Genomic DNA, 72,089 nt, shown 5'->3' with positions numbered 1-72,089 from the left:
TTCATCAGGACCTAGAGCTCATATTTATAGGGACTATTTGCAGGGGGTGGGGAAGGAAGGTGGTGATGAGTCTCCTGTGGATCCTCAACCCCCAGGATAGTACCTGATAAATAGTTTGTCTTTAATGCTTATAGGAGGCAACATGATACATGAGAAAAAGAAACTGAGGCCCAGGGTTCAAATCCTAGATTCAGGAAATCATAGGGCAGGAAATCAAAGGGCATATAACCTCATTTCCCCTTTTTTTATGGAAGGGAAATACTTAGCCAAGGTCTCACAGGTATTAAACAGAAGAGTTGGCATTTGAATCCAGAATTTAAAACTTAAAGTTCAGTCCTCTTTCCACTCACTGTACCACTCTGCCTTAGAACTTTTCCAATTCTAGATTTATGATTTTCTGAATTGAAGCTATACCTCAGCCATGCGGAATCCTGCCTTTTTTTCCCCCCCTTTCTCAGTGACTTTTTGGTTCCACAGAGGCTGTTTGAACCTCTGCAGTATTTGAATCAACCTTGGACAATCAGTCGAGTGTTTAGAGAGAGAGAGATTAATAAATCCAGGCCAGCCTCAGATCAAATGGTTTGCTAGTAGCCTCGTGAAAGAATGTCAGCAATGCCCCCGGCCCTAAAGTAGCCTGCCATACCAGGGGGGAAGAAAAAAGGGGCCGATTGTTTTCCCTCTGGATACCCCCAGTGGCTCCCCAAAAGGAAGCAAAGAGCTCATTTGGAAGGATTTTCTTTATTTTTATATTCAAATGTGGACAAAGCAGAAAAGCACTGGAGACCTATTCATGGCTCCGAAGTGATCTATCGGGCAATAATGGACTTGCTTTCCAGCTGTGCCTGCCTTGGGCCTGCTGCAGGTTTAATTGAAAATAGACCATGACCTTGGTTTTGTTCGCCAGGCCAGGAAGGGATGTAATGGGCGAGAAATTCTTCAAGGGTTTTCTTTAAAGGACATCATCTTGCTCCTTTGGGGTCCACCTATGGGGGCGGGGGGGGGAACAGGGAGACTACGGAATCCCGGAATATTTTTTTTTAAGGCATGCATTGTATTTGCAAGCAATTCCCATCATGCAAGCAATTTTCCCAAAAGAAAAATAACTTCTTCCTCTCTACCTATTTGTTGTATCCAAAATGCTATCAGTATGATAATTGTATTGTCCCTAACTGTCTCATGTTCCATCATAATTAAATAAACAGCTTGTAAATTGCAGGCCCACATAATGTCTGTGTTCACTCTTACCTTAAGAGGTTTCCATAGTAACCGTGGACAGGAAGTTTAACTGTCATTTACTGGACTTGAGGCTAGCTGCAGCACCAGCTCCCTCCCTCCCTCCCCATTCGGCCCCCTCCCTCCTCCCCTCTCATCCTTTCCCCTCCCCTCCCTCCTTCTCTTTTTAACAATGAGGAAGTAATTTGGACTCAGTTAGCTTCAACAAATGCAATAATACTCAAATGGGCTCGGATACTTAAGTGTAATTGTGTTATTAGCTGGAAATGGTTATTTTCAAAAACAAAAGAATTGGGAGTGAAGTTTAATAAACTAGTCCAAGTGAATGAGGAGGGAGCTGCAGTTACCACTTGGAATGATGCAATTGTGGTCATTATAGTCTGCATTAATAATTCCTCGCCAAGACGGTGACAACATGGGGAGCATATGTGGGCATGGTGGCTGGTCTAGAGTCCACCTCAGAGGACAATCAATTGGAAGGAGATTTGTCCTTGAGACTAGAAGGCTTAGGGAAGCTCTGACAGCAATTTGCCTTTAAGAATTTGAAGAATTATGAAATAGAAGAGTGATCTGGTCTGTTCTTGTCCCCAAGGGAGCTTGCAGACACATTCCTGTTTTGTGTGTGTTTTTTAAACGAGGCAATGGGGTTAAGTGACTTACCCAAGGTCACACAGCTAGGTAATTATTAGGTATTTGAGGTCATATTTGAACTCAGGTTCGCCTGACTCTTGAGCCAGCGCTCTCTCCCCTGCGCCACCTAACTGCCCCTTATTGCAGAGACATTCTTAACCTTGAGATGGGGGGGGGGGAACAACATAGAAACCCCAACATCTTTCTACCAATTGAAATTATCTGAAAGCGGAATTGGTTATCTGAAGAGGTGATGAGTTCTCTTTGGTTTGAGGTCTTCAACAACATTTTGGATGACCACTTAGAATTACATAAGAGAGATGCTTGTTCAGATACAACTGAGATTCTAGGACACTTTAGCCTAGATGTATCATAGTGACAGATTTGGAGCTAGAACTGACTTCACCTCATTTTAAATGATTTGACTGAGGTCTCATAATCAGTAAATGAGGCAGCATTTGCATTCAGGTCTTCCTAATGCAAATTCTATCACTCTATCCATTCATTATGCCATATTCTAATCAAGGGCAGCTAAGTAGGGCAGTGGATAGAGCACTGGCCCCTTGTTTGGTTTTCTATTCTTTTTTTTTAATTTATTGAAGGTAATGGGGTCAAGTGACTTGCCCAAGGTCATACAGCTAGGTAATTATTAAGTGTCTGAGGTCACATTTGAATTCAGGTCCTCCTGACTCCAAGACCGGCACTCTAGCCACTGGGCCACCTAGATGCCCAAGCACTGGCCTTGTAGTTCAGAGGAGGGGATTCAAATCTAGCCTCAGACACTTGACTCATATTTGCTGTGTGACCTTGGGCAAGTCACTTAAACCAGATAACCTTGAATCCAGGACCCTCTCCAATCATCCTAATTCATATCTGGCCACTAGCGCCAGATGACTGGAGGAGAAAGCGAGGCTGGTAACTTAGCACAGCACCCCCTCGCTCAAATCCAATTCATGTGCTTGTCTTGGCATCACCTCCCCGATGTGGTGGTCTTTGAAAATGAAGGACAAACATTATTCTAATCTAGACTCTAAAACTGCCACAAAATTAGGGAAATAGATATATTCTTTATTTTATTTAATTTTTTTTTCAAGGCAATGGGGTTAAGTGGTTTGCCCAAGGCCACACGGCTAGGTAATTATTAAGTGTCTGAGGTCAGATTTGAACCCAGGTTACTTCTGACTCCAAGGTCAGTGCTCTATTCACTGCACCACCTAGCCACCCCAAGATATATTCTTAATAGATAGGGTCCTAGGATTGAGGAGAGAGAGAGAGAGAGAGAGAGAGAGAGAGAGAGAGAGAGAGAGAGAGAGAGAGACAAAGATGGAGACAGAGACACTGTATGAATTAATTAGCCACCAAATTTGTCAACTCTATTTACCACTCACAATGGAAGCCTCCCTTCAACTCACAAGGAGGAGGACACTCAGAGGTTAAGTGTAGGTTCTTCCAGCCAGTATATATATTAGATCAAGGGGTTAAGCTTTTATTTTTTTGTCTGAAGCGTGCTGATTTCTTCTCTATTATGCTATGCTGGATCTTATATATATTTTTTTATTTTTGCAAGGTAATGGGGTTAAGCAACTTTCCCAAGGTGACACAGCTAGGTTAAATTATTATTGTCTGAAGTTGGATTTGAACTCAGGTCCTCCTGCTCCAGGGCCAGTATTCTATGCACTGTGCCACCCTGACTCTCAAACTGACTTTAAAACATATCCAAACCAACTAATAATCAACATGGTGAAGTATATAATGTAAATATTTTCTATTTTCATCATTAGTATTTGATATTTATTCCTCATTTCATGAGCCTAAAAAGAAAAGAAAAGAAAAAAAATCATATTTTCGAATGGTTATAGTGGGGAATTAATGGCTGGAATAGTCTATTTGAACCATAAATGACATTTAATATGATTTTGAGGTCTGCATTTAATGTGATACATATAACAACCCTGGGAGGAACATTAGAGGGATTATTGTACCCATTATACAGATGGGGAAAAATAGGACTAGAGATTAAAAAGGGTTTGGCCATTGGCATGCAGCTAGTTAGAAATAATATGGAACATCAAATAGGACAAATTTCCTGTTCCATAACCCAGTTCTATAACCTAGTTCTGTAAAGAATGTTTGTCTCTGTGTAAAATTCTGCAACTAAAAATGGAAGAGATTAGTCTGGATAGCCTCTAAACCCCCACTTCCAAATCTATGATCATATGTAAAAGGTGGGATTAGAACCCAAAGGTTATTTTTTAATTGCAATATGATGAATCTCCATGGGACTATGACTGTTTACTCTGTCTTCTCTGTGAATCAGGTTTTTTCTTTGTGAGATAAGGAGGATTTCTTGTATGTCTACCTCACCTGATAGCTTAGAATAGCTGAACAAATAGGAATTGGCTTCAAATGCAGTTCTCTTTCATTCATCCCTTTCAGTGTGCCCTAAAGCTCCCAATTCCAGAGGTGGGGAAAGGGGAAAAAACACTAATCAGACCTACTTAACCTTTATAGAGCAATGTTGTTTTGAAGTTCTTCCACTTTCATATCTGTTTTCTTACTCTGTATATTGTAATATAGACAAAACACTTATGATTTTTTGCATTTTTACTGATTGGAATTTTATAGCACAGAAAATGAACTTAACCAAAGTCAACAAATTAAGCTCAAAGCCTTTTATTTCAACTCATCTGTCACAGTTGTTGCTGCTGATCCTTCATTTCCGAAGACCAATGACATCATGAGGGTTAAGTCTTGACTAGTGCATAAAGTAGATTTCAGTGAGGAAGAGTTGCATAGAATTTTCTGGTAAGTGCAGCAATTAAGGGACCTTCAAGATGGGTAATGAGCCAACTAAGGAGACTGCAAAAAAATTCGAACTGAGAGATAGGAGGAAGAGAATCAAGAGAATAGTATTATGGAAGCTAAGAGAGGCTGGTGTTCAGGAAGGAGAGGAGGCTGAGAGTTTCAAAAGCTACAAAAGAAGGATGAAACCTGAGAGTAAGCTAGCTGATTTAACAGTAAAGAAATCTTGGGTAACCTTGGAGTGACTTATTTCAATTTAATGATAGGTTTGTTAAAATACAGTGGTTGAGGAGGTGAGGAAATGGAGGCAATGAATCATCTTGGCAAAATGTGTCTCTGGTTCAGGCCATAGCACAGATTTTCCTACAAATGTACCTATAGAGAAAATAATTATTATTTTATGTAATAATATTTAGCATTTATGCAAGATAGAGTAGACATACAATTTTATGCAGCAAGTGAATACAGTAACTTTGTATATGACAAGTGTAAGGACTTAAGTTTTAGGGATAAGAATTTATCATTTGTTAAAAAAATTGTTGAGAAAACTGGAAAGTAGAAGAGCAGAAATTGGGCATAGACCAGTATCTTACACCATTTGCCAAGATAAGGCCAAAATGATTATATGACCTAGATATAAAGAGAGATATTAGAAGAAAATGTAAACATGGAACTTATTACTTATAAACTTTGCAGAACATTACAAATATTATCTCATTTGATCTTTACCACAACTCTGTGAGGCAAGTGCAATATTTTACAGAAAAAGAAACTGAGGCAAACTTAGTGACTTTCCCAGGGTCCTACAGCTAAAAAATGCTTGTTTTATAGAAAGTCATTCAGGCTGTGTTTTGAAGGGGGTAGTGACAAGAGATGGCAAATTCCAATAATTTCTATTTATCTGGTAGGTCCTCAAGAAGGTTTCCTCATTAAGCAATTTTAACAGCATTGATATGTTATTTGAACCTCTCTTTCAATGCCAATTAGGAGGCTCTCCCTGTTATCTATGTTCTGATTATGTGAGAGTGACTAGAAATCACACTAATGGATTTCAATTTTTTCCCTTTCTCTTTTCTGAAGTCCTCATAAACACTGGCTCCATTAGAGGGTTTTCATATGAAATTCTCCCTTTACTTCTAGTGAACATTTTCAGATTCTAGCACAAATCATGTTATGCTAGATTGGAGGTAGTATTGTCTAAGAATGAATTGCTATTAGCTAGAGGGATCTGAAAGCAATCCAAGGTCAGAGGAAGAAGAAAAGAAGGTTAGACAAAATTTGAGGGCCTAGAAAATATGGAAGGTCGAAGTGGACAAGTATATTTTGACTAGGTCAGGGAATTGAAAGAAGGAAGTGGCAACACTTAGGAGAAAAGTCACTACCAGAGAAATAAACCCTCTAACACTTCAGATTTTTCATTTTCTGTGAAATGCATCATATTAGAGAGTTTCCTAGAGCAGCTAGGTGGCATAATGGCTTGGAGTCAGGATGAAGATCCTTCCTAGATGTATGACCTTGGGCAAGTCACTTAACCCTGCTTTCCTGAGTCAGAAGGAAATGGCAAACCACTCCAATATACTTGTTAAAAAAAAAAAAGTTCAAATGGGCTCATAAAAAGTTGGACAGAACTAGAAGAACCAAACAACAGCCACAACCAGAACACTGAAAAGCTGACTTGAACCCAGATCTTCTGATGTTCCATATTGCCTCTCATCCCAATCATATTAGCTGGAATACTCACATCTCCCACCATGTAGCATATAGTGAGGGCTCTCAATGTTCATCAATTTGGGGGAACCTGATTTGAGAGAATTAAGATGTTTATGAATTTTCCTTTGGTCTGAGAAGTCAGGCCTGTGTACTGACCATTAATGATGGGGGAGGCAAGTGCTTGATGCCCCTGGAGCAAAGAATTGACAAATTGGACTGACCGTCTGTGAGGCATTCATTCTCTCCAGCATCCTCGAACATATCAATTGAAATGTCATCACTCATTTAAGTGAAAATCCATAGGATTTTTTTGGGTTGTTGCTGGTGTGTTTGTTTTCAACCTATAACAGCAATGATGACCTTGGCACAAAGCATTTCCTGGGATTAATGAGCAGTTGGAGGTTAATGACCATCAACTCCTCCCAGCCAGTCATCAATCCAAAGGAAACACTGGGCCCCAAGGTCATTAACAGCACTGCCAACATTTTCAAACCGTTCATTTCTTTGCCTGCCTTGAGTTTCAGAGTCCTATTGGATCAGGAGCAGTGGGGAAACTGCATTTATTATTCGAAGACCTGGGTTCAAATCCTAACTTGTCCATCAGCTCCATATTTTTTCCTCCTTCTTTGTATCTTCAGGATTAAGACAGTGCTTGCCACATAGAACTTAATTGATATAATTGATTTTGATTTGTGAGACCTGAGGTGCCATGTGTTATCTTTTTTTTTTCTTTTTACTTCTTGTCTATTCTATTCCTTTTTCTGTCTGGATATTCCTGAATGATATCTTTGGAAGGAATTGCAGCAGGAAAAGTGGTGCCACAGTTGCACATGAAGGACCTGAGGTGACATTCTGGCTCAGCCACTTATTATTTCTGCTAACTTGAGCAAATGGCATCACCCCAGTGGGCCTCAGTTTCCTCTTCTGGCAAATGAAGGAGATGGACTAGATGACCTCTGAAGTTCTTCGGTCCCTAAATCTCTTATGCTATGATTGTCAATGGTTTCTTTAATTACTTATCCTTTCTTTAACCCTTAGGTGTAAGGGAAGGAGAGAGTTGTCAGGGCCTGAAGTAAAAAAAAAAAAATGAATAAGTATGATTTTCTTGGGATCACAAAATAATGGAGCAAGGAACATTATTTTGAAAATTCTGAATGCTTGATAATAACTCATTTGAGATATTCAGGTTTTTGTACCTGGGAACTCTTTTCTACCCTTTGTTAGACTAAAAGAATATCTCATTGTACATCCTGAATTGCCAGATTATATGACTAGTTTATATTCTTCCTGTGCCCAGGATATGAAGAAGCACATGCATGTATGTCTATATAGCTATCTATATGTACTGTGTATATACATGTTGGTAGATGCATTCATGTTTCCACATGTGTATATGTTTCCATATATATTTTTACTTCAGTGTATATTAACTTGTAATCTTGGATTCCATCTGATTTCAGTAGCTCTCTGGTATCATTCTCCAAATCAGCATTTTGTCTTTCAGTACTCAAGTCACTCAAGGTTCTTTAGGTATGATGCAAAATTTAGCAGTTCAGGATTGTGTTTTTCTATTAAGTAAGGCAGCCAAGTGGTGCAGAGGATAGAGCACTGGCCTTGGATTCAGGGGGACAGGAGTTCGAATCCAGCCTCAGACACTTGCCTCAGGCATGTCACTGAATCCTGATTACCTTACATTCAGGGCCATCTCCAGTTGGCCTGATTCCTATCTGGCCACTGGACCCAGGTGGCTCTGGAGGAGAAAGTGAGGCTGGGGACTTAGCACAGCCCCCCCCCCCCCGACTCAGATCCAATTCATGTGCTTGTCATGGCATCACCTCTCTGTTGTCATGGTCTTCTTTGAAAATGAAGGGAAAACATTATTATTAAGATCATGTTGCTTGAAAAATCAAAGTGGACAAAGACAGAGACAGAGAGAAGCACACACACAGAAACAGAGAAAGAGAGAGAGAGAGAGAGAGAGGGAGAGAGAGAGAGAGAGAGAGAATTTGACAAAGATGGCTTTGACAAAGAGGGATCTCCTTTATATTCTCTCTATGATGTTCCCTCCAGTGTTGTAGATTGCAACCATCCATGTCTGCCTTCTGCTTTAACACTGATACATGGCCTACTCAGTTATTAATAAGCATACTAGCACCACCACTACTACTACTACTACTACTACTACTACTACTACTACTACTACTACCACTATTACTACTACTACTTTTACTACTACTACTACTACTACTACTACTACTACTACTACTACTACTACTACTACTACTACTACTGTTAGTAACTATTTATAGGCCAAGCATGCTAAGTGACAGGAATACAGAGATGAAAGCAATAACAATCCCTACTTTCATTCTTATCTCGTGGGGGTCTACCTCATTTTCACAATATGAGAACCTGTTTTGCTTTCTTAGAAGTTCAGAAAGGAAACACTTGGTCTAAGTGTTATGCCACATTTTCACTATATGGGTTCAAAGTGCAAAGCATAAAGTGCTTAAATTAGGAAAAACTGTTCAGATTGTGCTGTAGACAATAACTTTGTGACCTTGAGCTTAACTTTTCTGTACTTCCATTTCCCATCCATCAAATGGAGATAATAATAGTACCTCCTTCCCAGAGTTCTGAAAATAAAATGAGATATTTGCAAGACGCATTGCAAACCTTAAAATGATATAAATTCTGCCTTTTCTTATCATTCCTAGTAGCAGTATATTTATCAATATTTTATTGATAAACTTCTTTACTTCATTTCTTTTTTATAGTCCCTCATTTACTGTGAGTTGCAACTTGCTCATGTCCTGTGCTTCTACATTGTATTCTGACAATCATTTCTAATTATTAGAATCTTTACTACTCCTTGACTCTGAGTTTTGCTTTATTAGTAGGCAACAATATTAAAATTATGTTCATTCATTTTTCGGTTCTGTCCAACACTTCATGACCCCATTTGGGATTTTCTTTGCAAAGATACTGGAGTATTTTGCCATTTTCTTCTGTAGCTCATTTGACAAATGAGAAAACAGGAAAACAGGGTTAAATGACTTTCCTAGTGTCACACAATGAGTAAATGTCCCAAGGCTAGGTTTGAATTCAGAAAATGATCTTGATTCCAGACCCAGTGCTCTATCTATATCGCCACCTAGTTATCTCATTTAAATGATAGGCTTGTGTTTGGGGAAATCTTTGGAATTATTAAAGAAACTTTGTTTTCAGGCTTTGAAGGCAGGCCAACTCTTTTCTCATCCTTGCATTTAGTGCTGCAAAACCTACATTTGAGAAGAGATGGGATGAAACTAACTGTCCAATTGCCTATGACGACTTTTGACTTGAGTCCAAACTCTTTACATTATTTTTCCAGGCTTATTTCTTCTTTCATTGTATTGCTTTTTTCAATATTAGTTGAGTGAGTCTTTCTATATTGCAGTGCTTCACACATAGTAAGCACTTAATAAAATGCTTTTGTATTGATTAACTGGTAGATATCAACATAGAGGTCAGTGCTAATCAGATGACACATGAGATATTTTATTCACTTCTGAGCACCACGCTCTAGAAAGAAGAACCTGGAGCACATCCAGAACATGGAAATAAAAATACATTGAGAAGAAGATTGGGATGACTAGGAAGCAGAAAATATGTCAGGAAGGAACCGTAGAAGCAACTGAAGTCTTGGATTATGTAGCAGTAACATTAAAATATTTGAAAGGTTGTCAGATGAAAGAAGTATGGCATTATTCTCCTTGAAATCTGAAGCATGACAAATTAAAAAACAAAACAAAACAGGAAGTGGAAATGGAAGCTACAGGAAAGGTTATTTCAGCTCCATACAAGGAATGATCTCTTAACAAAGATTATATGATTAATGCACCTTACCAAATAAGCCCTCTTTATACAAGCCAGGTAATATTGCTATCAGTATTATTTTAACAATGCATAAAATTTTCATAGTAATTTAAATATTGTTATCTCATTTGATCTATACAACAATTTGAGACAGGTTACTGTAATTGTCTTCATTTTACAGATTGATAAACTAAGGCAGACAGTGCATGAATGATTTACTTTGAATCACATAGCTAATAAGTATATGAATCAGGATGTGAACCCAGGGTTTTCTTGCTCCAAGTCCAGAAATCTATAATATCATTATATTATAATGTATAATATCTATAATATTATAATAATCTATAATAATGTATATTATAATAATCTATACTCATTATATTATAATCTAATTATATTATCATCAACAATCTATAATAATATATGCAACATACCTAGTGATAATTAAAATTATACAGTAATCAGATGGTGAATCCCATGTGTTCCCTACAACTGGAGGAGCTTGAATGTCAAATTATCCTGAATATTATGTTATCAGTTGATTTTCACAATTGTGTCTAACTGCTTATGACTCTGGAGTGATTTTCTATTTACTTCTCTAATTCATTTGAGAGATAAAGAAACTGAGTCCAAGAGTTAATTGGCAAGCCCAAGATCACAGCAAGTAAATATATGAGGTCAAATCTGAACTCTGGTCTTTCTGCTCCAGGCCTAGTGCTCTGTGAACTGAGCCACCTAGATACAGAGGCTTCATGGATAAGGCAATAATCTCATTCTTGGTCATCAAAAATCTTGACTTTAACTCAAGAATTTTTTTATATCAAAAGTTCATCAAGACCTAGGAAATATGGAATCATATTTTCCATTTTCATGTTTCATGACTACTAACTGGGAACATGCTAGTGAATGGTTTAAAAGCAGCTGTCCAAAATCTGTGTTTGTGTGTGATGATGTACTTTTGATTTTAATCTACATTATTAACATTTTCTCAGTCATAGTAAGACTAGACATTCAGCAAAACAATATATCAGGTTTTGATTTGTTGCTTGTTCTGATTTCCGGGTTGTAAATGCTCACTCTGAGAATTTAACAATCAGCTCTAGAATACTCCTTCCACTAACCAACCAATCAAGTATTTTTTAGGCATTTGTCATGTTCCAGGAAGTGCACTGAGGTCCTAAGAGCAAAATTTAAAAAAAAATCAAATTCTTAAAAAAGCAATCCCCATCCTTAAGGAGCTTATATATTTCATGATTGAAAGAATATGCGCCTAGAAGGTTTGTTATTTAGTCATTGAAGTCCTATTTGCCTCTTTGTTACTCCATGGAGAAGATTGTCTGGGTTTTTTCCCTGTGGGGTGATTTTCCATTTCCTTCTAGTGGGGATTAAGGCAAACAGAGGTTAAGTGACTGGCCCAGAGTCATACATCTGAGACAGGACAAAAGATCTACACAGTTCCTATAAGATCCCTTGTAAGGGCAAGAAGAATTAGCCCCTGGAGTATATCAGAAAAAGCCTCTGGAGGTGGAATCACTTGAAAGAATGCAAGGATGACAAGCATCCAGCATCAAATATAAACACAGACCCAGAAAATCCCCAAGTCCACCCTTTAATTCAGGTAACAAGTTGGCCATGTATATTTCATAACTTCATAAATAATCAACCTGGAAAAGTGACTCTGATCAAAAGGAGGCAGGCACCGCTAGAGCCCGCCATGAAGTATGCTTATTTTGATGCATGATGTGAAGGCAAACAGCAAGAAAAACAAATTAATTTTATTTTTAGCCTAGCCAAGTTGTGACTTCATTTCAGAGCTAGGGTTTTAAGATCCAATGGATCTGACTTTCAGTTTATAAACCAGCATTTTATTTATTTTATTTTATTCTTATTTCTTTCTCTCTATCATAATATTATATTCCTGAGGATTGTGCCTGGGATAATTAAGGTGGTCTTCAGTATTTTTGTTTCCCTAAAAAGGAGTTGCAGCTCTGCCAACTTCTAGTATCTGTTTAAATGCTGCCTCCTGCATAAGACTCTCAATCAAGAAATAAGCATACATTATATCTATATATCAGACATTAGTTTAGGTTCTGGGGAAAGAAACAAAATGGTGATACTGCCCCTGCCCTCAATGAGGTTATTTTCTATTTGGGTATATTACTCATAGTACCCTTATCTGGGGATTCTGCTGTAATAGGCATAGCTTTCTCTTCCCCCAATACTTTAAATATACAAAATATGTGTTTTAGGTAGAAATGGGGCTGATTTTGTCCCAGGTCTGCCTACCCTTCCCCTGCAGGGACTCTTGTTTCATTCTTTTGGTTTTTGTAGATTTAGTCTCCTACCACAAAGCCCATCACTCAATTGGTGCAAGCACAGTATATTTACAAAGCACATAGTAGGTATTTAGTAAAAGGTTGTTAACTTTGGGTTAAATACAGTCTTATGGAAATCGAATTGCTCTAATTCCTAATCAAATATTAGAAGAAACTGAGTTCTTAATTGGTTTTAGGAAGGTATGCATACATGCCTTGTGAAGGTCTACTAATCCTTCCTATTGAGAGATAAGGCCCCTGAGGATAGGGCAATTCCTTTGTTTATTTGTTTTCCACACACCCCCATTTAAAATAAAACAAAGTTCTATCAATATGTTTTGTTTGAACATTATTAGTCATTTCCAAGTTATTTTCACCTCAGGCAGATTTCTCTAGTAACAAAGTAAAACAATGAAGTATTACAGTTACACACACCTGTGGCTCTCTCTCAACCTTCTCCATTTGAAAGTATTCTTTTCCTTTAATTAACAGGAATGTATTTTCTCTTCCATATCACTTTGCATCCCACTGGAGGGAGAAGAGGATGAAGAGGGAAAGAAAGAGGAGGAGGGAGAGGGAGAGGGAGAAGGTGAGGAGGAGAGAAGAGATAGTGGCAGAGAGATGAGAGAGAGATAGAGAGAGAGAGAGAGAGAGAGAGAGAGAGAGAGAGAGAGAGAGAGAGAGAGAGAGAGAGAGAGAAAGGACAGATAGAGGCAGAGACAGAGACAGAGACAGAGGACAAATTTCTTAATTCTCATACAAAAAAAGAAACCTATTTTATGCTGTATCTTGAATATAAGAGGTATATATTTTGATTCATCACTGGCCCTTTAAAATTATGGATGGCCATTGCACTGTTCATAGTTTCTACAGATTTCATCATTGTCTTTACAATGTTGTTTTGTTCTTTTTAAAATAAATTATTGTATTGGTTTTGTTCATTTCATTCCTCATTTTTTCTATACACATCTTCAATATTATTCCTTTTGGAAAGTCACTGAACTTCTCAATGACCCTTGGCAACTTCTCTAAAATAGGGTTCTCCAACAGTCTTAGTGCAGTTCTATCTGTAATCATAGTTATTTTTAAAGATTTTATTTATTTTGAGTTTCACAATTTCCCCCCAATCTTACTCCCCCCCCCCCCAGGAGGTAATTTGTCAGTCTTTCCATTGTTTACATTGTTTCCCTTTTTTTCTTTACACTGATCCAAACTGAATGTGATGAGAGAGAAAAATCATATCCTTAAGGAAGAAACAAAGTATTTAAGAGATAGCAAGATCAGACAATAAGATATCAGTTGGGTTTTTTCCTAAATTAAAGGTAATATTCCTTGGTCTTTGTTCAAACTCCACAATTCTTTCTCTGAATACAGATGGTATTCTCCGTTGCAGACAGCCCCAAATTGTCCCTGGTTGTTGCACTGATGGAATGAGCAAGTCCACCAAGGTTGATCATCACCCCCATGTTGCTGTTAGGGTATACAATGTTTTTCTGGTTCTGCTCATCTCACTCAGCATCAGTTCATGCAAATCCCTCCAGGCTTCCCTGAATTCTCATCCCTCCTGGTTTCTAATAGAACAATAGTGTTCCAATTCATAGTTTTTCTGACAAAACAAATAGCAGTGTGTTCATAGGAAAAATATAGATGATTCATTTAAATACATGATATATACATTATATATATATATATATATATATATATATGTATGTATATGAAAGACAGCAACTATGCCTTGATTATCCTTTCATCTCTAGTCATTCATTATACAATGCTTTGTACATAATACTCATTAAAATTGCTAATGAAAGGGGCAGCTAGGTGGTGCAGTAGACAGAGCACAGGCCCTGGAGTCAGGAGGACCTGAGTTCAAATCCAACCTGAGACACTTAATAATTACCTAGCCTTGTGGACTTGGGCAAGCCACTTAACTGCATTTGCCTTGCAAAAACTAAAAAAAAAAATGCTAATGAAAGAATGAATGAATCGAAATAACCTCTTTGTATATGGTCTACATGAAGATTATTGTGCCACCTATAGATTTTTCTTTCATTTATAACATTCAGTAGGGGATATTGTTCAAGTCTAAACTTGAAACATTTTCAATTGTTATTTTATTTTAATTGTTTATTAAATTATTTTAATCCTTATTTTTAATAACATAAGCAAATGCAAAGGAGGAAGTTCACAAAAAGGAACCATCTACAACGATTGGTTTCTTTCTCTATGAGAGACCACAAGGTGAAGCAGCTAAGGGACCAAACTTGGAGCCCTGAAGGTGTGGATTCTGACATTTACTAACTGTGAGATATGATCAAGTCCTAGTCCCCCAGGGTCCCTAGCAACCAGGTGATATTTCTGATGGGTTACTGAAGCACATCAGTGGAGAAAACTGACAGTCTGAGCACCCTTTGTGATTGGAATCTCAACTTCTTCCTCTCACAAAAACAAAACAAACAAAACAAAACAAAAAAAGTTAGCAAAAAGTCTTTAGAGGTAAATAGATAGGAAGAACTTTAAATCCCACCCCTCTTCTCCATGCATAAAGAAAACCTAAATTATGTTAATATAGCCACAAAAGTATGATAGTCCCAAATAAATGAATGAAGAAGTAATTTACTAAGCATTGTAAATTTTTTAAAAAGTTCTTTCTCATGGGGGCAGCTAGGTGGCACAGTGGATAGAGCACTGGCCTTGGAGTCAGGAGGACCTGAGCTCAAATCAGATTTCAGAAATAATTGCCTAGCTATGTGACTTTAGGCAAGTCACTCTTAACTTTATTGCCTTAAATAATTTTTTTAGGGTTTTTGCAAGGTAAATGGGGTTAAGTGACTTTCCCAAGGCCACACAGCTAGGTAATTATTAAGTGTCTGAGGTCAAATTTGAACTCAGGTCCTCCTGACTCTAGGACTGGTACTTTATTCACTGTGTCACATAGCTGCCCCAATAAATAAAATTAAAAAAAAAAAAACAAAGTTCCTTCCCACGAGGAGTCCAACTTCAAGCCCAGAATTCTTTACAGTGCAACCATAGAAACTTTTCATTCATTCAGTCAATCAATAAAAATTTATTAAGTATCTACTATGTTGGAGGCAATGTTCTTAGTGCTGGGGATACAAAAAGGCAAAACCAGTCCTTTCCTTCGAGGAATTCCCAATCTAATAGGGGAGACAATGAATAAATAAATAGATCCAAAACAATCCTATAGGTTAAATAGAAAATTGTAAAATGCTGTTACATATCACTCATTCTGTTAGTGACCCTTCTGGCTACATCTTTCTTATGCTTCAACCCATGTACTATTTATTGATGTCCCAGAAACACTGGTAGAACAAAGAAAGAGAAAGCTATATTGAGGAAAACAGGACATCCTTTGGGAAGTGACTCTAGGGTGTCAGAGCAGTTAAATATAAAACCTCCCAAAATAAATTCATAAGTATACATTGTCTGACAATATCATTTTGAAGATTGAATATATTTAAATGGATTTCACTTTGATGTGAGAAATAAATTTTTATGCACTCATATATCGTAACATGGCATTTTGATGCCAAATGAAACCATTTGGAACTTAAAGTGGGGAACCTGTCTGGGAGGGTAGTTTGCTCCAGTCGATCCATTCATTATGCATTCAGTTGCTCTATGTTATAAATGTGCTCTGAGCCAGCTGTAATTCATAAGACTTCACTTATGGCTGATTTATAGGGAATTTCATTAATCGCTACTCCAGAGAGACCTTGCAGAAAAGCAATAGATAGAAAATGCGCCACAGCCTGGAAAGGAAGTAAGGAAAAAGTCACCAGGAAAGCAAGACACTGTGACTCAACAGGAAGTAATGATGAAGGGGAAGCCCAGACAGTTCATTCCTCCCTGTCTTCTTAGAAGAGACTGAATGGATGGAGCTTGGTGTAACTATATACAAATAAGTCTGTGTAAGCATTAGTGACATGTCTACTATGAAAAGACTATAAGAAATACAGTATCTGAAGAATGCCTGGCATGTTGTTGGCATTTGGTCAGCATTCTAGCCTCCTTATTAGGATGGTAATGATCCACACTAGCCCTACTGCTATGAGCTTATTATGTATAAGCAGATCTCTGCAGAGTTAGCTCTAAATAGTCATTTCTTATTTCCTCTCAACATATTAAACAAAGTTCTTTGTCATCACAAGGAGGGAGATGAGAATAAACATGATACAAGATAGAAAAAAAGTGAATGATTTAAAATCACAATGTTCTGGTCTTTGTTGGTGACTTCATGGCTGGAGGGGTGTAATAAAGGATGCTTCTCTTACATTTCCTGTGCCCCATGCCCATCCAAGACTACAGAGTGTAGGATTACTCAGTTAAATTAAACTCAACAAATATTACTTAGGCACTTATTACTAATGAGGCTTATAAGATAACGGGGATAAAAAAGACAAATGAAATCTGTCTCTCTAGGAGCATACATTCTACTGATAGAAACAAAATGTACACAAGTAACCAAAGAATCATAAGTCTAGAATTTAGACAGATAAGACATAGATGAATAGAAAGATAGATAGATAGATAGATAGATAGATAGATAGATACTCTTCTTAGCATGTATTGGCATTGGGAATTAATAATGAGGAAATGAAAAAGTATTTTAGGGAGAAGTAAGAAATTAAATTATTTGTCCAGAATCACATAGAATCCACCAAACCCAAAGTTGATCCTACACCTTCCCAATTCTAATCTGATTGTCTATCCACTTTACCATCTATCTCTAGGTACATAATATAAAAAAAATAAGTATTTTTAATGGGGAAGAAAGGGAGGGAGGGAGGGAGTGGGAGACACAATTGAGGAAGCAGGAAAGATCTCCTTTATAATGTAGCAGTTGAGTTGATCCTAGAAATGAAGTTGACCTTTCAAGAGGTAAAGATGAGGAGGAATAATATTAATTTACTAGAAAAGAGTGTATACAAGGCTCTGAGATGAGACACACACAACTAGTTAGACTGAAATTTAAAGCATATGAAAACAAGTATGGTTCATTCACAGGTCCAACAACAGGATGAAGCTAGATGATAAGCAGAAGAGTTTCCATTTAAACTACAAGTAAAAGGGAGCTATTGAAGTTTTATAGTGCTTAGGAGATTCTATCTTTGGAACACTACATACAGTGGATAATAATATCTCAGTATCAATCAGGCTTCAAGATTTGGGAAGCTCCTTACAGTTAGTAATAAAGCAACCCAGAGAAAAGGGGGATACTTACTGAATATCACAAGTTCATAGATCATAGGAACATAGGTCTAGAGACTGAAGGGAACCTAGAGATCATAGACTCCAATCACCTCATCTTACAGATTTGCAGACTGAGTCTGAGAAAGGATAACTTAATTATCCAGGCTTCCATAAGCAGTATGTATCACATGTACTATTTGAGTCTGTGTCCTCTGACACCAAAGCCTATTTTTGTAACAGTCTTTTACCTAGGAGAGTATTCTCAGAAGAGAAATTAAAACAGATGGTTATTGAATATACAGCTCTTTATCTAAATCCTATGCCCTCTTTTTTTCTCTATTATAGGAGATAGTTTGTCAGAGTGAAAAAGGTGCCTGATTTGTTTTCAGAGGACCACTACCTATGTGGACTTGTGCATATCATAACTTCTCCTGTTCCTCTATTATCTCATTTTTAAAAGGAAGACAATTCAAATACATAGCCTCTAAGTTCTCTGAGATCCTATGACCTGACCCATTTTATATCAGAGTTATTATATTCAATTCTCATAGTTAAGAAAATGTTATCAAAGGTTTCATTATCAGATATTAAGTTGTCAGTATTGCGTGTGGTGTCAGTCCCCAAATAAAAAAGAGAAGCTGTTTTTCTAAGGAAAAAAATTAAGAGGGTTAATGACTGGTTCATATAAAGATGCTAATATAATAAGTGGACCATAAGTTAAATTTGTCCAATGTTGAAGTGAAATGTCACTCAAAAGTCACAAAATTTCAAGATTTTCAAGAAAACTCATTGACCACAGAGTTCAGTTTCTCACTCTGCAACATCCCCAGCAAATAGACCAACCTACCCAAAGACCTTCAGGGAGGGGAAATCTACTGCCTCCAGAAGCAGCATTGGTACCCATGGAGGTCCCACTATGCTTTGGGAGCCATCTGATATAACGAAGCTTTTCTAGAAATCAAACATAAATTTGCTTCTTTTCATCTTCCTAGTTAGAAAAAAGCTTCTTTTGGAGAAAAACAGAACAAATCTAATCTTTCTTCTAAGTAATAGTCTTTAACACATGGAAATGCAGTTCTTTTGTCCTAACTGGGCTTTCTCTTCTCTAAGATAAACATCCTCATTTCCTTTATATCCAGGCTTTTCATCATTCTGACTGCCCTCCTTTGCATTCTCCTAAGATACTCATTTAAGACAGAGAATTTTTTTTCATGTATCTTTGTGTCTCTAATGTGTAACACAGTGCTTAGTACAATATATAAATACTGTCTTAATTGAAATTGGACTAATTGAAATTAGAGACTCTGGCTCTGAAAGTTATTATTTGGGAAAGTCCTCTCAATTGGTCTTATTTTCCTCATCTGTAACAAGATAATCTAAAACCAACTGGGTGCTCTTAGTCTTTAATCCAATGATCCGGGCATTTTATATGACATTGAGACCTTTCTAATAAATGCAATGGTCCATTCATTTTTTTCAGGTGACTGTTAAGGTATTGTGTGTGTTGGTTCCACCACTCCTGTCTTTCATTTCTTTGCACTTTCACTTATGGTCCTACTTGAGTTACATGCTTATTGGGTCAGAGCACATCTCACAATATTGAATAGCTCACCACTTGTTCTCTTAGCTCTGGGAATGGAGAGTTTGAATGTAGACCCCGGTCAATGAAAGATATTTGTCAGAGATCTAATTTTCATTGTTTTTATTTTCTTTTTCAGATTGTTTGAACTCCAGAAGGACCAACACCAAATAAATTATGAATGTTGAACAAGATGACCTTACATCCACAGCAGATAATGATAGGTCCTAGGTTTAACAGGGCCCTATTTGACCCCCTGCTTGTGGTGCTTTTGGCTCTCCAACTCCTAGTGGTGGCTGGTCTGGTGAGGGCCCAAACCTGTCCTTCTGTGTGCTCCTGTAGTAACCAGTTCAGCAAGGTCATCTGTGTGCGGAAAAATCTCAGAGAGGTCCCTGACGGCATCTCCACCAACACGCGGCTCCTGAATCTCCATGAGAATCAGATTCAAATTATCAAGGTGAACAGCTTCAAACACTTGAGGCACCTAGAGATCCTCCAGCTGAGCAGGAATCATATCCGAACCATTGAAATCGGGGCCTTCAATGGTTTGGCAAACCTCAACACCTTGGAGCTCTTTGACAATCGACTGACCACCATCCCGAATGGGGCTTTTGTTTACCTGTCTAAACTGAAGGAACTCTGGCTGCGGAATAACCCCATCGAAAGCATCCCTTCGTATGCTTTTAACAGAATTCCTTCTTTGCGTCGGTTGGACTTAGGAGAGTTGAAGAGGCTTTCATACATCTCAGAAGGGGCCTTTGAGGGTCTCTCTAACTTGAGGTATCTGAACCTTGCCATGTGCAATCTGCGGGAAATCCCGAACCTCACCCCACTCATCAAGTTGGATGAGCTGGATCTTTCTGGGAACCATTTGTCCGCCATTAGGCCGGGCTCTTTCCAGGGTTTGATGCACCTTCAGAAACTGTGGATGATCCAATCCCAGATCCAAGTGATTGAAAGGAATGCATTCGACAACCTTCAGTCACTGGTAGAGATCAACTTGGCACACAATAATCTGACCCTACTGCCTCACGACCTCTTCACGCCCCTCCATCACCTCGAAAGGATCCACCTGCATCACAACCCTTGGAACTGCAACTGTGATATTCTGTGGCTCAGTTGGTGGATCAAGGACATGGCACCCTCAAATACTGCATGTTGTGCCCGCTGTAATACACCCTCAAACCTGAAAGGGAGGTACATTGGGGAATTGGACCAGAATTACTTTACCTGCTATGCTCCCGTGATTGTTGAGCCTCCCACGGATCTCAATGTCACAGAGGGCATGGCGGCAGAGCTCAAGTGTCGGGCCTCCACCTCATTGACCTCTGTATCTTGGATTACTCCCAATGGGACGGTCATGACACATGGGGCATACAAGGTCCGGATTGCTGTGCTCAGTGATGGCACATTAAATTTTACTAATGTAACTATACAAGATACAGGCATGTACACATGCATGGTGAGTAACTCTGTCGGGAATACCACAGCTTCAGCCACCCTGAATGTGACCGCAGCAACCACTACCCCATTCTCGTATTTTTCCACTGTCACCGTAGAGACTATGGAACCTTCTCAGGACGAGGCCCGAACCACAGAGAACAATGTGGGGCCCACACCAGTCATTGACTGGGAGACCACCAATGTGACCACCTCTCTTACGCCCCAGAGCACAAGGTCAACGGAAAAAACATTCACCATCCCTGTGACTGATATAAACAATGGCATTCCGGGGATTGATGAGGTGATGAAAACCACTAAGATTATCATTGGTTGCTTTGTAGCCATCACTCTTATGGCAGCGGTGATGTTGGTCATCTTCTACAAGATGAGAAAACAGCACCATCGGCAAAATCACCATGCTCCCACTCGGACTGTTGAGATCATTAATGTGGATGATGAGATTACAGGGGACACACCCATAGAGAGCCACTTGCCCATGCCTGCTATAGAACATGAGCACCTAAATCACTATAACTCTTACAAATCTCCCTTCAACCACACAACAACAGTTAACACAATAAACTCAATACACAGTTCAGTGCATGAACCGTTGTTGATTCGAATGAACTCGAAAGACAATGTACAAGAGACTCAAATCTAAAACATTTACAAAAGTTACAGAGAAAAAAAACAACAGACGGTTTATAAAAAAATGACACAAATGACTGGGCTAAATCTACTGTTTCAAAAAAGTGTCTTTACAAAAAAAACAAAAAAGAAAAGAAATTTATTTATTAAAAATTCTATTGTGATCTAAAGCAGACAAAATCATGTGTATTCCTCAGAACCTGTTTTGCTGCATTTATTTACCCTTCCTTCCCCTGCTGCCCTCCCTCCCTCTTTGCCATATTTTTCATAGAAGATCTCAAACCCCTAAAGAACTGGTCTAGGAAATTTTGTAAGAATTCTGTTACACTTTGGGATTTTTATGGTGAATTCTAGTGGTGAGATTCGGTCTATTTTGTCTCTTCTGTTTTTTCTTTTTTTTCTTCTTCTCATGCCCTTATGAAATACTCCAATGGGGGAATGCAGTATTAGACATAGATTTATAAGAGAGAAAGAGGAAAAAAATGCAAAATCTTATATTTTTCATGTAATGACCTGTTCTGTATTTACTGGGAGGATCATTCTGTGGAAAAGAAAAGAAAAAAAGAAAAAAAGCAAACAAATAAGAGATTAATTTACATGTCAAAATCTATAAATCCCATGATCTTTTAATGACTCTAGAACCAGAATTTGTAGTTTAAAAACAAAAAAAAAACTAAAATAAGGTTATAAATAAAATATTGTTGGTTTTTTTCTGTACTTGGACAGAGCTTATTTGAAGCGTGGCTCAAATGCTAGAAGGTGCTTAGAGTGTCTCCTCCTGCCCCTGGAAAAGAAATATTAAATATTCTTTAGCCATGCCACCTACAGACTTTAGTATCTGGGGTTGGTGCTGCTGACTCCTCCTAGAACCCGGGATCCTTTGGCGGGGGGATGCTATGATATTTTTACTTCACATTAAGGCCATCAATAGAATTTGGTAAGCATTAAAGGGTCAAAAGACATATGGAGTTCAATTGAATTCCTCTCTGTAAGAATTACTTCAAAGAAAGTCCTGAGAACTAATGGAGACTTTACCCTGGCAAATGAAAAGATATGGCAAGATTTGGTTGGGCCTTGACAAGTTCAAAATGAACCTACAATCTGGGTCTCAGATAGCTTTAAATTGTAATTGATGTACAGCACTTAAAATTCAACAGAACTTTGCAATTCAGTAAATATTTAACGAACATTGCCCTTGATGCTGGGGATACAAAGAGAAAATTGTAACAATCCCTAAGCTAAAGGCACTTACATTTCACTTAGGAGAAACCATATTAATAAGCAAATGCAAAATATATACAAATTGATGCACATAAGAAAATTTCTTGAGGGAAGTCACACATTGGGTTAGCAAGAAAGGCTCTCTTAAGAGATGGTGCTTGAACTGAACATGGAAAAGACCTAGGGAACTTGGAAATAGGAGGAGGAGGAGAGGCAGGCATCCCATTCATCAGGGAAGCACTATGCAAAGATGTAGCTGGAAGATGAAATTTTGCATATAGAGAGTAGTTAGAAAGCCACTTTGGCAGGAACATAGTTTGCATGACAGGAAATAATGTGTTAATTAGCTTAGAAATATAGGTAGGCAGTATGATATTCAGTAAACGGTTGAGGATAATTTACATTTAAGAGAGAAGGAGCAGTGCTAAAACCACTGCTGGGAAATTCTGTGATAGTCAATGCCACCAGGATGCCTTTCATTTATGCTGTCCTTCTTTCCTCTCACACCTCCCATCTTTCTACTCTAGATTACCTTGGAAGGACAAATCATGTTTCCAAATTCAACAGTTTGCTTTTTGTGAGTTAATAGTAATGACAAATGGATCACCCTTGGAGATGATGTTAAAACTATAATACCTCATTAATATTGTTGTTGACTCAAGAAAATCAGTGTGGCAAATGAGAAAAAGATGGCTCAAGAAAAATGAGGTGCTTTGGAGATAGATGAAAATCTAATAAGTTGAGGTTCCTCTTTTTTTAAAAAAATATCCTAATCTTCCCTCTGTTTGAGTGATGACCATTTAATCATTCAACAAATATTTATTAATGTAATAGACACAGTACTTGGCACTTGGGCTACAGAGACAAAAATATCACACCAATCTCTGCCTTTCGGGAGTTTACAAACTGTTGATGAATAGCCAAAAAATATTTATGAATATTCAGGTTGATCTGTGCTTTTCTCAATTTAATTCAACAAGCATACCTTAACATGCACCAGATGCTATGCCCAAAACTAGGAAGACAAAGTCAACAGTGAAATAGATCCTGGCTTTGGGGAATGTATATTCTATGAATATAGTCATCCTCTCCAAAAATATAGATCTCTAGACATATCCGTTTAAATTCATAAAATATTGGGGCGGCTAGGTGGCACAATGGATAAAACACCGGCCCTGGAGTCAGGAGTACCTGGGTTCAAATCCGGTCTCAGACACTTAATAATTACCTAGCCGTGTGGCCTTGGGCAAGCCACTTAACCCCATTGCCTTGCAAAAATCTGACAAAAAAATGAATTCATAAAATACTGGACATATTTCTTAGGTTAATCCTTTCCCTAGGAATATATTGATGATGTTTATTCTTCATTCCCAAAGAAGACCATGACAAGACAGATGCCATGACAAGCACATGAATTGGATTTGAGTGAGGGGGAGCTGTGCTAACTTTCCAGCCTCCCTTTCTCCTCAGGAGTCATCTGGGTCCAGTGGCCAGATTTGGTACTATAGAAAGGAATTTGAATGTAAAACCCAAAGATCATGTATTTAGAGCCATACAATCTAGGTTATATAAATATGAGCAAGTGACCTATTTCTGCTCTTGATTTCTTTATTAGTTTGGTTGAACTCACCATCTCTAAAGTCCCTTCTGGTTTTTAATTTGTAATCCTATTAATGGAGACTGGAAACAGGACTGTCCAGTCCCTCTGGAAACTACTTCACCAAAGAATTCAGTTGTAGACCAAGTAGTTCACAGGGAAATCTAAGGGAAAAAAACCAAAGCAGATCCTTTTCCCAGGCCAATATAATAAGCCAAATTCACTAGAATGGAATATTTAAATAATAGATTTTGAGGAACCCATCTCCTCACATATGGACAGGAATGCTTCATTGAGTACAGTAGAGTAGAAAGAGGACTGGTTCTGGAGTCAGAGGGCTCATGGTCAAATTCTGTTTTTAACAGCTACCAACTATGTGACCTTGAGCAATTAGTGGACTTTTCTGATGCCTTGGTTCCTCTTCCAAAATAAAGGATTTGGCCTCTGAAGTCCTTTTCATCTTTGATCCCATATCTTTGTGCTAAGGATGTCTGGACGGTAAGTTGGAAAGAGCATCATTTACACTGGCACTTAAGTGGAAGGTCTCCTGGAGGAAATAAGAGCAAGGCTTGGCAAAAAGGCTCTGACTGAGCAAGGATTCTGTTTCCTTTTTCTCTCCCTGCATCTCAGTAGCATCGCCCCTTCCTCATCTTTGATTGCTGAGCATTATTTAGGAGGAACAGCACACACATCTGCTGCTCTGCAGAAAAAGAAATGCCGTTTTTAGCTTTGTCATATATTGTCAATGTATTCCAATATCCTCCACATGGAACATATTCTACAGCTAGAGAAAGACACCAAAAACTGCCTCAGAAATAGCAGGCAAAGTGTGAAGAATGCGGAACACAGAGGAAGGGTATTCCTAGTTCTTATCATTTTCCCCGGTTCTCTCCCCTGCTTTCAACTTGGACATGTTCAACATATTCCTTTCCTTTTCTTCAAGGAACTAATTCTAAACACACACACACACACACACACACACACACACACACACACACACACACAGAGGCAAATTCCCTTTGACAGTAAAAGGAAATAAACAGATAAATTATAGGGCATCAAGGAAGGGAAAAGTGACTTGAAAAATATTAGCTTAGGAATCATGCTACATACAAGATACATGTCATATATCCCTTAGGATATTGAGAATGAATTTCTAAGTATGTTAAAGGAATAATAGGGCAGAGATGGCAGTGAATCATTAAGGAACCAAAGAGAAAGAAACAAGTTTAACTTTCTATATAATCTTGGAGGTATTTTTTTTTTTTTTTGGATAAAATGTTCTTGCTACAATTTTTAAATGGAAAAATCTAGTTCCTTCCTTCCATCTCTCTCCCTCTCCCTCCCCTCCCCCTCCCCCTCCCTCCCTCTTACATAGACCCACACATACACATACTGTGTAACAGTGGAAAAGACCCTAGAATCAATGTACTTGGTTTTGAATCTTGGCTTTAATTACTACTTACTTGGATGATCTCGGACAAGATACATTACCTGTCTGGGCTTTAGTACCTCACCAGTAATATGAAGGGGTGGAAATTTTGATCTCCAATGTTCTTTCCAGGTTTAAAGGCCAAGTCAAAAAAGCTTTAAACTATCTACTATCCATGTGATAAATAATTGAGGAACTAAGAAAAGCTGGGGAAAGTTTCAGCTATGAAGGAGTTCATGGTTAAAGCCAATCATTAATGGCTAAGATTGGGTCAGGAAAGCCTTTTCAAAGATAAGACAAGATAAAATAGAGGTTTTGGCAACATTTCGAGAAGCAATAGGGATGTCAGAGCATTTCAGCTATAGAATAGTCTCTTCAAGGCACAGACATAGGAGATGAAACACAGAATTTGTAAGATAGTAAGTAAACCATATAAGTATGGCTTCATTTTAGGTAAGTCCATGTCAGCAGCAAAATTAAAAAATACTGAACCTAATCAAACATGCTCTTTTTTTGGACAACCAGAAATCAGGATAGGTCAATATTTATTATAACTGTTGGATGAAGGGAATGTCAGGAGTTTGAAGGGATATCTCCCAATGTGGTATTTATACATTAGCAATGTGAAGCATCAAAATCCACTACATCTCCATAGTCTGACCTTGTGCAAATGGGTTCTGTATTTCCTCTCAAAAATAGAGGACTTTGTAATAATAAGGTCTCTTACGTGGTCCCTGAAAGGATGCCAAAAAAAAGTTGGGTTTAATATTAGGAGCCCCTGTTGCCTTTTTCATCTGCATGAGTATCTAGAATCCTGATATTTCTTAAAAAGCCTGAAAGATCTTTTTAGTCATGGATGATGGATAAGTAATAAATTATAAGGGTTGAGAGTTGGTTCAGTGATTTTATTGTTGAGAATAATAATAATAGTAATGCATTTAGCACTTTGAGATTTATAAACAGACATACACTCCTTTTTAATCTCACTACAAAGGTGTAGATAGTTCAGAAATAAGCATGATTATCATTTTCTCTATTATACAATTGAGAAAATGGGGTCTTGAAGAAATTTAGTAAAGGACATACAACTTAAAAAAATCCAGGCTGAGAACTAAATCATCTCGGTCCTAAACCCAGCACTATATATTATACCACAATGTCACTCAAGCTTTATCTTCTCATCTTTTTTTCCTGCTCTTTGAAGTTGGGAAAAAGCTGTCACCTGTATCACATTATCAAAAACTAAAGCAATGACGAGGGTGTAAGACATTATTATATGAAATCTACAGAATGGGAAGTCCAACTTTGATACTATTGGAAAAAAAGAAGAAAATAATGAAGGAAGAAATAAAGTACCAAGGACTGGTTAAAATGGTTTGTTCTTAAGTATAAAGTGTATACAAAGGGAGCCCCAAGGTCTTGGACATCACATTTATTGAAATCACATGATGCCATTTTCTTTCAGTGCACTCTACTGATATGTAAAAGAAGCAGAGATTCCTCATTATTATAATGGGAAAACATGAAGCCCTTCACTTTTCAAATGGTGTTTTCTTTTGGAACTTGGTTTTTAGCCCCAAAACAGCAAGTATCCTTATCCCATAGTCAGTGCAGTCTTTGAGTGTCTCAAATGTAGACAATATATATGAACATGTCCGTGGCATGGCTATATACGTCTTTCTGCTTCCATCTCAGTAGATTTGTAGTATAGAACAATGATTTCTATATTTCTAGGTATAACAGTCTTTTCTGTAAACTGTTACTTTTTTGATTTCAACAACTCCAAAAAAAAAGCATACGAGTTGGTGAAACCTTTATAAATAGTCATCATTTTTACAATAGCTAGATGAATTTTCGATGAGAATACTTTGTGATGGATTCCTGTTAAAGTGTTAGATTAGATATTCTTTGAGGAGATTCTGTGGACATTATAGACCTGAGTAATTTGCTCAAAGACTCACTTGAGTCTTTCTAGGATGGATAAACAGTGACTTCAATTCCAAGTTTGTTTTATGGAAGCCTACTATGTAGGAATCATCAAATAGCTATCCTCCAAAGTCAATCATGTGCTCAGCTCTATGCTAAGCACTGGGAGTCCAGATACATTATGTTTTATTTGCCAACGATGAATTTTAATTCCTGAAAACTCTACCTAAGAGATTAACCAGCTGTAGCTTTTTCCATTCCCTCCAACCCATCAGGATACAGATGAAAATCCATCTGGCTCTGAAACTCCTCTTAAAGATTTTTTGACAATCCACTGTCAAATCAGGGCCAATATTAGAAAGGAGAGTGTAACATTTTCCAAACATGTTCAGTGGTCTTTGTCATGTTGTTTTCTAGAGTGAATCAATGAGAACCTGAAGTGATGTCAGCTATCCTTAACAGAATTTTGAGACAGAACCATTTGAAGGGAAACTAAATGTTGTGCAAGTAGGAAGTAAGATAGTTTCTGCTGATTACTCAAGATAAATGAGGAGTATGGTTTCTCCTAAAATTATTCAATGGAGTGAGCATTTTTTAAATGAGCTACAGAGCACAAAATCTTCTGAAACATTGTAGGATAAAAGAAGATCAATTCTACTTTCACAAATATTTTATTCTCCATCTTTATTATTACCTCAGTGCCATGGATTTGGCCATTTTCTAATTGACATTTTATCCATTTTTTTCTTAACTGGTCGACAGTGGGAGCAGCATCTATATATGTGTTTCAGAAGAAGGCAAAGAAGTGAAAAAGTTATTGGATTTGATAAACAGAGTGGAATGCTCTTGTTCTAGGGTGGAAGTAAAACATTTCTTTACTCCATGTTCATTGAACCACTTATAACTATTAGGATTTGACAATAGTTCTGAGATATTAAGAAATTTAAACCTGCTGATCCTTGTGATATACTGAAATCATAGAATATAGCATTCAGGAGTGTGGTTATTCATTTGTAGTGCAGTATTCTGAATATGTATTTTTTTATAAGTGGCTATTTTAAGTTTAAGAGTGTACAAATGTAAACATCTTGGAAGTTGAAGGGCCTCAAGATTATGTTTTTTGCAGATTAGTGAAAGCAAATAGAGCTATTTCATTTGATGAAAAGAAAACTTATAGAGAACATGATAATTTATCAAATATTTGATAAATGGTCAAATTTATTTTTGGTTTTTGCCTCTGTATCCATGGACTCATATAGGACTTTCCCAATACTGAGTACTGTTAAATATATATATATATATATATATATATATATATATATATATATATATATATATATATATATATATATATATAATATATATATATATATATATATATATATATATATATATATATATATATATATATATAAAAACAATGAGATAAATTTGAGAGATTATACCTGTTTCTAACTGGTTGAGGCCCAAACTAAGAAGGACAGGTAGAACCTTTTACTGGATGTCTTCAAATAAAGGCTAGATTAAACTTCTGAAGGGTATATTATAGAGGGTTTCATGTTCAAGTGTGGCTACAAATAGATGTTATTTGTGGTCTCTTCTAACTTTGGGATTTTGTAAGATCAAATGAGCTGAATGAAAATCAAGAAATTACAGGTTTGTGGATAATGGTAGAGGGAAAAATTCCTAATAGAATTGTCCCTGTGGAGTAATATCCTAAAAGCGGAACCCACACTTAGAAGGGTGTTTGTCCTCTTTCAATGGAAGATTTTAACAAAAGACTTAATGACAGCTTGTATGAGTATGTTGTAGCATACACTGGTGCTTGGGTAAAAATTGGTTAGATAGTGGCTGAGTTCCCTTCCATTTGAGAAATTATATGATTCTGTGACTTTGTCATTTGGATAACATCAGAATGACATTTTTTCTCTTTGATAGAAATAAGCTATAACTTTTTAAAAACTTGATTGGCTTTTTGGAAAAAAATAGATTATTTTGTACAAAAAAACCCCATCTATGATCTGCTATCATTTTTGCATTTATAAAATTTTAAAAGACCCTAGTATTAGAGCTATTCATTTATTGTATTTATATTCTGAGCACCTAGCACTGTGCTTATTATATAGAAGGTGAGTAGAAAGAGTTAAAATTAGATAAGAGACCAGGACTAATAATTAAACACAATTTAATTTGTTTTATCTGTTGATTTAAAGAAAAAGACAACAACAAAGAAAAATGGCATGTTTGAGAGACTGGGCAGGGAGGACATTTTGAGGTATTCTTGATGGATCTATGGATGAATCCAGTCATTCTGGAAAGCAATTTGGGATGATGCATGAAAAAGTCATTAAATAATGAATGCCCTTTGTCTCTGTTTTATCACCAATAGACCAGTACCCTTGAAGAAATCAAAGACAGAAGAAAATATTCTATATGCATAAAAATATTTAAAGCAAAAATTTTTGTGATATTAAAAAACAGCAACAAGAAAAACAAACAAAAGAAAACAAAAACCCTCACTGCAAAGAGGTTGCTCATCAATTGAGAAAGACAGAAGACAGTGAACGACAGTTGACAAAAACTGTATCATTAACCCAAAATTGAAGGCATCTGATCATATGGCCTCAGAAAATACCCAGAAGTTTTGCTATCCAGAGTCTAAGTAAGGCACTCAGAAAAGTAGCTGAGAAAAATGGGATGACTAAAAGAACATTTCAGAATTTTTTTTCTTGTCTATTTTCTCAGTTTATTTGGAAAGGTACTTTATCCTGTGGTTTCTAATTCTCACTTTATTTTCCCTGGACTACTTTCATTTTTTTATTTATTCATTTATCTATTTTTTTCAGTGAAGGATCTAGATTTATTCATTTTATATTATTACAATAATTTTGTTATAAGAGTAAACATACACCCCCCAAGAAGATGAGAAAACTCAAGAATAGTGAGAGAGAGAAAAAAATATATACTTCAGTCTGTGTTCAGATTCTGGACTACTTTTAACGTTGTCAAAAAAAGAAGTAGACAAGAAGACTATAGATTAAATGGCTGTTGAATGATAATCTAGAGACTAACTCAAAGTGACATTTTTGGGGAGCTCTCAGGTACTTAAATTATTTCCTGAGGTATTGAGAACAAAAGGAAACAGATGTTTAATTTTTATTGTCTCATAATAATACTAAGTTTTTTTTCATTTTCCCCTGACAACATATTAAGCACCTACTGCATAGAGAACACTGTTCTAATAGAAGAGAAAAGCATGAAGTTTGGATATGGTATATTCCCTGAACTGGTTGGCTCTCCTATGGGGGCCTCTTCTTGTCAAGAACCAGGCTTCAATGCCACTTCTTTCCATCCCTACATCATTCTTCCATGCATATGGAATGGCAGTTTCTAGTCAAATAGAGCAGATAGGACCAGTTTGTTATTCATTGATCAGCACATGCAAGATGAACAAACCAAAATGATGTCAGTTCCAAAGGTGAAGGCATTTCTTAACCAAGGGAATGAGAGAAAAGAAATAAGATTTGCTTAGACTTTAATGAGTTTCACAAAAGTGCTGCAAACTCATCTCTATAATCCTGGCTTCTACATTCTTTAGTCTGTACCCCAAGATGAAATCTGCTGCTTACTTTAATGAAAAGCAATTGATGGCATAATATGACCAATGTTACATATATATATATATATATATATATATATATACACACACATATATATATGATGTATTTTATACATATAATATATAGTGAGATATATATATATATATATATATATACATATATATCCATTTTTGTAAAGAAATCACACTCAAGAAACAATTATTACTGAAATTTAGGCCTCAATAGAACTTTCCATTCTCATAATTCACAAGGGTCATCCAGTCTTTGCTCAAAAGAGCTCAAAGGAGAGGAAAACCACCAACTATTGAGACAAGACCTTCTACTTATTGTTACGATTTGTTGTTTGTTTGTTTTTATCCTTAATTCCCAAATCGAAATACCCTTATTAAGACCAATCAACACATTAGCATTACAGCCTGTGGTATAACAAAGCTGCCTATGGTACCAAAAGTTTGAAAGAAGTTAATGGTTACATACATGTTAGGCTAGATTCTAGGCTTGAACCCACTTCTTCCAGAGTTGAAGTCAGTGTCACACTGGCTTTCAGAAAAAAGAAAAAAAACCCAAACCCCCCAAACTCCCAACAGCACCAATAACAATGGTTATTTATATAGTATTTCGTAGCTTTTAAAACATTTGAACGAATAATCTCATTTTTGTTGTTGTTTTGTTAATTAGCAGTGTTTGATTCTTCATGATCCCATTTGGAATTTTCTTAGCAAACATCCTGGAGGAGTGGTTTGCAAATTGACTTCTCCAGCTTATTTGATAGATGAGGAAAGTAAGACCAACTGGGTCAAGTGACTTGCCCAAAGTCTCTCAACTAGTACGTGTCCGAAATTGGATTTGAATTGAGATCCTTCAGTGTATCACTCAGCTGCCCCTGTAATCTCCATTGATCTTTATGATAATTTTATGAATCACACATTTTAAGAAATATTGTCCCCATTTTAGATCCTAAAATTGAGGCTCAGATAAATGACTAATCTAGAAACCTAAGGAAGAATTTGAGATTAATTATCCTCTCCCTCCAACACATTTTCCCATAATGCTACATTTTTGTCAATAGTTAATATTTTGTCAATAGAAGAATCAGAAAAAGAATGTAGGCAGAAGGACCCATAAGAACTCAGCAGTAGAATGCCAACAAATTTGTGAGGACAAAAACTGTTGAACTTCTGTCTTTGTATCATAGTGCCTGCTACTACAGTAGATACTTTTATCATTTGTTGTTGAATTGAGGTAGAAGAAGTCCAGACAGGCCGTAGTAAGGACCTACAGTACTGGTCGATTGTGAGTTCATTCAGATCAGGACTGCTTTTTATCTTTCTATTTATCCCCTGTGCTCAGCACATAGTAGGTGCTTTGCACATTTTAAAAACTAACTGGTAATAGTAAGAATAAAGAAGATATCATGCATATGATATCATAGAACTGACCTGGTACTAAGAATTGCGTTTTGTGGGGGATGAGTGTGGAGAGAGATGTGGCAGAAGTTTTTACAATAATTGAAAATGACCCCTGTGTTCATTAAATTTACAATTTGGTGTGAGGGATACAAAGCATGATCAAAGTAAGATGTCCAGAGGAACAATCCCAGCACAAAGGAGGTCATGATTCTACAATCCAGTGCCCTTTTCAGCAAGACAGTAAAGCATTTACTATAGAATTTACTAATGTCCCATAGAGCTTAAAAAAAAGCAATGAAGATTTTAGTGTCGAAAAGACGAAAAAACATTGAGAGGAAATGAGCGCTGTCACATGTCATTTGAAGGATTGTTCTTTGAATGAATTATGGTTTTATATAGGGAAGGATAGGGTAGAATTTCCAAAGAGATAGCTATTGCCTTGTTATTAGGGGAAACTTTCTAATTTTTAGAGGAAGCAAAAAGTAGATTAAATTACCTCAAGGAGTGAATGGATTTCTCCTCATTAGAGATCTTTAAACCAAGATTCAATGACTACATGGTAGCAATGCTAAAGAACCATTTATTATTCAGGCATAGTCTAGATTAGATGGGCTCTGAAACCTTTTCTAATATTGATCATTTATTTGTGTGAAACAAATATTTTATAATATTACAGTAACTCCATCATTATTATAACATAAATTTTATCAAGGGGGAGGAAAGTGATGTGTTCTGTCTAAGAAAAGATCTTTCTTGAGGGACCAACCAGATTCATCTGGGAAGCTGGCATTTAAACCAGATAGAGGACCATGATGGCAAAGGTGGAGGTGGACAATCTGAGCAGACATCAAAAGAGGCAAGCTCTAAGAATGGAGGAGGGCTCTTAGAGTTTCCTCATGACACACATGATGTTGAGGGGTGAAGGTAAGATTAGAAGAGTATGGGAAGAGGTGGCTAGGTGGCCCAGTGGAATCAAGAGTACCTGAGTTCAAATCCAGCCTCAAATACTTAATAATTAGCTCACTGTGTGGGTGGCCTTGAGCAAGCCAGTAACCCCATTTGCCTTGCTTGGTTTGGGTTATCTTTGGTAGGCAAAAGGGAGTCACTGACAAATCTTGAACAGCAAAATGACATGATTTGTTGGGTATAAAATGAAGGTTAATTGGTAAAAGATTACTCGCATTCTAGAGATTGTCATCTTTTTTACAGAAAAGCAAGCATGTTTGCTCTTGTCTTCTAATCATTTTTTTTATATTTATTCAATTCATTTTTAAAGCATTTATTTAGCACCTAGCAATTTCTTTGGTTAGGTGCTAGAAATATAAAGGTGAGCTTTATACGAAACAGCTTCTCCCCTCAAGGAGCTTATATGGTTTCCAATCCTACTATAGAAATAGAAAAAAAAAAAGCTATCTTAAAGGGGTGATCTGAAATTTTAAAAGACAAATGAATTTTAATTACTTTTCATATATTTGTCAAACAAACATATTTCATATGGTCACCCACCTACATACCCCAAACAAAAGGGAAAACAATGATCTATTCACATGAACTACTTTGAAAAGGTATTTAAATTCTGACTAAAATAACCCTTTCTCCCACCACCACCTCCTCACTCCTTGAAAATTGCATCTCTCTTGGGAAAATTGCCAGCCACTAGCCTCTTTTCCTCCCTTCTGTTTGTTAGTTTTCAGAAAGTAGTGATGTAGAGAAAATCCAACCATTTTCTCACTCCCCCCAACCCCAACCAATTAGTGTGTGTAGGCTGTTATTTTTTGTTTGTTTAATGGTTATGAGACTGTTGTATTTTTTTAAAGAATGTTTTGACTAAATTCAATGAAGAAAAACAAATCCACCAGTTCCTATGTGCAGATATGATCCATTGTCCAAATGTATGAAAACTGAGCCCCGAGGCAGCTGGTGTATTTAGAAGACTTACTGGGGATTGATGTGTTAATGAGACATCACCCACATTCATTGGCCACCAATGGTTGAAATTTATTGGGAATGTCATTAGACTCATATAAAAGTCAGTTGAACATAAAATCAGGGAGAAATTCTGGATTTTTGTGTAATCACCATTTTCAGGCCTTGTCATTTCTACAGTACTCTAACCAGAGTGAATGCCAAGATGTAAAAATCTGCAGTCTGGGAGATAACGAGCTGAAGCAGCCAGTGAATTGGAGAACTTCTTTTGGAAGGAATCTGATCACACTCTGCATGATAGTTACTGCTTGATGAGTTTTTAGGAGGTTTATTTTTTTAATTTATTTTCTTAGATTGATAGAGCAGGTTTCATCTGAAGAAACTGCATCTATGGACTTAAAATGATTAACTTGAAATGTTTAGGAAACTCTAAATAGGAGAAGGAAAGGGAAGATCATGAAAGAAAAGAAAAAGAAATGGTAGAAGGAGAGGAAAAACTTTTAAGACACTTTGTAAAACTGACTTCTGTCCTTGATGTTTCTTATTTTTGTTCAATTTAACAAGAAAACAATTTAAGACCCTATCAAGTAGCAGGCACTATTCTACATGCTCAAGTACTAAGATAAAAATGAAAATTATCTCTTCCCTATAGACTATTCTATTGAATAGAAAGAATTTTTGTCTTAAATTCTGGCTTTTGACATTATCATTATGACCATCAGAGAAGTCAATAACTTTCTTTGGTTGGGAGTTATTAAGAACATAAGTTCCTTCTGGGGCAGCTAGGAAATGCATTGCCAGCCCAGTCAGGAGTATGTATATTCAAATATGCCCTCAGACCCTTACTTGCAGTGTGATTCTCAGCAAGTCATTTAGCCATGCTTGCCTCAGTTTCCTCATCTGTAAAATGAGCTGGAAATAGAAATGGCAAACCATTCCAATATCTTTGCCAATGAATTACAAATGGGGACACAGAGTCAGACATAACTGAAACATGATTGAACAACAGCAACAACAAACATTGTGTCACACAATTACCAGTGTAGGTCTGTTCCACAACTAAACTGGCTCCCTTTTATAATTTAGTGACTGTGTGTTGGGTCTATAGGATAAGATTGGGGAATGGGGTGGTGGCAAGAGACCTCATCCCCTAGTTCATTGGGGCCAATGACTCAGATCCCTGTTTGCCTTTAGGTATGATTTGAGCACTTGAAAGCAACTGATGAACACTCACTGGCATAACACTGGCTGGCAAGACTATCACTATTCCTAGATGGTCATGAGTAGGTTGAGATGATAAACTGAGTTTCATGGCCATGTTCAAATATACTTTTCTTTTTAACCACCTATGTGACAAAGCATAGCTCGTTTAATTTGTATAAAAATTGGACTTGATCCCTAAGCATCCTTCCCACTTTGAAATTCAATGATTCAATTACAAGAAAATATTTAAGTTATTGTTTGGTGCCTTCCACATTTTTAAGGTGATTTCACTGGTATATTCCACCACAAAACTCCCTCTGCTATTGCAGAATGGTCCATTATAATTATAACCTTGATGTTTGTGTTAATATGAATAGCCGGTATTTATTTAGTGCTTTCTGATTTTATCTTCCCTATCACCCTTAGAAGTAGATTCTATTATTTCCATTTTACAGAAAAGGAAACCGAGGCTAAATGAGATTAAATGACTTTCCTAGAGTCATACAACTAGCAATTTATCCTGTAGAAGCGTTCAAACTCAGGTCTTCCTGTCCCCAATGCCAACGTTATATTATATTTACCGCCACACTGCTATTTAATAAGTATTGGTTAAATTACATTGAATACAGGTTCCTGTGGTTTAACAAGAGCAAATGATGGCCAATATTTTAATTCATGGCAAGGATGAAAAGACAGCATTATCAAGCAATTGGAAAGTGTACTTCTTTGGTCTGAATAGAAGTTTAGAACAAAGAGAAATGGCAAAAAGAGAAAAACATGTCCTAAAAATATTATTGTAGACAATGGCAAGGAGAGAATCCTGAACACTGAATGACTATGGAGTGAGATATTGGACAAATACTATCATGCTAGATAGACTTAATATGTCCCTGAAGGTGGAATGTATATAATAGCTGTCCAAAGGCCAGCCTGGCCATGTTTGAAGAAAAATGACTAGACGTCAAGTCATCAAACAAAAGATCTGTCTTGAGATAGAGTTACAAATTCAATAGGAGACAATAAGGTAATATGGCAATTGAGGAATGGTGGTGGGAGATTGAAAACTTAGGTTGCATCAATAGAGACATGTGATATCCAAAGCTAAGGATGTGTGATGTTACTGCTAGTTTTCTGTCAGACACACATGGAATATTATAATCGGTATTGCATAGCCACATAAAGAAGGGACTTGACAAATTAGAAAGTAATCAGAGGAGGAAGTCGGGGAGGCTGTGGATGCTAAGGTGGATTTTTAAGGAGATGACCATTTCTATTATATAAGAGGATTAAAAAAATTAATCAAATATTATTTGGACTAGTTGGCCACATAAATCCTTTCTCAAATCTAAGATCCTATGATTTTGTGAATGATCTCATTACACAACTGAAGGCGCAACGTATAGAGAACTGGACATTCAGAACACACAAGTTCAAATATGGGCTCAGACACAAGCTGTGTTACTATTGCACCAGTCAATTAACCTTTCTGCCTCAGTTTACTAAACTGTAAAATAAAGTTAATAATAGCACCTACGTCACAGGGTTACAATGAAGATCAAATGAGATTTCATTAGCACAGTGTCTAGCTTGATATAAATGCTTATTTCCTTCCTCTTCTCTTACCCTTCACCCTAATTTCACTTCTAAGATCCTTGAAGCAACATAAAATCACAGGGAGCATTCCACTGAATAGCTTTCCCTAGAAAACCAAAAACTTGCCAGCAGTATCTACCCCAGTTGTATCTTTAATCACTTTTGTTGGATGGATATACAGCCTCTCACTGTCCTTGCTTGGAGGGGAGAGAGAGAGGGAGAGAGAGGGAGAGAGAGAATAATCTTTTTTAACAACCAACACATCTGGGTTTTCAAGGTTCACTTTTTCCTTTGTAGTATTTACTTGAATATAGGAGCTATATTTATTTCTAAATAGCAAATGCTTCTGTTTGGCCAGAAACCCTGAAGGTCTTAATGTCCCAGAATTATTGGTTTGTTTATTTTTGAATAATTAAAGTGGCCATTCTTTGCTCATTTTCTTACCTATCCTTACTCACTGAATGGATGTTGCCTCAGGCAAACTGAGATCTGTAAAAGACCTTAGCTTAAAAAGGTCAAGGGCTCCCACTGCCTCCAGTGTCATCTCCAATGCTGAAATATATCTGACCACTGGCCCCAAATGACTCTGGAGGAGAAAATGAGGCTGGTGATTTTGCCCAGTCCTTCCTCACTTCAATCCAATTCACTTGCATGTCATGGCATCATTTCTCTGATGGCATTCATGGTTCTCTTTGAAAACAAAGGACAAACAATAACAATATCCATGATCATTTTCTGTCCTTGTGTTTTCTTCTCATCTGCAGACAATCTTTCCCACTATGAAACGGCAGCGATGCACCCTTATAATGGGTTTTCTGATTTAAAACATGCACCTTCTTTCCTCACAGTCATCTTTCTTTAACAATCCCATCATGTAAACTGTTTCCATGATCGTAATAAAATAGTCCAATTTCCCCTTCTTAGAATACAACATAACACAGAATGCTGAAAAAATGTAACCCTTAGGCTGGTACAATTTTCCACTTTTCCAGGTAACTAAATAAGATAGGAAAACCTCAGCTATAAGCCTTGTCAGGCAGAGACTTCTGAAAGCTGAGTATCCAAGTGAGCAAAACTAAATTAGGTTTTTTAAGCTCATTCTAGATAACAGTAAAAGTTCTCTTGACAAACATTCTTTGATTCTTATACTTTTTGCTTACGATTATTTTCTTAATATGGCTTAAATGAGCAAGTTTTTAGGACTAAGCAAAAAAAAGTTCTTGTTAATGTAGTACATTTATAATGATGTGGTATTGGGATTCCATTTTGATTTTTTTTTCATAAGCTATATGAGCAAGTAGAAAATTCTGTAGGTTCAATGTCTTGAATATTGAAGATCTATATTCAATTAAGATTGAGAAGTAGAAGTGACCTCACAGGCCATTTAAACTTTTTTTTTTAGAATAGGTGACATGTTAGTGAGTTAACTAAGATTATAAATATCAAAGGCAAGTTTTGAATGCAAAACCTCTGACTCCAGAGGCAGTGTACTGTCCCCTGTACCATGCTGCCTTTCCAATTAAAAAAAAAAAACTAAAGAAGGGAATAATAACTTGATTAGACCAGTAAACAGAAGAATGCTTTAGGGTCATAAAAGATTGATAATCAAGGTATCAAAAGAGGGGAGAAAACAGAACACTTGGGAAGAAAATAAAATCGAAAACTTAATGTTTCTGAAAAAGTTGCCCAGGAAAATATTGGTACTACCATATGTGCACATTTTTCCATCTCTATAAACTTATTTTTTATGAGTGTAATCTACACATACAATGGAGGACTATTTTTATAGAGTATGAGATGGGAACTGGAAGAATTCACAAATAATATTATGCAACAGATGACGTGTTTATGGTCACACAATGAACTAAAAGATATAAACATCAGATCCCACTGTGCTTCTTGTTTGTTAATTACAAAGAAGACATTTGGCCCAGGAGAGCAAATGCCAGTGCTTTAAAATTTCTTCTCATACAAAATGTCTCTCATGAATATTTCAGTATCATGCAAAATTCATTAAAAGATGTAATAATGGACAAAACTTTCCTTTGGTTCTTATCAAATGAGGCATAACAGAGAATAAAGTATTTATTCTCAAGGTATTTGCTACCATCCTAGAGAATATTCTCTGAGTAATTCAAATTAAATAGACATTCCCTATACATAATGAATATTTCCAGATTGTACTGTTTGGGGTAAAAGAAGGTTAACTGAGTCAAATCCAAGAAACCTGGAAACCTCCTAAATGACATTCTCGATTATACAATAAATGTTCAAGCTAACTATCTACATTAGAAAATCCAAGTGGATGAAAATCGATTATCTAAATTATGCATGCAGTTGGTTGTATAATCTACAGAGCTATTGCATCAGTATTGTATGTTGGATGGACACGGTAAATAAACATGACTGACCCCATAAATGAATAGATGGAGGAATAAGGCATGAAAGACCTTTTAAATAATGTAAACTTTTTGATATTATCAAACTTCTTACTGAAATAAAGTCCCCTCTTTTCAATAACAGTATTATTCCACCAATCTGTTGCACTGTGAATCATGGAATACCATATTTTCCTAAGAATTTAAGTCATTGGTCCATGAGGATTTAGATTTGGATCCTGGCTCTGCCATACAATCCTTGTGTGAGTTGGGAAACTGCTTTACTTTGATGGATCTCAAGTTCCTCTCTGAAAAATAAACTGAGTGGACAAAATTTTATCTAAGTTCTCTTCAATTATTATTGTGTTTCTTTTTAATCTTATGACTGCATTGATAACAAATTTGGAATAGAAGAGATATAAAGGATTCCATAGGAAAGATATGATCATAAAGAAAAGTTAGAATGAAGTATAGTCACTAGACAATGATTATATTTCATTAAGATGGAACTAAAAGAAGGTATCAGATTTGGTGGGCTCACTGTGGGGAATTTATGGAATGATATGAAAAAAGACCACAGGATGAAACAACATAGATGGCATGTATACTTTCACCAGAGAGAGTATACAAACTGATAAAATCACAGAGCCATCAAAATGCCACTTACTAGCATTATGCTGGTAGTTATCAATGTGCCAGATATTAGCCTTGAACTAATCTATGACTTTTGAATCCAAGTCCAGTGTTTGTTCTACAAAAATCATTATGATTTCTCACAGCATTGTTCATGACTTGATATTTCTTTTTTTGTTGAAATTTCCAGGGGTGACAATTAGCCCAGAAATTCACTAAGAGGTCTTATCTTAAAAATCACTGAAGTGACCAAAGCAAACTTTCTGTGTGAAAATTTGGGCACTGTAAAATCGAAATCCCCAAAGGAACACTGACTGTTCTGATACCAGGCAAAAGGTTAAAAAAGTTTTAACTTATCAGTCAAATGACTTGTTATCATTCTCCTGACCTTAATTATACAAAGACTTTGAAATGTAGGGGATTATTTGTTCCCATCAATACATTTATGGGAACAGAATAAGAAATCAATGATGTTCTGAACATAAATTTCAGTTGTAATTGAAGGAGATAGAGAGAAAAAAATACTTTTTAACTTTTCCATCAACTCTTGGCTTTTTGATCTTTAAGTATAATGAAAATACTAGTCGAGAATAATATGGAAACAAAACTAAAAAATTTCCTATGAAACTGTAAAATCATCATAACTTCTATGTTCAAGTCAACCTGCAATTTGCATTCATTTAGAGGATTTTTTCAAATGGATATTTTATCCTTTGTGACATTTTGCTTTGCAATTGATGGACAAACTAAGAACTTTTTTTCCCTTCAAAAACATTGAAATATGCAATGGAAAAAAATGCTCAAGGGTCCTTTTAGTAGATGTCAGGAGGCAACAGGTGTCAAGACGAGCAATTCCTGAAGTGTAGAAAGCTCCCTCAATTATTCATGTTTGCATTTTTTCTTTAATTCTTTGTTTTGAAGGAGAGTTAGCTAGTATACTACTGTATCTGTTAGAGGCAGGACTATAATCCTGTCTTTCAGAAAATTCATATGGAATGAATCTGAGATAGTATGAATTTTATTTTTTATGTAATGTACTGACCATGGTTCAGCAAGTCCAGAACAAAAGAGTGTTCTTGTAGCCTTCCAGGATAGCCCCATGATCCAGGGAAAGTGGGAAGGCTTCTCAGGACTCCATTAGGGAAGTGCTGAAAAATTCCACTGGGGATGATTTAAAATTACAATGAGTAAAAGCCCTGGAGATTAGACTGTAGGGAGCAATCTTGCAGTGGATATCAAGAATGGACAAGAAATGACCTGCTATGTCTTTTCCATCTCAAACTCCTGTCACTCTGAATTTCAGTTACATCACATGTATTATTTATCCCGGAGTCTGATTTTTTTTAGTTTGTTCCAAGAAAAATGTTTCTGAATCATTGAGTAAACATGAATTTTTCATCATACATTTGCATTTGTTTTGTTCTCCTCCCACCATTTTAAATTTCTACGATGTTTAGGTGCTTCATCTGTAAAGTAGTATGAGACTACTTTCCTCAGCAGGTTGCTCTGGGGAAAAAAAATGCTTTGTAGGCATTAGAGCACTTTACAAATAAGTTTCCTCTCTTCTTTATTCATCATACTGAGGAAACAGCATGGTTCAAGGAAAAGGACATTGTATTAGAGCCCTAATATCTAGGTTCTGATTTCGCTTCCATAATTTGCATTCTAAGTGACCTTAAGCAAATTAATTTGGATTCTATGACCTCAGTTTCCACATATGTAAAATTAGGAAGAGGAATGAATTTGATGAATCATTTTCAACTTTAATTTGTTAACCCCATGATTAGTATTACCTTTTGTTGAATTTTATCGATAAGACATAGGAATTTTTGAAGTAAAAAGAGAGTCAATAAGTGGTGATTTTTGTGTTTACAGAACTTCGTTTCATACAGTTCCATAGAGCTAAACTTATATACACTACAAATTATGATGAAGAAGAGCAAAAACTGTAGCTCAGAAGAAAGAGATGCAAATTGAAATAAATAGACATATAACCAGAACAGGGAGAGAGGAAAATCATCATAAAGACACCTTTGAGAGAATAAAGTCTACCACTGTGTTTTACAAATGGAGAGAGAAGTTGACAGATAGCCAAGAGAGGTGAATCCCTTTCATTTCAATCTCCTTTGTCTAAAATGTAGACAGCATCCAAGCATAAATCTCCATTAGAAAAGTTCATTGTCAGGTTGGAAAGATGCTTCTGTCCTTTGGAAATTTCATCAGCCTTTGTACATCCTTGTATAGGAGTAACCCATTAGAGGGAGTCTGATTTTCATTCCATCAATAGAACCCTGGCAAGAGAAAATAAATCACATAAAAAAGAAGTGGATTACGCCCATTTAAATCATAGAGGGAAGGCTAGAAAGAATTTCAACCTGAATTGTACAAATGAGAAAACTGAGTCCCAGAGAGGTAAATGGCTTGCCCTCATTCACAATAGCAGAGAGTAACACAGTTTAGATTTGAACTTACCTCCTCTAGCTCTAAAATCACTGCATTTACCATCATATTGTATTACCTCCCATAAAAGGATAAACAAATATTTGATGAGTATAAACTGTGAACATGTTGCTGGGTTAGGCTCTGGAAGGATATAAAGGTGAGTGAGCCAAATTCCCTTATAAATTAAATAGAAAGAGAAAATATATACTCTAGAAAGAATAACTCAGTACACTGGAGTTTATTAGAGTGGTGATGAGGAGTGAAGGGGAAAAAGTACTATAAGAATTCGATGAAGGAAGAAAATAGTATGTTACAGTGTTCAAAGCATGGGAATAGTAAATGTATTAAAGGAAAAAATAAGAAGACTTTTCTTAGAATCAGGAGTCCTGGATTCAAATGTTACTTCTCAAATTAGTTTTTGCAATTTTCAACAAATCAATTAATTACCATAGGTGTCTTAACTGTCCAAGGAAGGAGTTGAATTCCATGAACCCTAATCTCCCTTCCAATTCTAGACAGACCTATGATCTTATAAATTAAATAAACATATTCAAAGAGCAATGATTCTACCAATCTGTATCAAATAAAGGATGAGCAATAACAAATAGTAATAGCTAGCATTTATGCAACACTAACTCCTTTAACTTTCACAACAATACTGTGATGGAGATGGGATTCTTATCATAAATTTTTTATATATGAGAAAACTGCAGCAGATGGAAGTTAAATGATTTGTCTAAGGTCCCACTGTTAGTGAGTAGCTAAGACAGGATCCAAACTTGTTTTTCTGACTTCAGGTCAAACACTCTATAGACTGCACCACCTTGCTGCCTGAGTAAAAGAAGACCTTGAATGAATATAAGTCTAAGAAATTTTTTCTAAAAAAATGAACTAATGAAAATTTTTACAAAGTAATTTGGCAGTGAAATCTGTGTTTTAGGCAAGTTAGTCTAGATGTGTTTTGAGCAATGGATTAAAATAAAGAGAGGCTGACTTTTGGAGGCTACTACAATAGCCAGGTATGAATTAAGGGTTTGAGGAAAGATTTTTGACAGTGTGAACACAAAGCAATGGAGAATTTTGAAAAGTATCAAAGAAAAACCAAAATAGATCTGTTGGGTTACATTATATAAGGTTGAACAGAGAAATGAGGTCCAAATATTTCAAGATGGGTCAATTCGGATGAGCATGATTAAGAAAAATCTGAAAACACTGGTTTCCATATAATTTAAGCCGACAGTTCACAAGGAAATAGGTATAAAGTTGAAAATAGCAACATATTGCTTTTTTCTACCAGTTTCTATACATTTAGATTCTTTGAATCTCTTGAATAACAACATGATAGATAACATTATAATTCTTAAAATATTTTAAAAATAGCTTGGCACTGAGTTCTATAAATCTCATTTTCTAATTCAAAATCTAGTATCATGGATTCTGCTTTCTGTAGGATGTGTAGTCCTTGGATCTAATGGAACATATTAGTAAAAGTTAATAGACAAAGGCCTATTGTTAGAAGACCAAAGAAGATTATGGTTCCAATGAATTATAGGATCACAGAATTTCAGAATTTCAAGACCATTCTATACCTTGTGAGTGGTCATCTAATCTTTTCCTAAAGATGTCTAATGGGAGAGAAGAAAAAGAATACATTATCATTTAAGGTATTTCATTTCATAGTGAAATAGTTCCAGTTCTAAAAAATGATTTTTTTGTTAAAAGAAGTTTAAATCCACAATTTTGTTACTTTCAAAAATTGTTTCTAGTTTTACTAGGCCAAGTAATGCAAATCTAAACCTCTTCCTGGTGACTGGGTACAAATAAATAAAGCTATCATATTCCAACAAAACTTTTCTCTTTCAGGTTAAACATTCTATTTTCCTTCAACCCTACCCAACTGGAAGCTGCTCCCCATCCTAGTAACCTTTCTCCAGATGTTCCTCAGACGATTAATATGCTTTTGAAAGTTGCCCATATTTAATTCCATTGCCTCCTTACTTACATCTCCTCAAAATGAGTTCAGTATAATATTACTTGAGAGTTCCCAAGGTGAGACTTTTTTCCTTAATGAGCTTTGTACATTCTCTATTTGTTAACAGGTTTCTGAGTGATTTGATAAAGAATGCCAAATTCGTCATCTTGAGCCAAAAGCATTTAGTGTTCTCTAAATATGGTGGTATCCAGAACAGAGAATAGTGAAGATGTTGTCTCTGTCCTTTAGCACTTTTATTGATTATTTAAAATGTTTGAAAGCTCCAGCTTATGTTTATAAGTAACTAATAAAGAAAATGTTTTGTTTAAAATTTATTTATGCTCCCCAAATACTCAACTTTCAATTAAATTCAACACAACAGGTATTTATGAAGTATTTACCTTGTTCCAAACTGAATGATACAGATAAAAAAGTACAATATTTCCTATCATCTGAGAAGACTATATTCTTTTGAGGAAATATAGCTTATGATAAGTGATGTACAATTGAATAAAATATGGACAAAACCATCAGAATAATATCAATAGGATTTGCTAAAGATTGGTAACATTTGGAAAGGCCTTGGGTAGGAGGTGATCCTAGATGGTTGGAGTTAAAGATTCCAAGATATGGCAGGAGAGTATTGCAAATGATGAGTTCAATGGTATATAGAAAAGTAATGGGTTGTCTGGTCCAGGGAATGGACAATGTTCTTGATAGAAACATAGAGTACATGAGGAAAAAAAAATTGGAATAAGTCCAGAAAGATAGGTTACAGATAGAATCAGGCTACTTCTTAATTCTGTAAGCCAAAATTCTCTTCATATGCCTATTAGATTTCAAATACAGTTAATTTATAGTACCTGTGCAAGATATAAGAATATATGTAATACACCTAAAGGTCAATAAAAATATGCATACCCTTTAATCCAGCAATACCACTACTGCATCTATACCTTGAAGAGATCTTGAAAAAGGGTAAAAATTGCATCACTTATATAAAAATATTCATAAGAGCTCTGTTTGTAGTGGCAAAGAATTGGAAATCAAGTGAATGTCCTTATATCAAGGAATGGATGAACAAATTTTGGTATATGTACATTATGGAACATTATTGTCCTATTAGCCTCAAAAGACTTGCATGAAATGATGCAGAATAAGATGAGCAGAACCAGAAGAACATTGTACACCATAGCAGAAACAAGGGGTGATGATCAATTTTAATGGACTTGCTCATTGCATCAGTGCAATAATCAGAAACAATTTTAGAGTATCTGTGATGGAGAATACCATCTATATTCAAAGAAGGAATGGTGGAGTTTAAACAAAGACCAAAGACTATTACCTTTAATTTAAAAAAAAAATTGTCATGTCTTACATAATATGGCTCTCTTATATTTTATTTTTTTCCTCAAGGATATGACTTTTCTCTCAACAGATTCAATTTTGATCAATGTATAGCACAGAAACAATGGAAAGATTATCAGACTGTCTTCTGTGGGGGTGGGGGGGTGAGAAGAGGGATTGGAGGTTGGGGAACAAATTATAAATTTCAAAACATTTCAAACAATGATAGGTAGAATCTACTATTGTATAAAATGGGAAAACAAATAAAATATTTATATTAAAAATAAAATAAGGGGCACGGAGGAGCGCCCGCCGGGCACTGCCTGGTGCCCTCCCGCACACGGGTGCCTCGGGCTGCCATGGTGGAGAACTTGCCATCGCCGCTGCTGGAAGGAGCCATCTACGGCTTTGTGCTCTTCCTGAGCTCCCAGTGCGGCTTCATACTCTATCTTGTGTGGGCATTTATTCCCGAGACCTGGTTAAACTCCATAGGACTAACATACTGGCCTCAAAAGTACTGGGCAGTGGCTTTGCCAGTCTACCTCTTGATTACCTTAGTAATTACTTACATATTGATATTTGGAATTAATATGGTGAATACTTCTCCACTGGATTCTATTCATACAGTCACAGATAACTATGTCAAAAATCAGCCACAGAAGAAATCTCAAGAAAAAGCTGTCCCAAGCCTTACAGGACATACCTATTAGTGAAGTAAACCAAATGTTCTTTATTGCTGCCAGAGGACTATATACTAAAAGCTGAATCCTAGAGAGAACATCGTAATCACAAACATTCATTTAAGAATTTTTAAAATAGGATTATTTTTAACTAATGATTTTTTATCTCCCCCAAATACCTTGTGTTCATTGAGAAGGGAAAAGATTTATATTGATTATATGGAGACCTGACCTTGGAGCCAGCAAAACATTGATTCAAATCTCCCTTCTGAGACCCTAAATTGTAAGATGTTGGGCTAACCACTTCTCAATGTTCTTTTTAACTCTCTAAAACTCCATGTCACAGAGAAGATGCAGAGACAGGGACTTCCCTATAGCAAAGAAGTTCTAATTAAAAATCTGTCTAATTAAACACTATACTTAATGAAAAAAATAAATAGAAAAAAACAATACATGTAATACAAGACTAGATGCAAAGAACAGGAGTAGCTTATTAGATTGTCTGATTACATTCCATATTCTAAACAATAGGCATATTTTTATATTTTTAATTTTTTCCCTCTATGAGTTGCTTGACCAATTTCCTTAGAATGGTTGTGGTTCTAGATACATACCTCTTTTAGTATATAAGAACTTGCGAATTAATTCCCTAGTGACCAAAGTGAATGACAAGTATGACAAACCCAAATAATTCACTTCTGGGAATTGAGCAGTGTTTTCATCGATTCTTTCATTGATTCTCTGAAGCAAACAAAAATTCATGTTTTAACAATAAACAATATGCTCTTAGGGGTACTTGATGACTCCAGATCATGAAAAAAACATATTCTCTAAAGGAATTGAAATTGACAATGATACAAAAATTCACCAAAAAGAGAGGCATGGGGGATGGATAGAGCAGGTCAATTATCATTTTCAGAAAGTATCAGAAAATAAGTCATTGAAAATGCATGTTTGGGAAAGGAGATGCATCTGCCATAGTATATGAAGGATGTAAGAAGAGTTCACATCCTTCCCTCTTACTATTGTGTTGTTAAAAAACCTGGAAGTGCTTCATTTCCAAAGTAAACTCCATGGGCAGTGTGTGAGGGACTATGAAATGGGATGAAAAGGCATTAATTGGTTGCAATCCAACAGAAATGAGCCAGTATCCATATCGATTAAATCAATTCAACATATAATCTGTGTTTTGCTTTTTTTAAGTGACTGAATTATATATATATATATATTTTGTTATGTTTTAATATTCCCAACTTAAATATTTGAAATATATGAAATACATGAATGAACTATGCTAGTATGTAGTATGTGAATGGAGGTATCTCCCTATTATTTTTATTTCATCTTCACAACTTAATTTGCTGTTGAATTCCATTGAACTCTGTCCAATGTGGTCATGAGTTTGCAAAGAAGCTAGTAGTAACATATACCATGTGAAATGTAGCCCCCAGAATAGAGGGTAAAGCAGTGACTGCTAGGAACAGGAGAGCAATTTTAAGTCTATGTCATTATACTAGAGGTCTCCATTCAATTTTCTTCTTGAATTCTTAGAGAAGTTACCAACTTTTTCTAAACATAATCTTAAGATCATAGTATCATGGATACTGGAGCTCTTAGAGTTCATCTAATCCAGCTCATTGATTTTCCAGACAAGCAATAGATACAGTAAATGACTTACCCAAGTATCAGAATAAAGATTCCAACAAGCATTATTCAGGCTCCAATTTACTAATGTCTGATGCCCTGCTGCCTCAGGAGCATACTAAGGTAGGGACCATCTGAGTTGTCTTCTTTCTTCTCCGAGGAGTTAGATTTCTGCCTAGACTCTGCTGAGAACGGAAGCATTCAAAATTAGAAACTCTTCACTTAGAAGTTTTTGGAACATAACTAGGTGGTAATGCAGTAGATAGAGAGCTACACCTGGAATCAGGAAGACCTGAGTTAAAATCCAACCTTATTGTTCCTAAACCCTGTTTGTTTCAGGTTCATTATCTGTTAAATGATCTGTAGAAAGAAATGGCAAATCACTCCAGCATTTTTGCCAAGAAAACCCAAAAATGGGTTCAGAAAGAATCAGATTTGATTGAGTAACAATAAATTTGGAGTTTTCTATGAGGTCACTTTAAATGTTGATGTTGACTCAGAAAATTCTCACCTCTGTAATAAGAATATTTTATGCTTGTGCTTGTTAAGGAATTCAAAATCCTCCTTCTCTGCCCTGAAAGTTGGAGTTCAAGAAAAATTTACTTCAATTTCCTTTTCAGGATGTATACAAATGTCTTTTAAGGTCTTATGGTTCTATAGCAATGTACCCTTACATTTCCAACACGTAGGAAGAGAAGAGAGAAATGCTCCTTCCTTCCCATGCACCCTGAATTAAATCAATGAGGAGGAGTGAGTGTTCTTGCAAATCTCAATCATTTCTCTGAAGATAAATATCTCAATGTGAGGCCAGTTTGCTTTTTTATAATCCACAAGGAGTGCCTGTACCCCATGAGATGTTTTCATCCAATGACTAGTACCCTATGATGTTAAAAACTATTTTAGTTAATTTCTTGATACCCTACCAATAGAATGATTAGGGAAACTCCCTCATATGATCAAGTATGGTTAATTTTTTTTAATGATAGAAAGAAATAAAAAAGTAATTTAAAGAGTGAAAATCTTTTGGGGGAAAGGAAAAGAGGACTAAACTTATAAAAATAAATCATAGATTTTTATTTATTCATCTTTCCCCTTCAGCAAATATAAAATCATAAGTTGAGAAAGAAAAAGAATTTAAAAGTCTTTAGTATAACTCCTTCATTTTTCAGATGAGGAAACTGAGATCCAAAAATGTCAAATGATTTCTCCAAGTAAAAAAGCTGGCAAGTATCACAGAGGTGATGTTGGCAGAATTTTTATCTGTAAAAATACATACACATAACATACATATACACATATGTATATATTTTGGTAAATAGGCATGTATGCATATATATGCCATGGTTTTATATTGTTTCATTTACATATTCTTATGAATGATTAGTTCCTAGAAGCATTTGTTAACTTTTGCCATGACTTCCAATTTACGTTGCCTTTGCTCATCTTAATTTCCTTTTACTTACTTTTTGTTTATTTCAATAACTCAAAAGCTTTCTGATTTTATCTACATAGGCACTAACCCTTCATGCTATAAGAAACAATTACTCTTGAGTTCCTTTGGATCAAAAGAAAAAAATCACCAATGAGCAGCCAACTTTCTGGTGTTGAAGCATTCTTATTAGAGACCTTTAATTTTGAATTGAGAAAATCAATAGGAGAATAGCTAATGGATTTTCACCATTCTTTATGAAAGATTTTCTAAGCACATTCCTATCTGGAAAAAAAAGCATGAAGAGGGTCATAGTTGACTACAAACTGAATATGAGTTGGCAAGATAACGTCATTATAATATGATGATCCTGGGAGGTATTGATAAGAGTATAATGTTCCAAGTCTCGGAAGTATTTTTCTGCTAAACTCAGCATAACTAAGACTCTTATTAGAGTATCCAGATTTAATCACCACGCTTTAAAAAGGACATGGAGAAATTGGAAAAAAGCCAGAGGAGAATTACCAAAGGAATGAAAGATATAGAGGTCATTTAAGGGAAGAAGAAGAGGAGCTGTTAAAATATGAAGAAGCGAAGGCTAGGAAGAAATCTCAAGTAACTTATATAATGGGTTTACATGAGGGAATTGCCATCCAACAATATTTTATATCCATTAAAATGGAAGAAAAAATTGATTTGAATGTAAAGAAAACTTACTGACTGTAAAAATATTGCAATGCTGGAATGGGTAAATGAATGCATGGAATTAAGAGAAATGTGAAAAACTTCTAAAAACTATTGCAAAGTGAAGAAAGCAGGACTAGGAAAGTGATTTAAACTATGGCCACCACCAGATAAATGAAAGTGACAAGAGGAAAACTTAGATGAATTGCAATGATTAAGATTAATTCTGGAATTGGTCAATGAACATTAATCCTCCTCCTTGAATAGCGGAAGACAAAAGATCTGGGAGATCCTATTTGCCATCCAATAAGTCTTTTGTATGGTTTATTTTGCTTAATTATTTTTCTTTGTTGCAAGGGGGAGATTCAATATCCCTTTTCCTAGAGGGATGACAGTCATGATTAAGAATTACATCCATATGGCTTTAAAAATAAGATAAAACACTAGGATAGATAAGTAAGGACAACTGTGGTGATCTTAGAAAAGAAAAGAAAGGCAGGAAACCATTTGCCTTCGACTTTAAGGAGGCGGTTTATCATATGAGCTGGATTTTTTTCATCCCCATTCTTATTTTAATTGTTAAAAAAACTAAATGAATATCCCCTCCTTGACCTAACCCCCCAATCCAATAAAAGAGAAACTTAAATGACTAGTAAAAAAATAATAAGGCAGAGATTTCTATTCTCTTCTGAATCTTGTAAGAGAAGTAATGACAAAATGACCATTCTGTTTTTGAATAGAAACTTTTTTTAAGCAAAGTTTATTTCTTTCTCCATCTTAATTTTTTTATGTCTACTGTACAGTCCTGGTCCCTTAAGTCATTCAGTATGATGGGGAAGAAGCTATTAATAGAAGCAACACAAAAATCTAAGTATAATAAAGATAAAACAACTTTTCTATGACTCCCCTAGTTCAGTAACACAGATCTCTCATCAGAATTGAATGCTTCTCCCTGAATCTCATTTCAGTCAATGATTTTATCTTGGCAAAAATGAGTTTCAGTGTTATAAAGTTACTATCATGACCTGAAACCAAGACTTTGGAAATGTAGCCCTGGAGAAAGCTATTAGGACACAAAGGGAACAAGAATAAAACAAGACTTGTAACTCTTGCAAAGTTGATGCCAACCCCTCTTTTTTTTCCTCCGTTCTTCTAATGACTCTCCTGCCAAACTGAGCAGAATCAATACAGCCTCTAGTGACTTCACCTCTTGGCCTCAATCATATTTGTGCAAAGCTCTGAGTTTTCAGCCTGGGCAGTTTGAGGAAACTTTTCATTTGATGTGGTTTATAAAGTCCCAAGACACTTTTATTTGTGTGACTGGATCACAAGATATGGAGAACTTAAGTAGCACCACTCCAAAAAGATTCACCTAACTCACATGGAAATATATAACTGAAGAAGTAAATTGATAAATTTTCTGGTTTACATTCAACATACACCTCAATATTTAAAAAGATTGGATTAAAACAGAATTCACAGGAATCTCATGCAAATTTCAAATTTTTTATGGTCCAAGCTTTTTTTTTTTTTAGGTTTTTGCAAGGCAAATGGGGTTAAGTGGCTTGCTCAAGGCCACACAGCTAGGTAATTATTAAGTGTCTGAGGGTGGATTTGAACCCAGGTACTCCTGACTCCAGGGCCACTGTTTGTCCACTGTGCCACCTAGCCGCCCCAAAGGGAACCTGTCCAAGCTTTAAAACATAATTTTGAACTTAGCTCACAATTGGTTTCAAAGAAATCAAACTTATTTTTCCTTAACCTTGTTCTGAAACTAAACCATAATTAGAATGCGGTAATTTGAGCTTTGTGCTCAGGGCAACAATTTCAAATTTTAAAGGTAAAATTTTTAAGTAGTGACTTTAAAATATGATCCTTTAAAAATGTTTCAATCACATTTACGTTTTGATAGTGTTTCTTCTCCTTCAGCATCATGGAAGCAGAGTTTAACAAGTCAAGTCACAATAAACATTTATTGAGCACTTATTATGTGCTTAAATCTAATTAGCAAAAATAATTACAATAGGAAGGTACAAAATTTTGTATTTCCTTGACCAAGTAACTTTATTTTAACAGGTAAGACTTTCTAAAGTTTCACCATATCTTAACCTTCTCATTCTACTCATTTGTTACCTAGAGCAATACCTTAGATACTTTCCAGAAGTAGTTGCTTCATAGTGTCCTAAGGTCTTTGCTTCCTCACTTTTTCCCAAAGGGTGGTACCCCATGGTCTCTCTCAATTAAATTTGTCTTTACTGCTTGCTGTTTTTCAAACCCTGAATTATAAAGTCATACTAAGGGACACATTGCACCAGATCCCCAAACTGATATTTGTTACTCTGCTCTATGGGCAAGAAAGAATTTCAAGTCTCTAGGCTTTTTTTTTAATTGGGCTATCTTTTCCATCTTTTCCATCTATATCTACTTTTACGACATCTCTCACATCTGTTTCCTTCTCTTCACTCACAGATAACTGCCTTAGTGTAGTTCTGCATCACCCAGGAAAAGTACTATTGCTAGAGTCTCCTAAAGGATTTCCCTATATCTACTCTCTCTCTCTCTCTCTCTCTCTCTCTCTCTCTCTCTCTCTCTCTCTCTCTCTCTCTCCAACATTTTTCTTTTCTGCATAGCAAAGTGATATTACTAAAGTACTAAAGTACACACTTAAGTATGTCACTTCTTAGCCTAAAGTGTTTCAAGGGGAGAAATTCTTTAACATGACATTAAATACTTTTAAAAATCCCATTCTAACCTTTCTCCCCTATTTAATTATATGACATGAATCATATATATGTGAACATAATTATATATGTATCTAAATATCTGTTTCTTGATTAGCAAATTCTCAATGCCCTAAAATTCCCCAATGGAAGCATGGATCTCTGGTATGCTAGTCAAGTGACTATGCCCTTCTTCAGTTTTCCTTTCCAGGAAAGCAATATAATGCAACAAAAAGAGCACTGTTTCTGGACTTTGAGGACCTAGGTTCAAATCCTGCCTTTCCCATTCACTACCAGTGTGACATTTAGCACTTATACAAATGTCTTCTGACTTTCAATCTGGAGAATTTTCTTCTCTACCATGCTGCTTTGTGAGGTTTTTTTTCCTTCTTGGATGTCAGGACTTCATATTATTTACCCAGGTCTCCACTAGTCAGTTATTTGTGTGCTTTTAAATGATTTATGTAACACTAGGGTTGAAAGAGTTCAGAGATCTGGTCTTTAAATTTTAACCTTCAGCCATTGTCCCACTTTCACAACTGCCTATTGGCATGATCACAAAAGAAGCAGCTGATTATTTATGTAGGCTACATGTAAACGTTCTCATTGAGCGCCCACCTGTGATTTCAAATACCTCCTGAGAGACTCCACTACATTTTTCTCAAGGGCAGAATTTATAAAATCATTCAATACTCTTCACTGCATCTCTGAAAATTAAAAAGAAGCTTGTAACCAAAAGAAAAAACCCCATCAACAATCTACTAGTTTAGTTTAAGAAAACTACAAAGATTTCTTTGATGATATCCATAACTTTATTTCTTTTTCAAAATTATCCATTTGTAATGTTTGGAAGCCTACTCATTCCACGCAACGAATCTCTTCATAGTAGAATTCTCCAGATGTTATTTTTTGCAAAAGACATTGTCCTGCTTGCTTCAAGTAGAATGATCCTAAACAATAGGTATAAGGATGCAGGCAGGAACAACCAGGTGGATGAACATTGCCTATTGTTTAGACAAATTATATGCAATTGAATGGATAAACTATAAACTTCTCTCATTGTGTGTATGTGTGTGTGTGTTTGTATGACAGTCATTATAACTGGACAATGATTTAGGCCCATAGTAACATAGAAGTATAGTTTCCCGATCACCTTTGATCCCTGATTATTTCCCCGAAACAAAGATCCATCTTTGCAACACCAATATTCTGTGTCATATGACTGTGTGTCTTGGAATACTACAATCTGCATTAAAAAATGGAATTTATTACTTCCCAGAGGGTATTAGAATATAAATTCTCATTCATAGTAGTCACAGCATAAAAGAGGGAAAAAATGTCTCTTAAGAACCCCCCCCAAAAAAAACAAACAAAAAAACCCAGTGAATTGCTCCTTAGAAGACTTCACATCCTTGTAGATTTAGCTTTTTTGGAGATTAGGCACTTCGACTAAGTACTCTTTTCTTGAAGAAATATTTATATTGTTTTGTTGATTTTCCCCCCTCTTTCATCTGGAATTATCGGGGGAATACAGTAGGAACCTAAAAATAAGAAGGCAGGTGTTCGGGAGACCATGACAAATTTAAATTGCTTGATTACCTCTCTGTAGTGGATGATTTGTTTTATTGTCTGAAATAACACAATTATGTGGCATTCCACTTCCATCCAGAGTTACCTCAAAGAGAAGAGAAAAGAATAAATTAAGCTCTTTTCAAGGACATACTCTAGATAATAATTACATGAGAGGGCGAATGGGATTTGGAAGTTGGCAGGCCAGGCAAAATCTGCTGAAGAACCTGATAAAACCCCCATCTTCCATTTGGAGATGTCTGACTCAGCAAATGTTGTTCACTATTTGGATTCTCCACAAGTTATTAGGGACATATTTGGGAATAATGGCATCCTTTCCCTAGGAATGGAGGTAATGATAGCTGTCATCCACATAGCATTTGACATTTTCACAGCATTTTACATTTCTTACTCCATTTGTCCTCATAACATTCCTCAGAAGTAGACTCTCTTATTATCCCCATGGTAGACATGTGGAAAATGAGACTGTAGAAAATTAAATGACTTGTCCAAAATTAAACAGTTTCAAATGCTGCTCTTTTTATTTCCAGGTCCAGTATTCTTCCTGTTACGAAAACTTCCTTCTCTAATGTCTCTAGGAAATGGGCACAAGAAACTCCTTTTGTGAGTTTCCTATCAGAAAGATGACATTTTTATTCATCATGGGAGAATTTGCACCAATTAGAAATCCCTGACTTAATAGACAAGTCATTTTACTTAAAAGATAAAGAGACGAAGAGACTTAAAGTCATTCAGATGTCATAGGTACCTATGAAGTATCTACTATGGACAAGGTATTACTGAGGATAAAAATAAAAGATAAAAACAACAAAAAGAAATAAATTTCCTATCCTTTGTGGTTGAGTCATTTCAGTTGTGTCATTCTGTGACTCCTTTGGGGGTTTTCCTGGCAAAGATCCTAGAGTGATTTGCCATTTCCTTCTTCATCTAAGTTTTACAGATGAGGAAACTGAATCAAAGAAATTTGAATGACTTGCCTAGCTCATATGCCTAATAAATGTTGAGGTCAGATTTGAAATTGGAAATATGAGTCTTCCTGACTCCAAGTCTGGAATTATTTCCACTATACCATCTAGCTAGCTGTCTTGACCTTGAGGACCTTATATTGTACAGGATACGGTCCAATTCATACAGAAAGAATGGTGGCAGCATGGGATAAGAGTGAATAGTTGACCTTCAGGTCAGAAAAACCTGGTTTAAAGTTTTACCAGTGACTGGATTTTTGACTTTGGGCAATATACTTAATATCTTGATACCTTAACAACTCTCCATGTTCTCTGTAAACATTAGGAATGATGCCAAACTGCAGTGGAAATGGAAAATTCCTTACTAAGAGCTCCCTAGACTGTTGAAATCACATATCTAGTCTCTGTCCCTTTTCAGTAGTGATATATTGAGCCAGTTTCAGAGGTGGAATCTGTATCCAGGTAAAATTAATGCCAATCGATTAACTAATATTATTATGTATAAGCCGGTCTGCTAGGTGCTACTGATACAAACACAGAAGTGAAATCATCCTTGACCTCAAGGAGGAGAGACAGCATCTCTATCTATCTATCTATCTATCTATCTATCTATCTATCTATCTATCTATCCATCCATCCATCCATGTATCTATATATCTATGCAACTATCTATCCTCTATCTATCTGTCATCTATCCATACCTATATATCTGCAAGTGAAGTCAGGGAGTGGAACATGTGAAGGTATTGGATTACAGAGACCTCCAGTAGGGTATTTTAGGTGTGATGCAAAAACTGTACTTCAAGATAGCGGAGAAATCCTATTGTTGGCCACTGAGCAAGAATTGCTAAAATTTCAGCAAAAAATCTTTTAAAAAATATCCCCTTCCCATTGATTATCTACTATTTTCTGCTATTTTAGATAATGTTCATAAAAGATTTTCTAAGTCAATAAAAAGCCCACAGGGATTGCTATATATGATCTATATGGCCCCTATTTCTATTTGTTTACCCCATTACTCTACATCTAAATTAGGATTATTTTCCCATTTGTCCTCATTCATTTTATGCAAGCACTAAACAATGATTACGTTCTAAGCATGAGCTAGTCTGTGCTGAAGATCGAAGATATGAATATAAAAAAGGAAAGACCGTCCCTCCTCTTCCTGAATGCTTGTTGGAAAGTGATTAGGATTTCTGTGTTGAAGTACTGATATTTTACAATGAATTTAGGTGGAATCCCTCTGTCTGTCCCCCCTTCCATTCCCTCCCTCCCTTCCTCCCTCCCTTTCTCTCTTCCTTCCTTCCTTTCTCTCTCTCCCTCCCTCCCTCCTTCCTTTCCTCCTTCCCTCCCACCCTCCCTCCCTCCCTTCCTTCCTTCCTTCCTTCCTTCCTTCCTTCCTTCCTTCCTTCCTTCCTTCCCTCCCTCCCTCCCTCCCTCCCTCCCTCCCTTCCTTCCTTCCATTCTTTTTTCCTTCTTCTCTTCCTTTCCCTCATTGGCCTAATCCCATTGCTTATTGCCCCTGAAGCTTTGTGCTATAACATATCCACCCTCCTTATTTCACCCTCTTTAGCTATCCTGGTTGCTCCCTCTCCCTTTCAGGGATTTAATGTACTATTACTTGACAGTATGGATGTATACTCAATTGCCTTTAATCCTTCTGAAGCTCAAAAGTCCTGCTCTCGAGTGATCCACAATTCTCAGAGTCTCCAGAAGCAGGAATTAAAAGAGTATGTATTACACACTGATGATCATTCCTTTTCATTTCATTGGCTTTAGAACTAGAAAATATCTTTGAGATTATTTTGTCCAATTCCTTCCTTTTTCGAGAGTGGAAACTTAAGAAACTTGTCCAAGATCTCAAAGGCAGCAGTAATAAAGACACACTTTCAATCTAGATTCTTTCATTCTAGTACCAGTCCTCAGTCTCTATCTTTTAAAACAGAGGGGGCAGCTAGGGGCACAGTAAATAGACCACTGACTGTAGATTCCAGAGAATTTGAGTTCAAATCCAACCTCTGACACTTGATACTTACTAGCCCTGTGACCTTGTATAAATTACTTAATACCATTTGTCTCACCCTCTTCATCCCCACACCCCACAAAAGATTATTCTTCCTAAGTATTCTTTATTTCTAATAGAAATTTGCTTGGGGGTAAGTACCACATAAAATCTATTATTGAAATCTTATCTACTAAACTATAAGTTCCCAGCTGGTACATAATTTCATTGCTTAGTAAACCATTATTTCTGGGGAAAATGTCTGGCTTATTGGAAAAGATTCTGGTCTGTGAAGGAGGAGAACAGCATTGTATTTCAAGCCCCACTACTACAGGCTGTGTGATATTGGGCAAGATCATTGCACTCTCTTTGGTCCTTTTTCCCCTTCAGTCATACAACCTGGAGTTTGAACCAGAAGGTCTTCTAGTTCTTTCCAGCCCTGAGACATCATGATTTTGTAAATTACTTTTCTCAAAAAGGTTTTCTCTTTCAATAACAAGAGATATTTTAAAATAATTTCTCATTAACTGGATATCGAATATCATTCAATTAATTGAATATGGTTTGTGAATATTTTCCTATATTCATATACTAACAGCTCTTGAATCATTTTTATCGGAAATGTCAAACATGCGTCCCAAAGTCTGCACTGTGGCCAATAACACTCTTGAATGTGATTTGAACTAGATAATAATATAATTTTGTACTAGATAATAAAGTAATGGGAAACATTTACCACAATAAGTAAAAATACAATAAAATATAAATAATGTTCATAAATGGCTTTCTAAATCATTATGTAGCCAATAGGGATTGTTAGCTATGATCCAATAGCTTCCATTTCTACTTGTTTGCCATCACTGTTCAAGTCTGAATGAGATTAATTTATTTTTGTGCAAGCAATAAGTAATTATTGAACCCTTTTTCTTTGCTACTCACTGTGCTAAAGATGGAAGATATGAATACAAGAACCAGAAAATTCCTGTCCTCAAGGAACCTGACTTTTAGGGGATGGATGGGGAGAAGACAGAACAAAAGAGAGATGGAAAAAGGTGAGATAAGGGGTGCCCATGAGGATCGATGGCATTCAAATTCATAGAGTTTGAAATACAGCCAGGGGAAGAATGAAAAATGGCCAACCTATAAATCTTTTCCAAAGTGGAGGCCCGAAAAGGAACTGACCAATGAGAGTAGGTATGGACATGATTGAGAGAAGGCTGAGAAGGACCCAGGATGAGAGGGTACTTGAGGCATGGCAGCATCGAAAACACATCCAATAATTGTATTATTTCGTAATAGTCTTTCCATTTTATATTCCTCATACCTGTTGGTCTTATTTGCATTATATTATCCCATTTTAGTTTTGTATTAAAAATTTGTATGGACCTGTGATCTCCCTCCATTATATTAGTAAGTCAACAAATATTTATTCAGTGCATAGGGGACACTAGTGAAAATACATGGGAGTCAAAAGATGGAATACAATGTGCCAGGAAAAGTGAGGAGTCCAATTTCACTGACCATAAAGTAAGTAGAAAAAAGTAGACTGAAAAAAAGGAGGAAGAAGCCAGAAATAGTGGGCTTAACATCCAAACAGAAAATTTCATATTTTATCATGGAGGCAATGGGGAAACACTTGAAGTTTCCTTAATAGAAGGGTGACATACTAAGGCATAAGCCTGAGGAAGGACATTTTGATAGCTGAGTGGAGGATAGACTGGGAAGGTGAGAGAAGTAAGGCAAAGAAACCAACAGAAGGCTACTGCAGTAGTCCAACATAAGTTAATGAGCGTTCTACCCCAGGGTGATGGCAATGACAGAGGAAAGAAGGGGTTATTTATGACAAAAACTTTTAAAAGTAGAATCAATAGAACCCTGCTATTGATTCATTGTGGATGGAGGGTGGCAAGAGAGAGTGAGCAGTTGATTGTGCCACCTAGTTTGGGGTAAACCAAAAGGAAGGTGCTAATGCCCTTTACATTAATAGAATATTTTGGAAGAGGGGAGGGTTTAAGTGGGCAATGAAAGAAATGTGCTTAGCTTTAGACTAAATCCAATTGTAGACTCATTTAGTTTATTGAGTTTAAGATGCCTAAGGAGAATCCACTTCAAAATATATGTTAGGAAATTGGAGATGGAAGATGGGAGGTAAAGACAAAGATTAAGTCTGAATTGATGCTTGTATTCATGGAAGTCGATGAGATCACCAAGTATAATATTAATAGAGAGATAAGACAAGACATCACAGGACAGAATCAGGTGGGACATTCATGGCTAAGGAGAATGACCTGGATGAAAATTCATCATAGAAGACTGAGAAGGAGAGAGAAGTCTCATAAAAATATAGAAAAAGGTAATAACAAGAAGTAATTCATAGAGTCAAAGGCTGCAAAGAGGTCAAAACGGATAAGCACTGAGAACAACAGAGACCCCCACACCTATCTATGCTGTGATATCTGTTCATTTTCTTCCATAAATTTCCATGTAGGATCCACTTAACATAATAAAGGTATTTTTTTTTGTTCTTGATATTGTGAAAATATCAGTGGAGAAATGGAACTTTTTGCCCATTAATCCTTGTCTTCCCTTATCGATGAGCTCATTGTCTCTTTTGGTCATAATATTTTCTGATGATATCCTTTCTTCTTTCTGCCTTCCAAGTTCCTTATGTGTGATATATTGCTGCTTGTTTAAGCCCATGGAGCATCTCTTTGTTGTCCTTGGTGTAATGCTCATTTTTGATTCTTCAAAGATCATTCTTTTAGTTGTTTCTTTAATTGTAACCATATTACAACACTGGTAAAAGATTGGTATTTTATTTTTTTTAAATATTTGAGGCAATGGGCTAAGAGTGACTTGCCTAAGGTCACACAGCTAGGGAATTATTAAATGTCTGAGGCCGGGTTTGAACTCAGGCCCTCCTGACTCCAGGATCAGTGCTGTTTTCACTTTGCCACCTAGCTGCCCCCCGCCACAATAATTGACATTTTAGAAAGGGAGGGGTGCTTCGATTCTGGGAGAAGTTGAGGAGCATTAAAGAATTTCTAAAATTTTCTATGAGCAATTTCTTCTACTCTCTTCTTCCTATTTAATTATGAATTCAGTTCATCCAAAGACATATAAATGCTTATGGCTGAACTCAATAACATGTGCATTTCACTCTATGTGATCTGGAACATTCTACATAACTGCCATTTCTCAAACATTGGTCACCCACATTTATTACAGTTTTAAAATGCTTTGTAGTTGTAGACCATATTGCTTTGTGTGTTTTTGAAAAAAAGTGAATTCTTTTTTATCGTTTTTACTATTCCATATTTGTTGCATTGGATATTGGAATTATAACCATGACTGTTCTTATAACTTTTTCTACATGATGCCAACTTAAACACCAAAGGAGATCTATAGATCTGCAATTCTACTGGCAATGAACAATTGTACCCATTTCACCAGAATTGGGTTGCATTGATTTAAATTGATTTGCCAGTTTGATATGTAGTGATACCTCATAGTATGTTGTTGTTGATCTCTTCAATTAGCAGTGCATATACATTATAAATGGCTGGATTCCTGGGACAATTTGGGAAATTGGTGAAAGAATACTACATTAAATGGCATGAGAAGATGTCTACAAAAAACCTCCCATATACCTTCCCCTATTGCAATACTAAAAGAGTTATTATAAGGCTAGATGAATTTATTAAATTTGCTTGACTCTGAAGTTTCCCTCATTAGAATACTGAATTGTGAGCTGGGGAGACACCAATTCATTGATTGATTCATTCAAAAGATATTTATTAAAAATTTTAATTTCATTAGCAATATTGAAAATTCAATTTCTTTGTTAATATGGAGAATACACGAAGCTTGCATAGGTAGCAGGGGGAATACAGCTAAGGAAGATGGAGAGAGCAATGAGTCTAGAGTCAGGAGACTTCAGTTTGAATCCTTGCTCTGCTATTTCACAGAATCTCAGAATTGGAAAGCACCCTAGATACCATCTAATTGAAACTATACATGTATAGAAATCTCTATGACATCCCTAACAAGTGATCATCTTGCTTCTACTGAAAGACTTCCAGTGGGAAGCAACCTGCTAATTCCCAAGCAAGTCCAGTCAACTTTCTGATAGTTCTATTTTTTTTAGCAAGTTTCTACTTCCATTAAATGAAAATCTATCTGTTTCCAATTTTCTCAATGACCATACTCTAACATAATTTTTTTTTTTGGTTCTGCCTTTTAGCTTCAAGAACATGATGAATCCTTATTCCACATCATAGTTGCCTAATTGGTAATTTGAATAAGGTCTCAGAAATTTATTCTCACTGTGACTTTGTCTACCTTAGTTTTCTCAACAGTAAAATGGGGAAATAATATTACTCACCTTTCAGGGTAATTTTAAGAATCAAATGGTATAATATTTAGAAACTGCTTAACGCAAGATCTGCCATAATAAATAATTTTCTTCTGCTTTTCTTCGGTTTCTTGAAGGCTGCTTTTATGTTTCCCTAAGGTTGCTCTTCTTTATTGTGTGTGACATGGACCCTACCCTCATGGATGACCTGTTCAAATCTTTGGACCCTTCTCTGAGCCATATTTTTAAATAATTGAGGAAAATACTAGATTTAAATTGGAGGTTATTGAAATGAAAGATTTAGTTTTTCTATCATCTAAATTTATAGAGCCACTGCAAACTATCCAAGGAATACTTGGCAGTCCCTGGATGTCAGATTTAAAAATTTTGCCCTAAACTTTCTCTCTCTCTCTCTCTCTTTTTTTTTTAGATTTTTCATGGCAATGAGGTTCAGTGGCTTGCCCAAGGCCACACAGCTAGGTAATTATTAAATGTCTGAAGTCGAATTTGAAACCAGGTACTTCTGATTCCAAGGCCAGTGCTCTATCCACCGTACCACCTAGCTGCCCCAACTTTCTCTTTTTCAAGCTAAACATTCTCAGTTTCTATGTAACCAATTCGCCCATCCTCTTCATTAAGATATGTTTTAGTTTCTTGGTAACCTTCTAAAAGGTGATGGGTAGAACTGAATATGATATATCATCAATGAGCAAGACAGAGTTTGCAAGTATTTTCATTTAGTTCTCTGTTTTTGGATTCAATTCCTCTTTTAATGCAAGCAAAGATTGCATTATTATTATCTTTTTAGTCTGCTACATTATATCATTGTATCGTATTGGGTTTTCCTTCTACCAATAGGCTTCACTAACCATAAACTTCACACACAAATGCACATATCATAATTTTTAAAATTATTCTAAAAATAATCTATATATTAAATAGCATTTTCTTAGGAACATATTCAAATGCATTGCAAAGACAGCTAAAATGAATGAGTCTATTAAAATCTCTATTCAAAAACCTACTAATAAACCCAGATAGCATTAAAATTGTCTATATTTTCCATTTTGCTTGGGGATTGGTATATCCTAGGATATTGATTCATTGGAGTATTGATATATTCCAATATAATAGTATACTGTATGACATTGTTTTAGGAAGAACATGTAATTTTTTTCTCTTCAGAGTCAAATTTTAATTAATTAATTTGTTTATTAGGTTGATTAATTGGTTGTGTATTCTGAGTTTTGGTCTCTATTTCATGTGGAAAGTGCTATGGCAGCTCCAAGGTTTGATTCCATTAAACATGGACATGGAACCTTTGACTTACTCTATTTCTGAACTGGGTCAATTTACACCGATTTTGGCAGCTTGCCTTTCCATTCCACCTCTCCTACCTTCAGGCTCATCACACAAAAGCCAAAGGGTTCTGACACTTATTGGGGTGAATTCACTTCAGTTCTGATCTGCTACTAGCTTCAACCTTATCAGCAGGCATTACAGGTGCAAATGACCATATGCAGCAAATTAACTCTAAAAAATGAAATAAAAAAACAACACCAACAGAAAAAGTCCAAATAATGATTGCATATGTTTTCTCTTCCCAAATAAATTCTTTTTTGGCTATAGGCAAAATATGTATATCCCATTCTGCTTTTTAACTCTGTCACCTCTCTATGGTAACTATTGTTGTCTTCTAGAATTGTGGTTTGGGATTCCTTTGATTAAAATTTTCTTTCTTTTTCCTTGGAAATGAGATTCTCATTTATTTATTTGTTTATTTGTTTGTTTATTTGTTTATTTGTTTATTTATTTATTTATCTTCATCCATGAATATTTTTTTCTTTTAGGTTTTTTGCAAGGCAATGGGGTTAAGTGGTTTGCGCAAGGCCATACAGCTAGGCAATTATTAAGTGTCTGAGGTCAGATTTGAACTCAGGTACTCCTGATTCCAAGGCCAGGGCTCTCTCCACTGCACCACCTAGCTGCCCCCTATGAATATTTTTAAGTTACAAAATTTCCCTCCCCCCCTCAGAAATGAAAAATCAGGTTAGCATTGCACATACATACTTTTGATAAACATGTTTACAGATTAGTCATTTTCAGTTTGAGGAATTAGGATTAAGGGAAAGAGATACATAAGAGATAATATTTATAAAGTGTTCATCTGATTTTTTTTTGTTTTGTTTGATTAAAAATTTCTAAAGGAATTCTTAAAGCATTTTATTTCATCTGTTTCTCTCCCTGGACCCCCTAAGTAATATCTTGGTGACCTATACATCGCATGACACATGGTTAGCACTTAATAGATAATTGTTGTTTGCTTGATTCAGCATGCCTTGAAATGGAGATCACATTCCCTACTCGCTGGCAAGGTCAGGGTTAAGAGCTCATTAATTTATCATCGTAGTTGCTTAACGTAGTTTCTATTTTAGAGAAGAGAACATAACAACCAAAACATGGTGAATATAGCAATGAATTATGATAGAAATTTGAATTTTAGAAAACGTTTCCCTCAAAGAAACATGTGAAATAGGAAATAGAAATAGAGAAGGCAGAAATAGAGGATAGATTTCTTCAATAATTTGCTAAACTATCTTATTTAAGATAAATATTTTTATTCTGCTTGACTCTGGATAGGAAAGCTAGGAAAGAAGATGGTGAAGAGAAAGAGTCAGAGACAGAGAGAGAGAGAGAGAGAGAGAGAGAGAGAGAGAGAGAGAGAGAGAGAGTAAAGAGATGGACACACACACACACAGACAAAGAAATAGAAACAGAAATGGAGAGAGAAGCAGAAAGAGATCAAGAGCCAAAAGAGATGGAGACACTGAGAAAGACAGAAACAGAGATAGAAACAAGCATAGACAGAAAAGAAAGATAGAGACATAGGTCCTTTACCACTCTGTCGGTGAAGTCTTCTCCCTTGTGCTTCCATCTACAGCAACCCTGAAAAACTTAATGCCAGAGTATGAGATTTTAAAATTTAAATGAAATCACACATAAGAATGCTGAATGATTATCCTTCTAACATACTCCTACTCCAATCTTCTTAATACAAATGAAAAAAAAGTTGAAATCAATAGACTCAGAATTAAATTCTGGCTTACTAGCTGAGTGACCTTGGACAAGTCACTTTTTCTTTCTAAGCTTCTACAAAACAATGATGATGATAATCTATAGGATACTGGCTTCATAGTGCACTTGTGAATGAAGTGTTATGTAAACTGCAAAATGCTATAGGAAAATGAATTATTGTCATAAACACTTGTAAGAGCAATTTTAAAATACTATTCATTTTCTTTTGATGTAAATTGAACTGGAAAGTTTCAGCAACATTGACTGTATAATGAAAAGAAGTTATTTATTAATTCTCCATGGTGATACATTTCGCATCTGAGTTCTGGAGTTCAGATACCCTGGACCCATTTCTATATATTTTGTGTGGATATTCTGAGAGTATGTGGATTTTAAGAAGCAGAACAATAGCTTTCCCACGTCTGACTTAAGTTTATTTCTTATTCTTCATTTTGCCCTTGAAAATCTGGAGGAGTGGGAATTGCATTTTAAATATTTCTAAGAAAGCCAAGGAAAGCTTGGTAGTGTAGTAGATAGAAAAGTGACTTTAGGGCCGGCTAGGTGGCGCAGTGGATAGAGCACTGGCTCTGGAGTCAGGAGTACCTGAGTTCAAGTGTGGCCTCAGACACTTCATAATTACCTAGCTGTCTGACCTTGGACAATCCACTTAACCCCGTTTGCCTTGCAAAAACCTAAAAAAAAGTGGCTCTGGAGTCAGGAAGAACTATGTTCAAATTTCACCTCAGATACTGTATGACCCTAAGGAAATCATTTTATCCTGTTTGTCTCCATTCCATTGCCAACCATTCCAATATCTTTTCCCAGAATACCCCAAGAAACTATGCAATTTGAATATGACTCAAACTATGGAATATCAACAAGAAAACCCAAAAGGGTGCTATATGACTTTTTTTGTTGCATCATTCAATGGACAGGAAATTTTCCTTTTAATAATTTTCAAGGACTAAAGGTAAAACAGAATATAAAATCAAACAAGTTCAAGAATTCCAAAGTATGTGTAGGAGGATAATTCCTTAACCATATTTCACATATACTGTTATTAATAATTCCCATTTATAATCAAGCTTCTTAGATATTGTTCTTTGGCACAATCATTCAACCCTTCCCCATTTGCCTAACGACATACTCATTAAATTCTACCAACAAAATTTATTGAGCATCTTTAATCAAGTAAGCAATGCATATTTTGGATGGCATTTTATTTTTGTATCCGGAACCATATTAGGTAATGTGGGGGATGTCAATACAAAAAGCAATGGATACAGTCCAAAGATGTAGATTCAAAACCCACACCCATGAAATTTTGAATAAAGTGTTTAATCTTTCTGACGCTTCATTTCTAAAATGAGGGCATTTGATTAGATGATATAATCTTAATCTGGGTTCCATGACTGTGTTTATTTATACAATTTGATAGTTGCTTTTCAACACAATTGATATCCTTCATTATTCTTGGAAAATTCCATGCATTTCATCAGTTTGCCAAAGGAGTCTATGACACACAGAAAAAGTTAACCTTCCCTCTAAAGTCAGGAAATCCGGGTTTGAACTTCGTCTGTGATGCTTACTACTGGTATGACTTTGGGAAAGCCCTTTAACAATCTTAAACCTCAGTTTCCTCACCAGCAAAGTTGAGAATGTTCACTTAGGTGATCTCTGAGTTCTCTTCTGTCTCTAGCTCTGTGATCCTTTAAATCTGTCTTATTTATTAATCATCTTCCACACAAGAAAGGAATAGCCAATACTCTCCAGACAAAAGTGATTGGCAGAGTAGATGTGCTTATGTAGTCAACCTCTGGGTATGTTGAAAATAGACTTTGACACAATGGGACAAAAATAGAGATTTGGTGTTTGGTTTAAAGAATTAAACCTTTTGGATCATGGAGTAAAAAGAACATAACATTGTGAGGGAGTGGAAGCATTCTCTGGAAATTTTTATGTGGTACCACAGACCCATGTGAATTTTTGTGAATGGTTTGATGTATATGAATATCTTGAAAACTTGTTTACTTCGATGATAAATCTTGAAAAGGGAAAACAGAGATTTAAACCTGTGCATCTAGCAGGAGAGCACATCCTTATGGTGGGGACGAGGAAGGAATTAAAATAAAAATGCAAAACAAATAATAACTAACAAATATGCATAGTCAAGAAAAAACAGTTCCCAATATTGCTTATATCTAGAAATGCATTTCTCAATCTGCATCTTGTGCTCATCACTTTTCTGACAGAAGGCAGATATCATGTATCATAACTTTTTTTGGAGTGGCAGTTTAGTGTCTAGCACTTAGCATGATACCTGAAACTTATTAAGTGTTAAAAATGCTTATTTTATTCCTTTCTTCCCCTTTCATAATATAACTTTGTTAAATAGGGTTATAGTATTTCTTCTTTAATTTAGCTCACCTGGTTTTTCTATACAGAGTGATACTATTACCTCATAATTTTATATGTATGTGTGTAGATGTAGGTGCATGGATGTAGAAATGTTTTATATATTATACACACATAGACATGTGTTTTATGTGTCTATGGGTATATATATTATCATACAATCATGTATATGTAGTATATATGTGTATATATAAATGTGTAGTCATACAAAAATATTCATACATCTTGGTGTCTGCACACACATCTCAGGGGGTAGCTAGGTGACACCATAATACAAAGAGTGCTGGGTCTAAAGTCATTAAGATTCATCTCCCTGTATCCAGAATCATGCCTATAATCACTGCACCATGTAGTTGTTTTTAGATGAATAGGAGATGATAGAATTCTTGACTTAGAATTAGAACACAATATCAAATCCCACTTCTGACATACCAATTGTGCTAATAGGCAATTCCCTTTACTTTTATGAAGTTTCAGGATATTATTTATAACTTTTCTAATAAATCACAGATGGATTGCAATTCAGCCTTAGACACTTGCTAGTCTGTGACCTTGGGCAAGTCACTTAGCCCTGTTTGTGTCAGTTCTTCATTTATTTAAAAAAAAGCAATCTGTAATAAAAAAAAATGTAAAAGGTGACTTGGAGAAGGAAATGGTAAATCACTCCAATATATTTGCCAAGAAAATCCAAATGGAATCACAAAAAGACTGAAATGACTGAACAAGAGCAAGAAATGTACATTCAAGTATATATGAAATATATGTCTGTTTTCTGAATGACACAATTCTGAGTCCACAATTGTATCCATATGGGAACATGGCATCTGTAAAGACCTAAGAAGACAGAATATGAGAATGAGTAGGTCCCTGACATAAATATTCTATATTTTACTTTTTGCTGTGGAGACTATACAATTTTAAATATACAGATTTTCCTCTCAAGGAGTTTACAACCTATTTAGGGAGTACAAAATAAATAAATCAGGCAAATAGCATTTCTGGGTCAAATAAGTCATTTTTATTCTGGTTATCATTTCCAGCAAGACATTTATTTTAAATTCTTTTTTTAATTAATAGGTATTCATTTTCTCTCCCTTCTACCCACACATCCTTATGGTGGTTAAGGAGAAGGAATTAAAAATGAAAAAACAAAACAAACAAACAACTATTAACAAATTTGCATAGTCAAGCAAAAACAGTTCCTAAAATTGGTTCTGTCTAGAAATGCACTTCCCTATTTGCATCTTGTGCTCATCACTTTTCTGACAAAAGGGGAATATTATATATCATAATTATTCTTTTGGAGTGATAGTTTAGTCTCTAGCACTTAGCATGGTACCTGATATATATTAAGTGATTAAAAATACTTATTTTATTCCTTTCTTCCCTTTTCATAATATAATTTTGTTATTAGGGGTATAATATTACTTCTTTAATTTAACTCACCAGTAGTTCCACTCCCACCTGGTTAAGAAACAAGATTATAGGCATGATAAGGAAGGGAAATGATTGGATGATTGCATGGCAACATTAGGGCAGTACAACACCTCTAAGACAACAGAACTTTTATATATGAAAACATGTAAGCCATTATTTGGTCTCTAGAGAGAACTTCCAGTGAGAAAACTTTCCACCAAATTGCAATCCATCTATGATTTATTAGAAAAGTTATAAATAATATCCTGAAACTTCATAAAGGTAAAGGGAATTCCTATTAGCACAACTGGTATGTCTGAAGTGGGATTTGATATTGGGTGTTCTAATTCTAAGTCAAGAATCCCATCATCTCCCATTCATCTACAAAAAACTATGTGGTGCATTGAATGCTGAGGTTGGAGTCAGGAAGACCTGAGTTCAAATGTGAAATGAGACACTTGCCAGCTGTGTGACCCTGGGTAAGTCATTCAACTTCTATTGTCTGTTTTCTCATCTTTAAAATAGGGATATTATCTTCTCTCAAGGTTAACAACAGGCTTAGTAAATAGTAGAGTTTTTTTGTTTGTTTGTTTTTAGGTTTTTTCAAGGCAAATGGGGTTAAGTGGCTTGCCCAAGGCCATACAGCTAGGTCATTATTAAGTGTCTGAGGTCTGATTTGAACTCAGGTCCTCCTGACTCCAGAGCAGGTGCTCTATCCACTGCACCACCTAGCCTTCCCCAAATAATAGGTTCTTAATAAATAAATTGATTAATAAATTTCCTTCTTTTCTTTTTCTCAAATATAAAAGAAACCAAGAAGGGTGGAATGGACAGGTTAAAAGAAAATAGAAGTAGCTTGAGAAAAATGTGATGTCTTTCACTACCCGTTAGGGAGCCTTTGTAACCCTGAGAGAAATGCCAGAATAGCTCATTGGTGAACGACTTTTTTGCCTACTGAGTTTTTCATCAGCAAAGCTTTTCATTTCAAGCATGGATTCTGTGACTAGGATAATGCAAGTACAAAGTTGTTTGCAAATTCAGTGGATAAAATGCTTAAATGGTCCCAAACACATAAAAGGTATATTTTTAGCAAGCCTCTGTGTCTGTGTAATAAAACAAGAATGGAATTTCCCTTGTAACACCAGACTTCAGATATTTGTTTAAAATGGAACTTTTCAATTCTTGCTCTTACCTGATTTGCTTGAGCTAAGGCTTCTGAAATACCATCATTTCTGAAGGAACAGGGTAGTGGGTGAAATACTCCTACATAGCAGTTAAAGAACCAAGAAACATTAATCCCATGGGATGCTTTCACTGAAATGACCACAGTCTGCCTCTAAAATGACTACCTAAGAAGAAGGAAAGAAATTGTTTGCAGTGGTCCTTTTGATTTCCGTGCTAAAGTCAAATCGTACATTTGTTTTTCTCCTGGGCAGATTTCTATCATTCTGGAGGCAGTCCTCATCAACTGCAAAGATAGTGCTTTTCATGTCAAAAAGCTGTGGTTACAAAAGCATGTTTGTCTGTATAACTGTGAATATATTCTATAGCAATTGGGAAGGAGCCCATTCTGCAGCTGAGCCTCTGAAGAATGAACCAAACTAGTATATACTAGACACTCGGGACAGAAATACAGAAAAATGGGTTTGTCTCTGATTTCTGGGAACTCACATTCACTTTAGGGTTTATTATGCAAAAATGTGAGGTCAACTTTAAGACGGTTATCAAATGCCATGGCTCAAATCGCCATCTTGACCATGGCTCAGCAATTGAACTCCCCTCTTACTCTCCTGAGAAAATTGAGTTTAAGCAAGGCGAATTCCCTGACTTCTCTATGCTCTTCAATCTTTCAAAGTCTTAGGACTGTATGATGGTAAAGCTAGATAGTAGCATTATCAAGGCCTAGAAGGATTATCAATGGTTGACCCAACTCTCTTTTAATAGATGATAAAACACTGCATCACATTATTCTCACCCATTTATTCTTTCTTCTAGGCTCAGAGGAAGAGATGCCCTTCTCTTTGCTAAAGTTAACTTGGTCACGTGTACCCTGCCCAAATCCAAATATTTGTAATCTACTGATTGTACTCTTTCTCTCATATCCCCTCTTCTCTACTCCCAGCTCTACTGCACTTCATTCTTGTTAAGACTCTCATTACCTCTCAGCTGGGCTGTTGATATAATTTCCTATCTGTTCTTCCAGCCTTTAGTCTATCTTCTTTCTATCTTAAATTTCACAGAGTGCTGACTAAATGATCAAAGCATTCCCTCCTAATCATGTCTTTCTCCTACTTGGGGAAAAAAAAAGTCATCCTTCACTTAACTTTTATTCAGCCTGCAAGCTTTCAACAATATAGTTTCAACTCATATTTGCAAAATCATCTCATAGGATCAAAGATTAAGATATTGATAAATCATCTAATTCACCTTCTTTGTATTGCAAATGAACAAAGTGAGGAAAGAGATATAAATTGACTTATCTAAGGTCGCATAGATACAGGATTTAAACAGAGCTGTTTTTTTTTAAACCTTCACTCATTTTAATTGGTCTGTGATATTATCTTTCTTTCATTCTAAATTATCCCCAAAGTGGACTTCATTTCATCTTCATTTTCATCTTTCTCTCTCTCCCGTTTCCAAGCCTATTCTACCAGAGGCATCAGAGTCTGAAATTGATTGTCTTCTTCCATCTTGCACTGTTGATATTCCTATCTTTAATGCTATCTCTGATGCCATAAGTTCCATAAAGTTTTCCTGAGTATCCCAAGACACCTTATCTGAAAGTCATTTGAAGTAAAATCATAGAATCATAGATCTGTAAAACACCTCATAAGTCAAGAAAGGAAAACTTCTCACTTCACAGATGAGGAAACTTGGACCAAGGGAGGGTAAGACACTTGCCCACAGCTTCGATTCATCTTCCTTCCCTGAACTTAGTCTCTTCACTATGCATTAAAGTTATTATGTACATGTTGTTTCCTCCT

General features: G+C 35.9%; 1 protein-coding gene and 1 pseudogene across 1 annotated transcript; both read left to right on the top strand.

Annotated features, from left to right (window-relative positions):
- Positions 1-19,456: 19,456 nt before the first annotated feature.
- Positions 19,457-21,611, top strand: LRRC4C (leucine rich repeat containing 4C). The gene has a single exon (XM_074227581.1). It carries the CDS (start codon positions 19,523-19,525, stop codon positions 21,443-21,445), a length of 1,923 nt encoding a protein of 640 aa, XP_074083682.1. The 5' UTR covers positions 19,457-19,522; the 3' UTR covers positions 21,446-21,611.
- Positions 21,612-46,490: 24,879 nt separating this feature from the next.
- On the top strand, positions 46,491-46,841 carry LOC141516543 (phosphatidylinositol N-acetylglucosaminyltransferase subunit P pseudogene; annotated as a pseudogene).
- The last annotated feature ends 25,248 nt before the right edge of the window (positions 46,842-72,089 follow it).

The sequence above is a fragment of the Macrotis lagotis genome, chromosome 3 (genome assembly GCF_037893015.1).
Source record: "Macrotis lagotis isolate mMagLag1 chromosome 3, bilby.v1.9.chrom.fasta, whole genome shotgun sequence".
Taxonomy (NCBI): domain Eukaryota; kingdom Metazoa; phylum Chordata; class Mammalia; order Peramelemorphia; family Peramelidae; genus Macrotis; species Macrotis lagotis.
Note: the sequence above shows the minus strand (reverse complement) of the source record. Positions and strands in the feature narration are given on the sequence as shown.

What these genes read in the sequence shown, in the direction of transcription:
- LRRC4C (XM_074227581.1), top strand. Translation starts at nt 19,523, where the DNA reads ATGTTGAACAAGATGACCTTACATCCACAGCAGATAATGATAGGTCCT.